This window comes from Mustelus asterias, chromosome 13 (genome assembly GCF_964213995.1).
Source record: "Mustelus asterias chromosome 13, sMusAst1.hap1.1, whole genome shotgun sequence".
Taxonomy (NCBI): domain Eukaryota; kingdom Metazoa; phylum Chordata; class Chondrichthyes; order Carcharhiniformes; family Triakidae; genus Mustelus; species Mustelus asterias.
In genome coordinates, this window is record NC_135813.1 from 10033245 (window position 1) to 10094602 (window position 61358).

Below are 61358 nucleotides of genomic sequence, written 5' to 3' on the forward strand. Positions count from 1 at the left end.
ACCATGTAGCCTTTCAAAGAACAAAGAAAATTCCAGTGCAGAAACAGGCCCTTCGGCCCTCCAAGCCTGTACTGACCAAGCGGCCCAACTTATCGATATATATTTACTTGCTCTGTTCAGAATCTCAACTGATATTGTTTTGGAAAGGGGAGAGAAGCAAACCAAACTCATTTACTTCTTTTAACCATCTGTCTAGAAGCAGAGATGCTTTAATTTTTTGAATAGGCTGTGGCATGTTTTCCCAAACACTGTTTGTGAAGTCCATTTTAAATTGACTCGCAGCAAGCTTTGTTTAGGGTTAAATCAGAAATATTGTTTATTTAAACATTCAAATAGGGGAGATTTTCCAGCGTTTTCTCTTTTGGCACAATAATTGCAATATCTAACACAAGGCTTTATCTCAATAAAATTCAAGCACATCATAGGTAAGGGTGGATCAGGGGGTTAGTCTGAGTATGGATGACAGTAATAACTAATAATGTTATATTGGGCCACGGGATTTCTCTTACCCTGCCTGCTTTCTCACCATGTGCGCAGAATCTTTGCCGGCACCATTCTGTTCTCAAGGTAATTTAGCTGGAGGTCAGTTCAGGGGGGGGAACTTGTTCAGATAATTTAATTGCCAAGGTCAATTATCGGAGGTGTTTGTTCGGGAGTAAAGCTGCCTGGAGGTGGCCTCCTGGCAGCAAACTAGGGGGTCAGTGCTTCCGGAGGCCAATGAGGCCTTCCCCTTGCTTATCTGGCCATAGCTGGGGCCAGTAAAGGAGTTCTCACCCCTCCACAATTGTTGTCCAGCAGCCGTGATGATATTTTAGTTCAAGGTTAAAGTTGCAGAGAGGGCAGCTCAAGATGGGGTAACCCAATCCATCCCTTACGTAGAACAAAGAATCCCTACAGTGCAGAAGGAGGCCATTTGGTCCATCCGAGTCTGCACGGACCACAATTCGACCCAGGCCCATCCCCGCAATCCCATGCATTTACCCTAACTAGTCCCCCTGACACTAAGGGGCAATTTACCATGGCCAATCAACCTAACACACACATCTTTGGACTGTGGGAGGGAACCGGAGCACCCGGAGGAAACCCACGCAGAAACGGGAAGAATGTGCAGACTCCACACAGACAGTGAGCCTAGGCCAGATTCGAACCCGGGTCCCTGGCGCTGTGAGGCAGCAGTGCTAATCACTGTGCCACTGTGCCGCCCCTATGGGTCTTGCTAAAGCAGGCTGCAGCTCTTTCCATGCGGGAAGGCCTCCGAATAGACTTGAGTTTCGAGGAGCAGTACACCATCCTAAATTGAATGACAAACCCACCTGCCAATTCAGGCAAAATTTTATTTCATTCATTCATGGGACATGGGTGTCGCTGGCTGGGCCAGCATTTATTGCCCATCCCTAGTTGCCCTTGAGAAGGTGGTGGTGAGCTGCCTTCTTGAATTGCTGCAGTCCATGTGCTGTGGGTTGACCCACAATGCCGTTAGGGAGGGAATTCCAGGATTTTGACCCAACGACTGCGAAGGAACAGCGATATATTTCCAAATCAGGATGGTGAGTGGCTTGGAGGGAAACTTGCAGGTGGTGGTGTTCCCATGTATCTGCTGCCCTTGACCTTCTCAATGGAAGTGGTCATGAGTTTGGAAGGTGCTGTCTATTGAGCCTTGGTGAATTTCTGCAGTGCTTCTTGTAGATAGTACACACTGCTGCTACTGAGCGTCAGTGGTGGAGGGAGTCAATGTTTGTGGATGTGGTGCCAGTCAAGCGGGCTGTTTTGTCCTGGATGGTGTCAAGCTTCTTGAGTGTTGTTGGAGTTGCGCCCATCCAGGCAAGTGGAGAGTATTCCATCACACTCCTGACTTGTGCCTTGTAGATGGTGGACAGGCTTTGGGGAGTCAGGAGTTGAGTTACTCCCCGCAGTATTCTTAGCCTCTGACCTGCTCTGATACACTGTACTACCCTGAAACACTGTACTGCCCTGCTTCACTGTATGCCCTGCTTCACTGTACTACCCTGCTTCACTGTACAACCCTGCTTCACTGTACAACCCTGATGCATTGCACTGTCCTGAAACACTGTACTGCCATGAAACACTGTACTGCCTTGGTACACTGTACTGCCCTGATACACAGTATTGCCCTGATTCAGTGTACCGCCTTGATACACTGTACTGCCCTGATACACAGTATTGCCCTGATTCAGTGTACCGCCTTGATACACTGTACTGCCCTGATACATGGTCCTGCCATGATTCACTGTGCAACAAAAATATTTCAGCAAAGTAACTAAAGATAACCAAAAAACAGATTTTAAATCAATTCTTTGCAACAATATGATGCTTCAAATCAATACCAAGAGTCTCTTTATTACCAACTCAGCTTTGAATTCAGCAGAATAAAAAGTGCCAGATTTTGGGTGGAATTTTCTCAAAGAAATTCTAAGTGTCGAATGGGCGAGAAAACGGTAGGATTTTTTTTCAGCAAGGTAAGTAACATGAATTTACGGCACTCTGCATAATAGAAGCTGTTGTGCAATTCTCACCAGTGGGGGGGGGGGGGGGGGGGGGGGGGGTGGTGGTGGTGTGTAGAGCCTCAGCTCATCTGTAAAACCGGCTGCTGAGCTCCTGGGGCGCCATTCTGCAGGAGCCCTGATCTCCCAGTGTATGGTACATGCAGTGTACACAGTGTATACTGGGACATCACCTGTCACTCCATGGGTACTGCCAGCCTTGCCCCCGACCATCCGGGGGCTTCAATGTCTTCCGATCCCACCGGCGAGGCCATCACACCTGGTCCCCTGGGGGCCATCTGTGATCCTCGCTCGTGAGGACGTCGACCAGCGACGGGGTTAAGGTAAGTGAGCCCGGACAATAGAGTCTGGGACACATTAATGACATGCTAATCATGTCATTAATATTGAAATTGAAGGTAATGCATTTTGGAAGGTCCAATGCATGTAGGAATTATACAGTAAATGGTAGAATCCTTCGGTGTATTGACAGGCAGAGAGACCTGGGCATACATGTCCACCAATCATTAAAAGTGGCAACGCAAGTGGATAAAGTAGTCAAGAAGGCATATGGCATGCCTGCCTTCATCGGTTGGGGCATTGAGTATAAAAGTTGGCAGGTCGTGCTGCAGCTGCACAGAACCTTAGTTAGGCCTCATTTGGAATATTGTGTACAATTCTGGTCGCCACACTACCAGAAGGATGTAGATGCTTTGGAGAGGGTACAGAAGACGTTTACCAGGATGTTACCTGGTCTCAAGGGTATTAGCTATGAGGAGAGGTTGGATGAACTCGGTTTGTTCTCACTGGAATGACAGAGGTTGAGGGGCGACCTGATAGAGGTTTACAAGATTATGAGTGGTATGAACAGAGCGGATAGTCAGATGCTCTTTCCTAGGGTAGAAAAGTCAAGTACTGGGGGACATAGGTTTAAGGTGCATGGGGAAAAGTTTAGAGGAGATGTGCGAGGCAAGTTTTTTTACAAGAGGGTGTTTAATGTCTGGAACACACTGCCCGGAAAGTTGGTGGGGGTCAGGTACGATAGCAGCATTTAAGGGGCATCTAGCCGAATACATAAGAACATAAGAAATAGGAGCAGGAGTAGGCCATCTGGCCCCTCGAGCCTGCCCCGCCATTCAATAAGATCATGGCTGATCTGAAGTGGATCAGTTCCACTTATCCGCCTGATCCCTATAACCCCTAATTCCCTTACCGATCAGGAATCCATCTATCCGTGATTTAAACATATTCAACGAGGTAGCCTCCACCACTTCAGTGGGCAGAGAATTCCAGAGATTTACCACCCTCTGAGAGAAGAAGTTCCTCCTCAACTCTGTCCTAAACTGACCCCCCTTTATTTTGAGGCTGTGCCCTCTAGTTCTAGCTTCCTTTCTAAGTGGAAAGAATCTCTCCACCTCTACTCTATCCAGCCCCTTCATTATCTTATAGTAGTTAATGGGTCCCTTATCTAAGTTACACTGAACTGATTTCTTTATTTTGAACATGACACTATAATAGTAAATTTATTTATTATTATTCATGAATAGGATGGGAATGGAAAGGATACGGACTCCGTAAGTGCATATGGTTTTAGTTTAGGCAGGCATCATGATTGGTGCAGGCTTGGAGAGCCAAAGAGCCTGTTCCTGTGCTGAACTGTTCTTTGTGGCACAGTGGTTAGCACTGCTGCCTCATAGCGCCAGGGACCCGGGTTCGATTCCCGGCTTGGGTCACTGTCTGTGTGGAGTCTGCACATTCTCCCCGTGTCTGCGTGGGTTTCCTCTCGGTTTTCCCCCACAGTCTAAAAGACGTGCTGGTGAGATGCATTGACCCAAATAGGCGCCCAAGTGTGGCGACTAGGGGATTTTCACAGTAACTTCACTGCAGTGTTAATGTAAGACTACTTGTGACTAATAAATAAACTTTAAATTAGCCTCACGCCGCTGATTTCACCAGCAAAGCAGTGCCGGTAAGATCGCAAGAGGCGAGAAACCAGGCGCAAACTCAATTTTTCACCTCTCGCCCAATCGACAAGCGTGTCAATAAGAACACAAGGACTCGGAGCAGGAGGAGGCCATCTGGCCCCTCGAGCCTGCTCCACCATTCAATAAGATCATGGCTGATCTTTTCGTGGACTCAGCTCCACTTACCCGCCCGCTCACCATAACCCTTAATTCCTTTACTGTTCAAAAATGTATCTATCCTTGCCTTAAAAACATTCAATGAGATAGCCTCAACTGCTTCACTGGTCAAGCCAGTAAGATCGCGCCCTTTGTTTTTAGGTTGAAAACCCAAGCATACAGTCATGGTGTGTGAATAAAAAAATGAAAGAAACATACATCTCCTCAACAGGTGAAGGCTGTGCCGTACATTATACCTCAGAGCATTATTACAGAAAGCAAGTCACCTGCGTTCCTGATCGAAGAACTGTTTCATACCTTACTGATCGTGGCCAGTTCTTCTTCCAATTTCATTACTGCCGCCTTATGTTTTTGCTGTTTACCTGTAGTCAGTTCCTGAATGATGCTGGAACCTATCTTTGCGGGAACTGCAGTTAAAGGAAAAGACCATGTTTAGCAACACATTTTAAACATTGTGTCTTGTGTGGTATTTACAACTTGTTCTCTTACAGGAAAGAGATGACTTCAAGTTTTGACATTTCCACGGTAATGAGGGGAATTGTTAAAGAGTTCAGGTAAAAGTGAGAAAGTTAAATAACAATGAACACAGAATCTTTCATAAAAAGCATCCCAGAATGTTTCACCCAATGAATTAAAGTGCAGCGATTGTTAAGACCATATGACCATAAGACATGGGAGCAGAATTAAGCCACTTGGCCCATCGAGTCTGCTCTGCCATTCAATCGTGGCTGATATTTTTCTCATCCCCATTCTCCTGCCTTTTCCCCATCACCCTTGATCCCCTTATTAACCAAGAACCTATCTATCTCTGTTTTAAAGGCACTCCATAACTTGGCCTCCACAGCCTTCTGCAGCAAAGAGTTCCACAGATTCACCACCCTCTGGCTGAAGAAATTCCTCTTCATCTCTGTTTTAATGGAGCATCCCTTTAGCCTGAGGTTGTGCCCTCTGGTTCTAGTTTTTCCTACTCGTAGAAACATCCACTCCATGTCCACCCTATCCAGGCCTCGCAGTGTTCTGTAAGTTTCAATAAGATCCCCCCTCATCCTTCTAAACTCCAACGAGTACAGACCCAGAGTAATGTTGTTGCCGCATTAACAAACAAGACAGTCATTTCTGTGGCACGAATGTCCCACAACAAGCCATTAAATGAATGACTAGCTGATTTATTTTTCCTTGGTATGGACAGAGGGAGAGATGTTGTCCAGGACTTTGGGAAAACTGCTCTTTTACGGCTTGTGCAATGAGACATTTAATGTCCACTTGAAACACTGGAACAGATAGACAGGTCAACCAAAGACCTCAACTATGCACAGCACCTCTCACAATGCAGCATTCCCTCAGGGCTACACTGGTGCTTCTAAACTATATGATGCATTCAAATTCCATTGTAAAGTAAAGTTTATTTATTAGTCACAAGTAGACTTACATTCACGCTGCAATGAAGTTACTGTGAAAATCCCCTACTCGCCACACTCCGGTGCCTGTTCGGGTACACTGAGGGAGAATTTAGCATGGCCAATGCACGCTAACCAGCACGTCTTTCGGACTGTGGGAGGAAACCGGAGCACCCGGAGGAAACCCACGCAGACACAGGGAGAACATGCAAACTCCACACAGACAGTGACCCAACCCGGGAATCGAACCTGGGTTCCTGGCGTGGATCTCCAAGCTACATCCTTCTGGCATATGGGCAAAAAGACAAACAACTAAGCCAAGCTAAAATTTAGGAATAAAGGGTGGGGGTAGAAATGGCAAGAATAATAGAGTTTTGAAACAATTTAACATTGTAACAAACAAGATAAACGGTTTCAGGCAAAAATTGGATAAAATTCTTGAGTAGAGGATTGAAGGATATGATGACAAAGTAGGCTAGCTTATTAATAAAAGATGAGATATGTGGGCCTTTCTCTGTCAATGTTATCTTCACAAATTTTCTTTTAATTTCATTGCACAATAACGTTGTAATTGCTATCACGCTAAACATATCCATGTGATTTATCATTTTGATTCAAGTACATCTGCTGAATTAGAGATCTGCAGTTTTGAACACTGTAACCGACCTTAAGATTGGATTATACCTTTTCAATTACTACCTAATAAATTCATAATCAGTTCTTCAGCACAGAGTTTTAAGTCCCAGGTGAGAAGCTCGTGGGCTGCCTGCTTAGGAGCTGCAGTGTGAAGCTTGATCCATTTTAATGGCCGGGCCTTATCAAACGTTCTGCCAGCTGGCTGCCCAACGGAAAAGGGTGGGCAGAAACAACTTTCCTGCTTTGGGTCTCTGAAGATTGGAGAGCCGAGATCACCAGTCCTGGGGGTTGCGGGTTGTGGGGGGGTCGGATGGACCAAATTGATCAGTGGAGCCAGGAGGAACACTCAAAGCTAAGTCTTAGGGGCCTCACTGCCAGCTTTTACTGCACAGGCACCCCACAGGGTAGGCAGCTAAAATAGGAAGGAAATTTAATTAGTCAGGTCAAGAAACTGTTAACAAGTATTAAAATAGTCATGGCGTGGGAAACAAGTGCAACTTTATATATTAAAAGGGTCTAATATATAGCTGAGGTGGGTGATTCCAGTGCTAAGCAGTAGGCTCTTGTTTAACCCGCCATTTTCAGGGCATCATCATCCTTGTTCCATCAGAGAGGAGGCAACAAACTCTCCCCTGCAAGGAGTAAAAATGGATGGCAGTGGGTCCTGGAATTTGCCTCAGCATCTCTGAGATGGTGCAAAGGAATTAAAAAATCAGGCACGAGTTGTGTTCTTCTCGCAATCCAGAGATGACGGCAGAGACGCACTGCTGTGTGAATGGGTAAGCGTTCTCCAAGGCGGCCTTCACGACACACGACAGCGCAGAGTCGCTGAGCAGAAACTGATAGCCAAGTTCCGCACACATGAGGACGGCCTAAACCGGGATGTTGGATTTATGTCACATTATCAGTAACCCCCACAGCTTGCCTCCTGGGCTTGTAGAATCTCACTAGCTGTTCTGTCTGGAGACAATACACATCTCTTTAACCTGTGTCTAATGTTCCCTCCACCCACATTGTCTGTACCTTTAAGACCTGGCTGGTTGTAGGATTCGCATTCTAATCAGTATTCTGCAACTTGATTTTGTCTGTTTGCACTGTTTGAGAGCACATTTCCACTCCATCTGACGAAGGAGCAGTGCTCCGAAAGCTCATGGTATTTGCTACCAAATAAACCTGTTGGACTTTAACCTGGTGTTGTTAGACTCCTTACTGTGTTTACCCCAGTCCAACGCCGGCATCTCCACATCAGTGGAGAATAAGCCAGTGTTCCTGCTCCTGTTGGCCCTTACTAACAAGTCAGCGTGTGGACATCAGCTGAGAGAGACGAGGATTGCCTGTTAAGCTCTCTCGTGACAATAGCCTGCTGACTCCCATTGTCTGGACTCACACATAAAGGCCACATGCTTGAAATACCAAAGTGCTGCCAGTGTATGTGAAATAGCACCCAGTATGAAAGCGACAGCTAAAGGAGAGAGGCAAGTGGGGGAAAATACCCATTAAGATGACTATGTCCAGAATACATAAGATGAAAATATACTTACCTACCACATCAGGAAGACCCTTCACCTCCATCACTGCATTGCTCAGCTCAACGACCTCTTTAGGTTTGATGGCTGACAGGGCTGCATTTCTACAATGGCAACAGCAGGAACAATGCTTGTATTGTGTTTTAGGCATTTACACTTACGTACCTCTTATATAATCAATTACTCATATATCTCTTTTGTGTAAGCATGGACAAATAATGGAAGAACTTGCATTTATGTAATGCTTTCCACAACTTCAGGAGTGCTTTACAACCAGTTAAATATTTTTGAAGAGTCGGGCAGGATTCTCCAGCCATTCACACCAATGAGATTCTCCAGTCCCGCTGCAGTGGACGGAGATTTGGCTGAGCACCAAATTCTCCATCCTTGCTGGCAGCGAGGGCAGGGCATGAACGGCTGCAGAATTCCGGCCATTGTCATTCTTACAATGTGCAGAAAGGAAGCATCTGTTTAAGCAAAGTCACAGAAAAAGCAGTGAGAAAAATGACCAAATAATCAATGTTACTGGTGTCAGTAAAGGAGTAAATATTGGCGAGGACACCAGGAGAAATCCTCTGCTCTTCGAATGGGATCCATCAGGGAGGACAGGCGGGATTTCAATTCAACATCTCATCCAAAAGACTGCGCCTCTGACAGCGCAGTACCCTCCCAGTACTGCAGTCACGTGTCAGATCAGTTTGCCTGCTTTATTCTCTGGGGTGGGGATTGAGCCCAAACTTTCTGGCAGAGGCATGAGTACTACCACTGAGCCAAGGCTGAGGCTTACGTTAGGGAGCAGTTCAGAAACTCCGAGATATATTAGTCTAGACCCCAAATATTTTTGATTTTGGCATTACTGTGAGCATTCAGTGTTTCACTCCAGGTGTGATTCCACTGAACCACGAGGAAGCTTTTATCAGAACAAACTTTATTTAACAATACAGTTTAACAATAACCAAACAAATTAGCATTACGTTTACTAATTGAAATACTTAAACATGACAAGATATAATTCTTAATTGTTAGCCTATCTCTATTGGTTCCAATTTAAGCAATATTCCTCGTAGACGTAAACCCCTCTTCAAAATCAGTTAGCAAACAACAGGCTTACATGCGGGTACATGGGCTGCTAGTCCTCCAGCCTCCAAAGCATCAGTGGAGAGAGATACCTACTTTTTAGCAAGTCGCAACTACAGTCTTTAGAGACAGAGAGAGAATAACACTTCTTACTTCTGGCAGACCTAAGCAGACAGCTGCCTGCTTGTCTCTCTGTAAGATTAGTTCCACCCATTCACATGACCCTCTTATCAATCAACCTAAGTTAACCCTACTCTGAAACCCCAGGGGACAACGCAAAAAATAAACAAAGCTGCATTAGCTCAGATTCAAACAAATACTCCAATAACCAGGATTGATTATTTTTCTGCATTCCCAGCATGTGGGCTGCCTGGAGCAGACAAATCGGCACCATAAACAGAGCTGAAATTTAAAACATTCCCTTCACAAGAACCATGATATAGATACATTTCTTAAAGGCACAGTATCATCACACTTAGGAGGCAACCTTAACCGAAAACTGGTGGGAACAGGCAGTCATGATTTAAAATCATCTCTGAAAAATAACTTCCTCATTTTGGTTCAGTTCCTCCCCACCACCACTTCAATCAGGATGTATTTTTAGAACTTCTTAACACTTGAAAACTGTGGTCCAATTATGCTTTTTGGATTCTGATGGCATTTTAACCACTGCGTTGAGAGGGGTGTTCATAACCTTGCTGGCTAACTGAAACCTGATCAGCAAAAAGCAGTGGTCCTGTAATGTAAGTGTTACAGACTTTCCTTTATGGGGTCAAGAGGGTCAAGAGGGAAAGTCTGAGCCTCGGCTACTGCAGGCTCTGCACCACCTACCCAGGCGATCCTGCCGAAAACACCTGCTGCAACGTATCAATGTCAACAGCTGGCAGCTGACCACTTGCTACTTCCTGCCTGTTTCAGCTGGGCAGTTGACCACTGAATGATGCATTATGCCCAGGAAATAATATAGTAATGGCTTCAAATTGATGATGCCGGGGTGGTGGGTGGGGGAATGAGAAAGAAAGGGTGAAGGAAACAAGAGGCCGAGGGTGAGGGAACTGATATTTGTCCCATCCCCTCCTGAGACATGCTGCCAGTTGAAATGTCCACCCCCAACCCCCAATCTTAGGGTGGAATTCTTCAGTGCCCCCTCCCATGGCAGGTTTGCCGGTTGTTTGTTTGCCACGTTGTTTATATCTTAAAGACTTGATTAGCTGTAAGTATTTGCATTCCAACCATTATTCATGTAAATTGAGTCTGTGTCTTTATATGCCCTGTTTGTGAACAGAATTCCCACTCACCAGAAGAAGGGGCTTGGAGCTCCGAAAGCTTGTGTGGCTTTTGCTACCAAATAAACCTGTTGGACTTTAACCTGGTGTTGTTAAACTTCTTACCAGGTTTGCCGGTAGCAGAGGCAGCTCGACATCAGCAGTTGGCAGGAATTCCCAGTCCTGCTGATATCAATGGTGATTTACATTCCTCACTGTGCTGCCATCTGGGAACCCGGAGCAGGAGTCAAACTCGGCGGGGCTGGAAGATCCCGGCCAGCGGGAAGGGCTGGAGAATTCTGCCCTTAATATTCATGCACTAAATTTCTACACATTGTAAGTACCAAGCCAAATAGCAGCTCGCCACCACCTTCTCAGGGGCACTTAAGAATGGGCGATAACTTCTGGATATACTTCTGTGATGACCACATCTCATGAATGAATTAAAAACATTGTTAAAGTTTAAATCCTATTATTCACTGTAGCACAACCAAATTGGTTCCAGTAGAGCTCATAGCATTTTTATAGGTCTTGCGATGAATGATGACAACAACAAAAATTAGCAAACGTTCATCTGTTTTAAAAACTCATCCCAAGTTATAAAATGATTTGTTTCCCCACTGTGCCTCTTGAAGCCTTAACACTGCTTGTCTTCCTCTGTCTGAATATGCCATGATGTGGAGATGCCGGCGCTGGACTGAGGTGGGCGCAGTAAGAAGTTTCACAACCCCAGGTTAAAGTTTGGACTTTAGCCTGGTGTTGTGAGACTACTTACTCTGAAGCTAAAAGTTAAAGTTAATAGTTAAAGTTTATTTATTAGTCACAAGTGGGCTTACATTAACATTGCAATTAAGTTACTGTGAAAATCCCCTAGTCGCCACACTCTGGCACCTGTTCGGGTAACACTGAGGGAGAATTTACCATGGTCAATGCACCTAACCAGCATGTCTTTCGGACTGTGGGAGGAAACCGGAGCACCCGGAGGAAACCCACGCAGACACGGGGGAAACGTGCAGACTCCGCACAGACAGTAACCCAAACCGGGAATCGAACCTGGGTCCCTGGCGCTGTGAGGCAGCAGTGCTAACCACTGTGCCACCGTGCTGCCCCGTGCCTGAATAGTTTGCAGATCGCTCCCATGCCCTCTACCATGAACTTTACTTGGGGCTCAGCAATCTGTAGGAGCAAGAATGAGGCACGGTGGCACAGTGGTTAGCACTGCTTCCTTACAGCGACAGGGTCCCAGGTTCAATTCCAGCCTTGGGTGACTGTTTGTGTGGAGTCTGCACGTTCTCCCCGTGTCTGCATGGGTTACCTCCGGGTGCTCTGGTTTCCTCCCACAGTCCAAAGATGTGCGGGTTAGATTGATTGGCCATGCTAAATTGTCCCTTAGTGTTAGGGGATTAAGAAGGGTATATGTGGGGCTACAGGGATAGGGCCTGGGTAGGATTGTTGTCGGTGCAGGCTCAATGGGCTGAATGGCCTCCTTCTGCACTGTAGGGATTCTATGATCCAATTAGACTCAACACCCTGATTAGGGAGAGTGAATGCAATTAGGGTCAGTGTTTCTGACCTGAAGCATTACTAACTCTGTTCCTCACTCCACAGGTACTGCCTGACCCGTTGAGTATTTCCAACATTTTCTTTTATAATTCCTTATTTCTGATCCTTTTTGGAAGTGGTTAAGCATGGACACCTGGGGAGGACTGCATCAGGTTCAAGCTGTGGTGCTCCCACAATTCAGTAGCCTGCTGATACTTACTATTAAGGTTCACAGGGAATGACTGGTGGGGGGCTTGGGCCAAGTATTGGAATGCTGCTGTAAAACCGAATTTCAGCCTGAGTTTGTGATTCCAGGAGAAAGGGGGGGACAAGAAGGAAGAAAATTGAAAACTATGAAATTAATCCAAATTTCCTGAGATTCAAAAACAGTTGTTTCTCATGGAATCATCACTGTTATCTACTGCTTGAAATGAAAATGAGAGGCTATTTGAAACCCACTGATTAGATTGCTGCCTTATTATCAGTCCATATTATCAGTTGTTGTTCGTGTCATTAAAAAGTCTCACAACACCAGGTTAAAGTCCAACGGGTTTATTTGGAATCACGAGCTTTCGGAGCACTGCTCCTTCAGTGGAGAGGTACGTTTCACAAACATGGCATACATAGACAAAGACACAATTGCCAAGATAATGGTTGGAATGTGAGTCTTTTCAGGTAATCAAGTCTTTACAGGTACAGACAACGTGAGTGGAGAGAGGGATAATCACAGGTTAAGGCGGTGTGAACTGTCTCAAGCCAGGACAGTTAGTAGGATTTTGCAAACCCAGGCCAAATGGTGGGGGTTACAGATAGTGTGACATGAACCCAAGATCCCGGTTGAGGCCATCCTCATGGGTGCTGAACTTGGCTATCAGTTTCTGCTCGGCGATTCTGCGTTGTCGTGTGTCGTGAAGGCCGCCTTGGAGAACGCTTACCCGAAGATCGGAGTTCCGCACACATGAGGACGGCCTCAACCGGGATCTTGGGTCATGTCACACTACATGTAACCCCCACTACTGGTCTGGGCTTGCAAAATCTTACTAACTGTCTTGACTTGAGACAATTCACACCTCTTTAACCTGTGATTATTCCTCACGCACTGTCTGTACCTGTGAAGACTTGATTACCTGAAAAGACACATATTCCAACCATTATCTCGCAGTTGTGTCTTTGTCGATATATGCCGTGTTTGTGAAACCTACTTCTCCACTCACCTGATGAAGGAGCAGTGCTCTGAAAGCTTGTGATTCCAAATAAACCTGTTGTTGCAAGACTTCTTACTGTGCCCACCCCAGTCCAACGCCACATCATGGGTGTCATTAAATGCAGATGGTGCCCATCAAAATTAATCTATCTGTCCAAGTATCAAACAGATTGATTCTACACAGTTACCTGTGTAGTACTGGATTTTCAGTGACGCCATCGTTTAATAACCCTTCCATCCACAGACGCTGGCGATGTGAGATGACTTGTCCTGTCGGCGCATCCAAATTCTGAATAATGGGAATGCCCCTACTGCCAAAGGGAATTCCATGGTGCTGGGATTTTTTTCTTGTTTCGCCCAGTGTACGGACAAGTTGAACCTGTACAAATGTGCAGTTTTAAAAAAGAATGAAATGTATCTCTTTAAATGCAATAGCTGATATAAAGTCAAAAATGATATTTCTCATCACGCTATTCAGGGGGGTGATATTTTTAAGCTTTGCTAGAATCGGGATGAAAGAAATTGCACTGCAACATGTTCCACTCTAGCAGCTCACATGAATCAGCTTTCTATTTTACAGACTAATGAAGCCCTACAGTATGCAATTAATACCTATAAACGGGTCCGATCCTGCTCTCCTGCAGTGTTCACCCAGTGGTGGGGCTGGGAAGCCCAGAAATCAAACCTTGACAGGATTGCTTGGAAACTTCCAGGGGATGTTCCTCATTCAAAGACACTCAATACCTGATTGAGGGACCCAGCATTGGGGAAGGGAGGTGCAGGGTGGAGTGAAGGGGGGGGATAGGCCCTGCCCTTGCTGCTGACACACCTCTCCCGCAAACCCTTCCCCATGACCTTCCATCCCGTCATCTCATAGCTGAGGCCTGAGTCCCTCTGCAACCCTGGGCCTCAGGTGTGTGTAAGTGGCAGCTACCTCCGTCCCACTGGCAGCACTGCTGAGCGATGCACAGTTGCAGGCCTCTGATCAGCTGGCGGCTCTTGGGAGAGCAGGAGTTCCGCCCTGGGATCCTTGATCCCAGCAAACGCTTGCCGTTGCCCCATTGAGTGCCTGACTGGCACTGAATTCCGCTGGCCTTCCTAAAAGGAGGTGACTCAGCAGGACTCCCAAGAGCAGGGAGGTGAAACCCCTGTTGCTTTTATTAAATGTTGCCTGTAGTCTTTACGGCATGGAAACAGGCCACTCAGCCCAACTGGTGACCCTGGTGTTTATGTTCCACATGAAGCACTTCTCACCCTTCTTCATCTGAAATCCCCGCCATCACCACACCTTTCCATTCCTTTCTCCTGCATGTGTCTATCCTGACTTCCCCTAAATGCTATTCAACTGAACCACTCCTATGGTAGCAAGTCCCACATTCTAACAGCAACAATAATGATTTACATTTATATAGTACCTTTATCGTAATGAAATGTCCCAAGGCATATTGCAGTTACAAAACAAAGTATGACTATGCCCCACAGAGAGAGATAATCACTAATCACTGTTTGGATAAAGAGTTTCTGGTTTCTGGCATCTGGTTCTAGTGGAAACAACTTCATTACATGTTCATCTGAGCAAACCCGTTATAATCATAAAGACTTTTATGAGGTCGCCCCACAGGCTCCTTTACTCTAAAGAATCCCAGGCCATTCATTCTGCCCTGATGGGTATAAACTCTCAGTTTCGGTATCTTCCTGGTAAGTCATTTTTATATCTTCTCCAGGACCTCAATATTATTTTAGTAATATGGAGAGCAGAACTATTCACAGCAACCAAAAGAGAAAATGCTGGAAACTCTCTGCAGGTCTGTCAGCATCTGTAAGGAGAGAAAAGAGCTGACGTTTCGAAGCCCAGATGAGCCTTTGTCAAAGCTGACAAAGCTTGTTTAACCTTCATCACTACTTTCAGTAGTTAGAGACTGTGGCCCCAAAGGCAAAGCTGACCAACTCCATGATGCCACCTTGATGCCCAGAACAGCATCTGTTACATGTGCTAAATTGGCATTGAGGTGCCCCATATGTAGAATACACCCCCTGCCCTTCTGGTGTTAATCTCTGTCGTCTCCAATGAGAAGGCATGTTTCTCCATTCGCCCAGTTCACTTTCCCACTCTCCTGATAAGATCAAGGGCAAGAGAGAGCAAATTCCTCTCAATCTGTGGGAGGAAAATCCAGGATAAGGTGGGGGGGGCGGGATCAGGATATTGAATTCGATGATCAGCCATGATCGAGATGAATGGTGGAGCAGGCTCGAAGGGCCGAATGGCCTCCTCCTGCTTCTAGTTTCTATAAATCCTGGTGAAAATAACAAAAGCTGTCCTGTAACATTGCATCACTTACTCTCATATTGGAACTTGATGACTCTAATGACCCTGAGTGGAATTACCTTAGGCCTTGTCCCCTATGTATTGTGTTTTTTTATTGTTAATAGTTCTAAACTGCTCAATACAATGACCATTCTTCCAATATTTCACACGTCACATAAATCACATAGTGCTATTTGAGAATGTTTTGCCTGGAGCTTTTTTTAATTGCATCGTAACTGCTCCATTTGAATGAATTCAGCTTTACTCATTCAATCACAATTTAAAGCTGCCTATCCCATCCATTCTGTCAAAAATATTAATGATTCCTCCACCCACGGTCTCTCCGTAAATCACAATGCTGATTGTTCCATAGAACTGCTCTGTCAAGAACAGAAGTGTATTTTGACTGATTGTCACTAAGAGTGACTTCCATTCTTGTCCACGAAACCTATCAATAACTGCTGCCCATACCTTAACTCAAAGCAAGCAATATCTGCTCATATAACTCAGATTATTCTTTTAAACCTTTCCAAACATAAAGAGGCTGGTGACGAAAGCTCAACTGATACATCAAGGGAGATTATAACTCTGCCAGTCAGCAGTATATCAGACAAGCTTTTTCTTTGATAGGAGATGTGTGTCGCTGACAAGGCCAACGTTTGTTGCCCATCTCCAACAGCTCTTGAGAAAGTGGTGATGATGAGCCACCTTCTTGAACCACTGCAGTCCATGTGGTGTAGATGCACCCACAGTGCCTTTAGGAGGGGAGTTCCAGGATTCCAGTTCTTCGGTCCCAGAGGGAGCCCCCAGTCGGAAGGGGCCTGCCAGTTAAGCCCCCCTCCCGCCCAAGGGTGAGAATATTTCCTATTTCCCACCATCAAAAATTGAGGCTGGGGGGGGGGGAAAGACCCTTAGGGGGCCATTGACTGGCCATTTACGGGCCATGATTCTGTCTAAAGCCCACCGTCTGCCCCACTGTAAAATGATGTGGAGATGCTGGCGTTGGACTCGGGTGGGCACAGTAAGAAGTCTCACAACACCAGGTTAAAGTCCAACAGGTTTATTTGGTAGCACGAGCTTTCGGAGTGTCGCTTCTTCTCACCTGAAGAAGGAGCGACACTTCAAAAGCTTGTGCTACCAAATAAACCTGTTGGACTTTAACCTGGTGTTGTGAGACTTCCCACTGTAAAATGCCAAGCTGGGGCAGGCAGAATCCCGGAGGAAATCTGGTTCATGCTATTTCCTCCCCCCCCCCCCCACTCCCCCCACCGCCTCAGAACCCACTGGGAGGGAGCATAAGATTCTGTCCCATGAGGATCTAATAAAGAAACAGGACAGGCTGTTCTTCACGTAGTTTGTGTCATCACTGTCATCATAATTAAAGATGAGGGTCAGTTTAGCTCATTTGGCTGGACAGCTGGCGAATGATGCAGAGCGACGTCAACAGAGTGGATTCAATTCCCGTACTGGCTGAGGTTATTCATGAAGGCCCCGCCTTCTCAACCTTGCCCCTCGACTGAAGTGTGGCGACCCTCAGGTTAAACCACCACCGGGAATAAAGTAGAAATGGTCGAGCTTCAAGTTTTTAGATGTCCAGATCACCAACAACCTGTCCTGGTCCCCCCATGCCTACACTATAGTTAAGAAAGCCCACCAACGCCTCCACTTTCTCAGAAAACTAAGGAAATGTCAGCTACAACTCTCACCAACTTTTACAGATGCACCATAGAAAGCATTCTTTCTGAATGTATCACAGCTTGGTATGGGCTCCTGCTCTGACCAAGACCGCAAGGAACTACAAAAGGTCGTGAATGTAGCCCTATCCATCACGCAAACCAGCCTCCCATCCATTGACTCTGTCTACACTTCCCGCTGCCTTGGCAAAACGGCCAGCATAATTAAGGACCCCATGCACCCATTCTCTCTTCCCCTTCTTCCGCTGGGAAAAAGATACAAAAATCTGAGGTCACGTACCAACCGACTCAAGAACAGCTTCTTCCCTGCTGCTGTCAGACTTTTGAATGGACCTACCACATATTAAGCTGATCTTTCTCTACACCCTAGCTATGGCTGTAACATTACATTCTGCACCCTCTCCTTTCCTTCTCTATGAACGGTATGCTTTGTCTGTATAGCGCGCAAGAAACAATACTTTTTACTGTATGCTAATACATGTGACAATAATAAATCAAATCAAATCAAACCAGTCAGCTCTCCCCCTCAAAGGGGGCTGCCTATGGTCATCTCTGACTGTGGCCACTTTATCTTTTTTTAAGTAAAGATGGCCTCTGAGATTAAAATACTGGGCCAAAGGGCATTTCATCATAGCATCCTGACAGTGCAGAAGGAGGCCATCCGGCCCATCAAGTCTGCAGCGACTCTCTGACAGAGTGTTTCACCCAAGCCCTCTCCCCCAGTCCTATCCCCGTAACCCCACACATTCACCCTGGTTAATCCATCTAGCCTACACATCTTGGGACACTAAGGACCAATTCAGCATGGCCAATCCACCTAACTGGCACATTGTTCTGTACCATGGGAGGAAACCGGAGTACCCAAAGGAAACCCACGCAGATACAGGGAGAATGTGCAAACTCCACACGAACAGTCACCCAAGGCTGGAATTGAACCTGCGTCCCTGGTGCTGTGAGGCAGCAGTGCTAACCACTGTGCCACTGTGCTGCTCAGTGTCACTATTTGGTACCAGAATTGGGCCAGATCCTTGAAATATGAATTGTCCGGTACAAAAGCAGATACTTGGACACCCTTGGATTAACGTGATCCAGGCCTCACGTCAGTGCCATACTGAGAACGTAAGAACAGAATAAGGCTATTCAGTTCCTTCTGCCTATTCTGCCATTCACTGCGATCATGGCTGATCTGCAACCTAACTCGTTGGATCTGCCTTCACCTGATGCCCCTTCAAACCCTGGTTAACAGAAATCCACCAATCTCAGATTCAAAATTAAGAATTTACCCAGCATCAGACCTCCATACTTCCTTTACATGTTTTCTACCTTCATCCTGAGTGCACCCTGCCAATCCCAGCTTCCGTGTGGTGCATTCACACCTCGAGTTAAGAGATAGGTTACTCATTACAGAAGTAGCCCTTAAATAAGAAGCACTGTGTGATTGGTTATTTTGTCTTTACCTCAGCGTCAAAGATTTGCCTGTAGACTTTTCCACTGGGTACAACACGAACTTCACCCATGGTGGAATGGAGTGGTCTTCAGTCATTCAAAATTAATTAGCATTGAGCGAGGAAGAATACTGCTTCTAAAAGGGATAGAAAGAACATTATTAGAGAAGAATCCAATTCTAGAGGAAAGTATAGGAGGAAACTATTCTGCTGGTCCAAACAAAGATGAATACAGAACAACAATTTTATATCTACAACCTTTCCCCACAATACTTCATCTCCAGAAAAACAAGTGAAGTATTAACAATTCTTCAGTAACTTTTCACTTCTTCATATAACCCAATTGTAATACTCTCATTCTCCGATAAGTTTTCAAGCAGAGATCTGTGGATCCTCGAGAGTCAATGTGTTTATCAGCATGAAGATTGTGATTTCTGTGGTTCAACTTGGTCTGATTGACAATCCAGTTACCCAATCCTGACCCTTGGTCAGCTATTGCCTTCCAAGTGTGGCCAAATGGGCCATCTAAGATGGCAATTTGCAAGAGCACGCTGGGATAATTGGACAAGTACAGAAACATACAGGCTGCAGCACTTAAAAGCAACTGGACAGAGATAGGCAGGCTGCAGCGGCAGACGTTGGAATACAGTAAGAGTTTTAACAACACCAGGTTAAAGTCCAACAGATTTATTTGGTAGCAAATGCCATTCGCTTTCGGAGCCCTGCTCCTTCGTCAGATGGAGCAGATATCCACTCCATCTGACGAAGTGGCAGGGCTCCGAAAGCTAATGGCATTTGCTACCAAATAAACCTGTTGGACTTTAACCTGGTGTTGTTAAAACTCTTACTGTGTTTACCCCAGTCCAACGCCAGCATCGCCACATCATGACGTTGGAATACACAGGATATGAGTCATCCCAAGACAAAGGGCACTTTCTGGTCAAATCCGGCTGTTTACCAGACACAGGGATGCCTTAACCCCTTATTTGGGAGGGAGGTATGTGACCTATATGCCTCCAGCACCTATAGGCATGACTGTTGGGTACACACCCAGAGATCGGTGTGGCAGCACCTGATTGGACTCTTATCAATCAGAGTGATCAAGCCCTGATCGATTGATTGGCAATAACCAAAAAGGGAGCAAAACCAACGAGATATAAAGGGTGCTGCACAACGGAAGAATCTCTCTCTCTCTCCCCAACGAATGAACCACAACAACGGTGATAAAGCCTTTCAACCAATGCAGACTGAGGGGTCAGTAACTGTAAAAAACCCTCAGACTGCGTAACTGTGTGCAACTCTGTAAAAACAGCACACTGTGAAATGTGACGAATGTATATAGTTTGTTGAAGAACTGATCTGTAATGAATGTAATGTTTTGGAACTGAGCAGTGTAAAATAATGAAGATGAGCAAATTGTAAATAAGACTGTTTTTTGCACTGCTTGTAATGATTGGAAATGTGGTTTCTGTAATGGTTTACTTCAGAGTATTTATGAATAAAGTATATTTTTGAAATAAAAAAAAAGTGACCATCACCAGCAACGACCAGCTTGAGGAGAGCCACCACACCAAAGGAGGAAGGAAGACCAGAGCCAGAGTATCAGACGAGACCGAAGGACCAGACTACGCAGAGGACTACAGAACCCAGCACACAGGTAAAGGCCAATACCTGCCTGGGTACTTGCCAAACACGCAAAAGTTAAGTCAAGGTCTAGTATTGGACTTGAACTTTAGTATTCTGTACCATAACTTAGTATTGATTGTGTGTGTGAATAAATATTACTGTACTAACGAGAAGACGACTCGCAATTCTTTGTCCACCGTATAAGGGTTAAAATAGACTGTGCAGCAGGCGCAGGCAATGCAACCACCACCATATCTAGGGCCCTGGATCCCAACTTCATCTAGGCCGTTGTTTCTGTTGCTAATCTCTGTATATATTTTGTATAGTCCAATCCTCGTCACCAACATTGCCTACCAAGGAGTTTCAGCCAAATGCAACAGAGCGTTTTTAAAAAAGACATGCTCAGAATTACATTAACAACCAATTTAAGATTATCAGTCAGGGCCACAGTGTGACTCACTTACATGTGTTAGAAGCCACATACAGGGCTCTGTCCTTTGCAGACAGAAACACTGCCCACACGCTGAGCTTTTGTCAGGTAACAAAGACTTAGGGAACAGCCCTTCCCTCTTTCATTCCCCATTGCAATGCCCTGGCCAAAAAGGGTCGATCTGCCTGGTTTGCATTTAAACAAAAGCTTGGCAGTTAACTGTTTCCTGGTGCATTCTCCATGGCAACACCTCTACCAATCAGAGTCCACTTGCCAACCAATCAGCACTGTCCTCTCATGCAGTATAAATTGTTGTTCCCTTTGCAGTTGGCATTCTTGTGAATCTGTCCTGATGAGGGCATGATGTGGAGATGCCGGCGTTGGACTGGGGTAAACACCCCAGTCTTGCCCAGATGAGGGCAAGGCAGAAAAGTGAGACAGCATGTCCCGTTTTTCAGTAATATTTAAATTCAATTGTTAAATCTGTGATACAAAGCTAGTCTCAGTAATCGTGACCATGACAACTATCATCAGTTGTTGGAAAAAACCCATCTGGTTCATGAATGCTCTTTAAGAAAGGAAATCTGCCATCCTTACCTGGTCTGGACTACATGTGACTCCAGACCCACAGCAATGTGGTTGACTCTGAAATGCTCTCTGAAATTGCCTAGCAAGCTACTCAGTTCAAGAACAATTAGTGATGGGCAATAAATACTGGCCTTGCCATTGACACCCGTATCTCATGAAAGAATAAAGAAAAAAAGCTTTTTGATGTAGCGCTTAGAAAACAGAATATGGGCCGGGATTTTCCGGTCATTCCAGACCCGTCATAGCCTCAAGCGAAGACGACGAATTTACAGTCAGCCAAATCTCCATTTACTGTAGCGGGACCAGAAAATCCCACCGGTATGAACAGCCAGAAAATTCCACCCATGATCTTTGATACAGGGCTGATATTCACACGAGATTGGATGGAGTTACCAGTGATCCACAGGTACGTATTATTCTTGCCTTTGAGTTAGAAGGGGTAGCTTCAGACCCCACATTAAACTGCCCCAACAAGGCCAGAGTTCTGACTCTGAATACTGGATTAAGGTCTGGCAGTAATACTCATAACCGATGACTTTAAAGGATAGGTGGTTCATTTTAGCCCATTTGAGAGCACTGTACAGTAAAAATAAACATTGTGAGGAAGAATCAGTATACGCTCGATGGGCCAAATGGCCTCCTTCTACTCTGTAGGGACTCTATGACTCTTTCAAGCATCTATTCAGTTTCCTTCTGAAGGGATTATTTAATCTGCTTCCACCATCTTTTCAGGCAGAATACATTGAGTTTTGGAGGCAACTCAAAATATATGGGGGTCAGGGCTGAGGGAAAGGGGGCAATAGAGGAACCTGTAAATAAACAACACCAATTTGGCTGCACTCTGTGTTTGTTGGCATTTGGCTGCTGTTATGTATGATGGGTTGGAACAAGGACACTCAACAATTTTAAGAACATATTTACTTTAAAAACTGCATTTCTTCTGACTCAGTAAAGATGATGCTGCAGGAGATCACATAGAATACGTAATTAGTTAGAACACACCCAGAAGCAGGCCATTTGACTCAGCTAATCCTTGCTGGAATTTTATGCTGCCTAACAGCTTCCTCCCACCCTCTTCATTAAATCCCATCTTCATAGTCTCCTCTTGCTCGCTGGTGTACTTACCTAGTTTCCCCTTAAATGCATCTATGCTCATCCCCACAACTATCCTGCACAGTGGTTAACACTGCTGCCTCAAGGCGCCAGAGACCTGGATTCGATTCCCGGCTTGGGTCACTGTCTGTGCAGAGTTTGCACGTTCTCTCCATGTCTGCGTGGGTTTCCTCCGGGTGCTCTGGTTTCCTCCCACAGTACTGGTTAGGTGCATTGGCCATGCTAAATTCTCCCTCAGTGTGCCCGAACAGGCGCCGGAGTGTGGCGACTAGGAGATTTTCATAGTAACTTCATTGCAGTGTTAATGTAAGCCTACTTGTGACAATAATAAATAAACCTTTTTTAAAACATTCTAAACAATTCACTGGGTAAGGAAGTTTCTCCTAAATTCACTCTTACATTTATATTGAAGCGAAACAGGGGTTAACATTTCGAGGTCCAATCTGACTCTTCTTCACTTTGGAAGAAGTCCTATTGGACTCGAAACTTTAACTCTGTTTCTGCTCTTCACAGATGCTAGTGGCTTTTGCTACCAAATATACCTGTTGGACTTTAACCTGGTGTTGTGAGACTTCTTACTGCGTTTACCCCAGTCCAACGCCGGCATCGCCATATCTTCACAGATGCTGCCAGACCTGCTGAGATTTTCCAGCACTTACTGTTCATTTCCGATCTCCAGCATCCACAATACTTTCAGAAATTGCTGGAAAATCTCAGCAGGTCTGACAGCATCTGTGAAGAGAGAATAGAGCTAATGTTTCAAGCCCATTCTGATCTCTTACTGGACGCTCTTAGCTTGTTTCTCAGCCTTTATCATCACCATTCGCATTCCCTTTGTCCATGCCATTCCTATCAATTACAGCTCCCCAAGCCTCCAGCCTCTTACCCTCACAGTATACATACAGCAACTTCCCTGTCTTACCCCACCCGAGGGTTTTGCTGTACCCTGTGCTCCCTTACACATGCTGCCTAATGTGATTGTTCAACTCAGAATCACAGAATGGTTATGGTGCAGAGAGACCGATCGGCCCACCAAGCCTACACTGTCTCTTTGATAAAGCATCCCATCCAACTCCATGGTGGTCCAATTTTCTTTGGCTTTAGCTCTGACGAAGGGTCATCCAGACTTGAAACGTTGACTCTGTTCTCTCTCGGTGGTAGCCATGATGTAGAGGTGCCAGCGTTGGACTGGGGTGGACACAGTAAGAAGTCTCACAACACCAGGTTAAAGTCCAACAGGTTCATTTGGCATCACGAGCTTTCGGAGCACTGCTCCTTCATCAGGTGACTCACTTGAAGAAGGAGTGACATTCCAAAAGCTTGTGATACCAAATAAACCTGTTGGACTTTATTTAACCTTGTGTTATGCGACTTCTTACTGTTCTCTCTCCACAGATGCTGTCAGCCCCGATGAGATTTTCCGGCATCTTCCATGTTTGTTTCAGATTCCAGCATCCGCAGTATTTGCTTTTGTCGTTATGACCCTCAGTTTTAGCCTCCACCATGAGTGGTAGATTACATTTCTCTACCTCTTGCCTCCAGCAAACCCTTCATAAAATTAAAGCCCCTTATTAGATCCACAAATATCAAACATACCTTGTCAGTGTCTGATTTACCCACCTTAAGAAGATTAACAACACCAGGTTAAAGTCCAACAGGTTTATTTGGTAGCAAATGCCACTAGCTTTCGGAGCGCTGCCCCTTCGTCAGGTGGAGTGGGAGATCTGCTCACAAATAGGGCATACAGAGACACAAACTCAATTTACAGAATAATGATTGGAATGCAGTCTTTACAGCTAATCAAGTCTTAAAGGTACAAACAATGTAAGTGGAGAGAGCATTAAGCACAGGTTAAAGAGATGTGTATTGTCTCCAGACAGGACAGCCAGTGAGATCTGCAGGTCCAGGCAAGCTGTGGGGGTTACAGATAGTGTAACATGAACCCAAGTTGAGGCCGTCCTCATGTGTGCGGAACTTGGCTATCCAATCATTCCAATCATTATTCTGTAAATTGAGTTTGTGTCTCTGTATGCCCTGTTTGTCATGATGTGGAGCCCTGTTTGTGAGCAGATCTCCCACTCCACCTGAAGAAGGAGCTTGAGGCTCCGAAAGCTTGTGGCTTTTGCTACCAAATAAACCTGTTGGACTTTAACCTGGTGTTGTGAGACTTCTTACTGTGCTTACCCCAGTCCAACGCCGGCGTCTCCACATCATGATTTACCCACCTTAAAGCAGACATTAATCACCCAGGCATCCCCGTTGTGTGGAACTGGTCTATAGGAGATGGAGGGTACAGCCAACCTGAGAGGCCAGGTTGCCCCTGGCAACGGGGAGACAACAAAGTCCCAGGGAGTGAGGAAGGGGGCGGGGCTGTGATTAAACTCTCGCGAGATGTCTCCGAGGTGGGCGGGGCCGTGTATATGGGTGTGGCCAGGGGGCGTGGCCTTCATGCAACCTCTCGCGAGATGTCTCCGTTGTGGGCAGGGCCGTGTGTGTGGGCGTGGCCGGGGGGGCTTTTATTCAACCACTGGCGAGATATCCCTGTTGTGGGCGGGGCCGTGTATATGGGCGTGGTAAAGGGCGGGGCCTTTAGTCAACCTCTCGCGGGATGTCTCCGAGGTGGGCAGGGCCGTGTATATGGGCGCGGCCAGGGGGCGTGGCTTTTATTCAACCCCGGCGAGATGTCCCCGTTGCGGGCGGGGCCGTGAATATGGGCGTGGCCAGGATGACGTGACCTTTATTCAACCCCCCCGCACGAGATGCCCCCCCGCTGTGGGCGGGGGCCGGGACCTGAGTTGAGATCTCGCGAGAGCAGGCGCGGGCCCAAGATGGCGGGCGCTGTGGGTGAGCTGCTGCGCGAGATGGCCGAGCTGGAGCAGCCGCTCGAGGAGCTGAGGAGCCTCAAGACCGTCGTCTACTCGCTGCCGCTCAGCGCGCTGCGGGAGCTGGTAACCGGCCTGCGCCTCGGCCTCCTCTTCGACCTGCTGAATGGCGACGACAGGCGAGTTGATGCTGAGGGGGGGGTGACTCAGGGAATGGCCATCCTCCTCCCTCCCTGCAGCCTGTGTGTCGCCTTGCCCGTGGCGCAGCTGCCCTGTCTTACCCCAGCCGAGGGTTTTGCTCCTTTACACACTCTGCCTAATGTTATTGTTCAACTCAGAATCACAGAATTGTTATGGTGCAGAGAGACCGATCGGCCCATCAAGCCGACACTGTCTCTTTGATAGACCATCCCATCCAACCCTATCCCACATATTTACCCCGCTAATCCACCTAATGGGCTGGCACGGTGGTTAGCACTGCTGCCTCACAGCGCCAGTTCAATTCTGGCCTCCGGTCACTGTGTCTGTACATTCTCCCCGTGTCTGCGTGGGTTTCCTCCGGGTGCTCTGGTTTCTTCCCACAGTCCAAAGATGTGCAGGTTAGGTTGATTGGCCATGCTAAATTGACCCTAGTGTCAGGAGGATTAGCGAGGGTAAATGTGTGGGGTTACAGGAATATGGCCAGGGTGGGATTGTGGTCGGTACAGACTCGATGGGCCGAATGGCCTCCTTCCATACTGTCCCTCAGTGTACCAAATAGGTGCTGAAGTGTGGTGATGAGGGGATTTTCACAGTAACTTCATTGCAGTGTTAATGTAAGCCTACTTGTGACTAATAAATGAACTTAACTTTCACATCTTTGGATATGACCAGCATGACTTAGTGCCATTCCCCTTCCACTGCCAGGGACACAGTTCAATTAATACAATTAATGTTACCAGAGAGGCAGTGCTGGGTAGACTAATGGGACTGAAGGTGGACAAGTCCCCGGGTCCGGATGGAATGCATCCCAGGGTATTGAAAGAAATGTCAGAGGTAATAGTGGATGCGTTAGTGATTATTTATCAAAACTCGTTGCATTCTGGGGTAGTGCCGGTTGATTGGAAAACGGCTAATGTTACGCCGCTGTTTAAAAAAAGGAAGGAGACAAAAGGCGGGTAACTATAGGCCGGTCAGCTTAACGTCTGTAGTAGGGAAAATGCTGGAATCCATTATTAAAGAGGAGATAGCAGGGCATCTGGATAGAAATGGTTCGATCAATCAGACGCAGCATGGATTCATGAGGGGAAAGTCGTGCTTGACGAACATGTTGGATTTTTATGAAGATGTGACTAGGGCGGTTGATGGAGGAGAACCGGTGGATGCGGTGTTTTTGGATTTCCAAAAGGCGTTTGATAAGGTGCCCCATAAAAGGCTGCTGAAGAAGATTAGGGCACACGGAGTTGGGGGTAGTGTGTTAAAGTGGACTGGGGACTGGCTATCCGACAGGAAGCAAAGAGTCGGAATAAATGGGTGTTTTTCCGGTTGGAGGAAGGTAACTAGTGGCGTGCCGCAGGGATCGGTACTCGGGCCGCAACTATTTACCATTTATATAGATGATCTGGAGGAGGGGACGGAGTGTAGGGTAACGAAGTTTGCAGACGACACAAAGATAAGTGGAAAAGTGAATCGTGTGGAGGACGGAGAAGATCTGCAGAGAGATTTGGACAGGCTGAGTGAGTGGGCGAGGATATGGCAAATGGAGTATAACGTTGATAAATGCGAGGTTATACACTTTGGAGGAAATAATAACAAATGGGATTACTATCTCAATGGAAACAAATTAAAACATGCTACCGTGCAAAGGGACCTGGGGGTCCTTGTGCATGAGACGCAAAAGCCCAGTCTGCAGGTACAACAGGTGATCAAGAAGGCAAATGGGATGTTGGCCTATATCGCGAGGGGGATAGAATATAAAAGCAGGGATGTCTTGATGCACCTGTACAGGGCATTGGTGAGGCCGCAGCTGGAATACTGTGTGCAGTATTGGTCCCCTTATATGAGGAAGGATATATTGGCATTGGAGGGAGTGCAGAGAAGGTTCACCAGGCTGATACCGGAGATGAGGGGTTTGGATTATGAGGAGAGGCTGAGGAGATTGGGTTTGTACTCGTTGGAGTTTAGAAGGATGAGGGGGGATCTTATGGAGACTTATAAGATAATGCGGGGGCTGGATAGGGTGGAGGCGGAGAGATTCTTTCCACTTAGTAAGGAAGTTAAAACTAGAGGACACAGCCTCAAAATAAAGGGGGGTCGGTTTAAGACAGAGTTGAGGAGGAACTTCTTCTCCCAGAGGGTGGTGAATCTCTGGAATTCTCTGCCCACTGAGGTGGTGGAGGCTACCTCGCTGAATATGTTTAAAGCGCGGATGGATGGATTCCTGATCGGTAAGGGAATTAAGGGTTATGGGGATCAGGCGGGTAAGTGGTACTGATCCACGTCAGATCAGCCATGATCTTATTGAATGGCGGGGCAGGCTCGAGGGGCTAGATGGCCTACTCCTGCTCCTATTTCTTATGTTCTTATGTTCTTAATTCCAGTCTGTGTGGTGACTGCACATTCTCTGTGTGGGTTTCCTCACACACTCCGTGGGAATGTGCAGGTTAGGTGAATTAGCCATGCTAAATGCATAGGATTATGGACACTGGGCAGGGGGTGAACCTGGGTAAGATGCTCTTTTGGTGAGTTGGTGCAGACTCAATGGCCTGAATGCACTGTAGGGAATCTATGATTTTGCCTGTTCTCTGTCCCCTCTGCTTGTTGACTTACAGGCAGCATCCTGATTTTAAAATTTGCATCCTTGTTTTCAAATCCCTCTATTTTTCCCCCCTCTGTGTGTGGAAATTAAGTGACTGATTGGTATGGTGGTCCGTACTGATGGGTGGGAGAGCAGGAGAGAGTGAGTCCTGGCGAGACTGTCAGGTCAGGAGCAGTGCAGATGTGCACTGCACATGTGTAACGCTTTAAGGTCTGAAATATGGGATAAAGCTTCCGAGCAACATACAGTGTCAGACATGGGGAAATTATTTCCATTATGGGGCGACTCTGTAAAATCCAGGATGGCTGGTTTCCCTGTTACCCCTCCCTGTTTCTGGAATCTCCTCCAACCCCACAACTCTAAGATATCTCCATTTCTCTAATTCTGGCCTCCTGATTTTAATTGCTTCACTATAGTGACTGTGCTTCCGGTTGCCTAGGGCCTAATCTCTAGAGTGCCCTCCGCTTACTCCTCTCTGCCTCTTTCTTTTGCTTTCTTCCTTTGCGAAACTCTTTACCGCTTACCTCCTTGACTAGGCTTTTGGACATCTGACATAATGTCATCTTATGTGGTAGTATCATGTTTTGTTAAATATTCCTGTGGTGAGTCTTATGTTAAAGGTGCTTAACGAAATATGTTAAGAAGGAAACCACGGTACTCTTACAACTAGCCCCAATAGCAAAACACCTCTCCTCCTGTTGAGTTCCTGGAAAATGTAGACTATTTGCTGAACCTCTCGATGAAGAGACACAGATGACGAAATTCGTCATTGCCTCTCATGAGCCAGCTCGGCCTTCAGCTGACTGAGGAAAACAATATTTGAGGACCAGGATCTCAAACCCGAGTCTAAGATCATGGTTTACTGGGCAGCAGTGATCCCTGCACTCCTGTACGTTTCGAAGAGTTGGACAACTTACAGCAGGCGCCTCAAAACATTGGAGAAGTATCACCAGTAATCCTCCAAATATGGTGGCAAGCAAGGTGGTCCAACAGCAGTGTCCTCTCTCAGGCCAACTTTCCCAGCATTGAGGCACTAATCACTCCTGACCAATTCTGCTAGGGGGTCAAACATGTAGTTTGTATATCTGACACCACATGCCCAAAGCAGTTGCTCTACTTAGAACCTGGTAGCAGCAGACTCCCATGACAGTGGAAGTGCTTTAGGGATGTCCTCAAAGCATCCCTGAAGAGGCAAGCAAACCTGCCAGCTCCTGGGTGAGCCAGGCTTGTGATCGACCAAAATGTAGAAGGCGAGTTCAGGAGGGCTCTGAGCTCGTTGAGGCACTTTATCAGAAGCATGAAGAGGCAGAGTTGAAGTTTTGGAGCAAGTGCACAATCCTCTCAGCCCATCTACCCAGTCATGATCTTGTTGAATGGTGGAACAGACTCGATGGGTTGAATGGCCTACTTCTGTTCCTATACTTTATGGTCTATGGTCAACTCTTCCAGCACCACCAAACGTTGACGACCTTTTACCTAGGATATCTTTTCCCTTTCTGAAAATTCTTCAGTTTTGGGGAGCTTCCCAAATGCCAGCTATTAATTAGCTACTATATCCTGTTTCTCTATCACTAAGCTGAACTTTCCCATAGTGCTGACTTCTGATTTATAATACAAAGCATTGGCTGTATTATATTAGCGAGCTCTGTTAAATTAATGCTATCTATTCTGATTTGTTGCGTTCATCCAAAATGATTGGCTGTTTGTGGGACCTTGCTGTATACAATTGGCAGCAAAGTTTGATAGGATTGGCAGCAAAATAGATAGGATGCAAAGCTGGGCTGAAAAATGGCAGATGGAGTTTAACCCTGATAAATGTGAGGTGATTCATTTTGGTAGGACAAATTTAAATGTGGATTACAGGGTCAAAGGCGGGGTTCTGAAGACTGTGGAGGAACAGAGAGATCTTGGGGTCCATATCCACAGATCTCTGAAGGTTGCCACTCAAGTGGATAGAGCTGTGAAGAAGGCCTATAGTGTGTTAGCTTTTATTAACAGGGAATTGCAGTTTAAGAGCCGTGGGGTTATGCTGCAACTGTACAGGACCTTGGTGAGACCACATTTGAAATATTGTGTGCAGTTTTGGTCACCTCACTATAAGAAGGATGTGGAAGCGCTGGAAAGAGTGCAGAGGAGATTTACCAGGATGCTGCCTGGTTTGGAGGGTAGGTCTTATGAGGAAGGGTTGAGGGAGCTAGGGCTGTTCTCTCTGGAGCGGAGGAGGCTGAGGGGAGACTTAGTAGAGGTTTATAAAATGATGGAGATAGATAGAGTGAACGTTCAAAGACTATTTCCTCGGGTGGATGGAGCTATTACAAGGGGGCATAACTATAGGGTTCATGGTGGGAGATATAGGAAGGATATCAGAGGTAGATTCTTTACGCAGAGAGTGGTTGGGGTGTGGAATGGACTGCCTGCAGTGATAGTGGAGTCAGACACTTTAGGAACATTTAAGCGGTTATTGGATAGGCACATGGAGCACACCAGGATGATGGGGAGTGGGATAGCTTGATCTTGGTTTCGGACAAAGCTCGGCATAACGTCGTGGGCCAAAGAGCCTGTTCTGTGCTGTACTGTTCTATGTTTACCCACCAAACTGCAATTATACTCATTAATTGATTGTGAAATCTTTCAGGGCATGATACTATGAATGGCACTGTCTGAATGCAAGTTCTTTGTTCCTCCCTCTTGAGCCATTTGGAGTCTTTTTGATTTTAAAAAAGTTTTGAGTACATAGACTCCCTAAGAAAAGCATCTAAGCTATTCATCTCAACCATTTGCGGTGGAAACGAGTCCACATTCTAACCACTCTGTAAAATGTTTCCTTATTTTCCTATTGGCTTAAGTGCCCGAGGAGGCCATTCGACCCATCGAGTCTGCAATGGCTCTTACCCAGGCTTACCCTGTAACCCCACGTATTTACCCTGCAAATCCCCCTATCCTGCACCTTTTGGGACATGAAGAGCAAATTTAGCATGGCCAATCAACCTAACCTGCGCATCTTTGGACTGTAGGAGGAAACTGGAGCACCCGGAGGAAACCCACGCAGACAGTCACCCAAGGCTAGAATTCAACCCTGGCACTGTGAGGCAGCAGCCACAGTGAGTTGAAGCCAATAAATCCAGTAATTTGTGTGCTGGTAACAAACGGCCATGAAAACTGTTTTTGTTAAAAATTCAACTGATTCACTAATCCCACTCGAGCCCATGTGTGACTCCCCCCCCCCCCAATCATTCCCAATTGATACAGTTCATTCTCAATGACCTCAAGCCAATCGGGGATGGACGATAAATACTGCCTTGCGACTGTTGCCTGCATTCCAAGGGCAAAAAGTTCAAAATGTTTCTACTGACCACGCAGTGTTATAAGTATTTCCTCTTGCTTGCCAACCTGGTAAGCTGTCTGCCAGATCACATTTTATTCTGTTTACCTAAATCCGATTGTCCCTCTTTTGCTCAGGGAACAGATCGATACGTGTGTGGCAATTCTTGATCGACTTCTGCAAGCTTTGGATCCCGTCTACTTGGCTCAAAATTTCAAGGTGGAACTGCAGAAGGGACTTCAGCACTCTGATGACACTGTTAAAATCCTGGCAATGTCCCAAGTAAGGTGGAAGTGCGTTTTTCTTCAAATATATCTTTCTTTCCTACTGATGTTGCCTGCTTTAAAACTCGTGTTAGATTAACATCTGGATTTTCAGCCATGGTGGTAACTTGCATTTTGGGACTGTGCCTTTACTTTGGTTTTGCAGTTTAACTAAATGTTTGGAGAGAGGAAAGTCAATCTGTGTGCACACTACTTGTGTAGTGACAGAAGACTTGAAATAATCTTCTGAAAGTGTAATCTGAAACCATAAGGGATGGCAGTGGTATTGTCACTGGATTAGTAATTCACAGACCCCGGGGTAATGCTCTGGACACCTGGATTCCCACCACAGCAGAAGGAGGATTTCATTAAAAGTCTAATGATGAGGCATTCAGTCAAACATTAGTTTTGTGCTGGTGCTTATTCTCTACGTGAGTTGCTTACATTCCCTCTACCTTGTTGCATCCTCCTGCATAGCTTTCAGTTCCCTTTCTTTTCATGTTTGCCTGCCTACCTTCAGAAAGCATCTAAGCTATTCACCTCCGTTCCGGGAATCCGGGTTCGAATCCCGCCACGGCAGGTGGTGGAATTTGAATTCACTAAAAAGATCTGGAATTAAGAATCCACTGATGGCCATAAAAACATTGTCGATTGTCAGAAAAACCCATCTGATTCACTAATGTCCTTTTAGGGAAGGAAATCTGTCGTCCTTACCTGGTGTGGCCTACATGTGACTCCAGAGCCACAGCAATGTGGTTGACTCTTAACTGCCCTTCAGGGGCGACTTGGAATGGGCAATAAATGCTGGCCAGTCAACGACGCCCATGTCCCATGAATGAATTTTTAAAAATTTAAAATCTCAACCGCTTCCTGTGGTACAGAGTTCACATTCTAATCATTCTTTCCTTATTTCCCTATTGGCTTTCTTAATAACTGTCTTGTATTTATGTCTTTAGTTTTGGATTCTCTCAAAGATGGAATATTAGTCATTATCTACCCTGTCTAACTCATTCATAGCATTACATGGTACTATCAGGTCACTTTCTGAGTCTTCACTTTTCGGAAATAAAAAACCATAACCTATTCTGTCTTTCCCTATAGCTTTAATCTCTCAGTTCTGGGACCATCCTTGTATTTTGTTTGCACTCTCTGCAGTGTGGCTATGTTGTATTGAGACAAGAACTGTTCATGGTCCTGAAGTGCAACCTGATCAGGATCCTGCACATTGGAGAACCAACCGATTTACACATCAGAATTAGCATGGACATTGCCCTCTGTAATTAGTAATGGATATGTAAACGTATCTTTGTTTTGCGTGTCGTTTCTAGCAATTCAACAATAATGCACTGAGAATGTTATGGAAATTTGTGACTGAAATGTATTTTTAAATATGTACATAAAACATTACATAAATATGTAATGCTGAACAGTATAATGATGTAGAGATGTTGCTGGCATTGGACTGGGGTAAGCACAGTAAGAAGTCTCACAACACCAGGTTAAAGTCCAACAGGTTTATTTGGCAGCACAAGCTTTCGGAGCGTTGTTCCTCCTTCAGGTGAATGAAGAAGGAGCAACTCATCTGAAGAAGGAGCAATGCACCGAAAGCTCGTGCTACCAAATAAACCTGTTGGACTTTAACCTGGTGTGAGGCTTCTTACTGTGCTGAACAGTATAGATAGTACAAGCTAAATCTTTTTAATGCTGTGACAACTGTGTATATAAAACCTCTAATTTCTCCCAGTTGGGAGAATATTGTTCATATCGGTCTCTTTACACTCGTATTAATTTCTCCAGATTGGCCGAATTGTGGAAAATGCAGATGCTGTCCCATTAATTATTGCCTCACCCGAGCTGCTCCGGGAGATGATTCACAGCATTGGTGGCAAGAAAATATCTGTTGCAAAAGAGGTGAGGTCAATCACGGTACAGATCAAATGGTTACTGATGTCCTCCTAAAAGCTCTTTGAGGTCCAATGTTTCCACCGCAAGGGCAGTTTTGTCTCTTGACATGGTTTTTAAAAATGTATTCTTGTCATAGGTGGGAGATGCTGTGGGGGTAACCAGCTTGCTTGGTGCAAAGTTGTAGTGAAACCATAGAAATCTACAACACAGCAAGGAGAATTTGTCCATTGTCTCTTTGTGTAAAAGAAACTCTAAATAAATCAGAGTGGTTTGCTAGTCCAATGAAAATATCACTGCCACCGCCGACTGTTACTGGGTAGTACGGTGGCACAGTGGTTAGCACTGCTGCCTCACAGCGCCAGGGATCCGGGTTCAATTCCCGGCTTGGGTCACTGTCTGTGCGGAGTCTCCACGTTTTTCCCGTGTCTGCGTGGGTTTCCTCCGGGTGCTCCGGTTTCCTCCCACAATTCAACAGACGTGCTGTTTAGGTGCATTGGCCGTGCTAAACTCCGTGTACCCGAGCAGGCGCCGGAGTGTGGCAACTGGGGGATTTTCACAGTAACTTCATTGCAGTGTTAATGTAAGCCTACTTGTGACACTAATAAATAAACCTAAACTTAACTTAAATGCCCTCTGACTTGGCCATTAAGCCATTCAGTTCAAGGGCATTTAGGCATGGGCAGTAAACGCTGGCCCAGCCATTAACATCCACGTCTCATGAATGAATAAAGAAAAAGCATGTTGCTAGCGTTCCAAGTTCAGAAGCTATCTACCTACCAAGAACAGGCAACAGAAACACACACTGGCAAAATGCATCAAAAATACAAAGGTGACAACCAACTTGCAGTATAATATTCAGGGTGACTGTAGGGTAAAATAGTCCCATTTTGACCATTGAATGCAAATCATTGGTACTGTGTATATAAAAACATTAAACAGAATGTTCCCAGGCATATTTATTCTGCTCGAGCCAAGTGGCAACTATGCATATAAACTTCAGGTCATCCAAAACTCTGCTACCCCTATCTGCTCGCGCTGAGCCATGTTCGCACATTACCTAATATGCTCACTGATCTACATTAGCTCCAGGTCAAACCCCATGTTCAAGGTTTTAAAATTCTCCTCCTTGCTTTAAAGTCCCTTCATGTCTTAGAGTCATAGAGATTTACAGTATGGAAACAGGCCCTCTGGCCCAATTAGTCCATGCCGCCCCTTTTTTTTAAACTCCTAAGCTCGTCCCAATTACCCACATTTGGCCCATATCTCTCTATACCCATCCTACTCATGTAACTGTCTAAATGCTTTTTAAAGACAAAATTGTACCTGCCTCTACTACTACCTCTGGCAGCTTGTTCCAGACACTCACCATCTTCTGTGTGAAAAAATTGACCCTCTGGGCCCTTTTGTATCTCTCCCCGCTCACCTTAAACTTATGCCCTCTAGTTTTAGACTCCCCTATCTTTAGGAAAAGACGTTGACTATCTAACTGACCTATGCCCCTCATTATTTTATAGACCTCTATAAGATCACACCTCTGCCTCCTACGCTCCAGAGAAAGAAGTCCCAGTCTATCCAGCGCCTCCTTATAACTCAAACCACCAAGTCTCAGTAGCATCCTAGTAAATCTTTTCTTCACTCTTTCGAGTTTAATAATATCCTTTCTATAATAGGGTGACCAGAACTGTACACAGTATTCCAAGTGTGGTCTTACCAATATCTTGCTCAACTTCAACAAGACGCTCCAATTCCTGTATTCAATAGTCTGTATTCCAACTCCTGTATTCAAATGTCCTTGCCCTTCCCTATCTGTAATTTCAGCAGCCCTACTGTCCTTTGAGAAATCTGCACTTATCTAATTCTGATTATGGTTGCTTCATGATAGTTGTGTTTTTAGCTGCCTGGACCCTATGCTTTGGAATTCCCTCCCTAAACCTCCACCACTCTTCCTTTTTGTTTCCTGTAAGACACTCTTAAAATCTACTTCTGGCCAAGCTTTTGACCATCTGGCCTGATATTCCTTTATGTGGCTGTGTCCTATTTTGTTTCCTGATGCTCTGTGAAGCACCTTGAGTTGGACATTTCTACAAGTACATTGTATAATGTGTTTAATGTACAAATGTGTTTTATGCATTGTTTTGTTTGTCTTGGGTAGTTTTTCCCTTGATAATTAAGGGACCAAACGACAACGGTAAGAAATTTATTGCTGCTTCTTTTTGATCAGGCAATCCAATCTCTTTCCAAAGTTGCCCAGACTAAAGCTGGACTGGATGCATTGTTTATGACGAGTATGCTCCAAGATTTGAAAGATGTCATGGGTACCAATGATGTGGTACGCTACAGAGTCTATGAGGTATAGTGCCATTTGATGGATTTGATCTAACATTTTCTCCTTTCAATAATGGTATATCCTTTATTGCTTTCAAAAGTCTCCACTATCTTCAATGTATCCCAATTCACTTTGTACCTTTTAGTTCACCAATTCACTGTCTGTGCCAGTAGTTGTGTTTAACACAATATATTAAAAACCCACATTGTTCATGTGTTTCCCAAAGCGCATTCGTCATTTAAGGTTGTTGACAGCTCACTTTAAAGCAGTGGTTTCCAACCCTTTTAAGCACAAGATCACTTTAATCATCAAAATGCAGCACAAGATCTACTCTTAACAATTCAACTTTACTAAAACCCCCCAAAATATACTTGGGCATGACACTCACCTATTCTTAGTGTGCACAGTAAGAAGTCTCACAACACCAGGTTAAAGTCCAACAGGCTTATGTGGAATCATGAGCTTTCAGAGCACTGTTCCTTCATCAGGTGAGCAGTTCTCCGGAAGCTCGTGATTCCAAATCAGCCTGTTGGACTTTAACCTGGTGTGAGACTTCTCACTGTGCCCACCCCAGTCCAACACTGGCAACTCCATATCCTGCTCTTAGTGTGACACCTGTGCTTGCACACTGTCTGCTGAATACTATGAAGTTGTAGTTGAGATGGCCAGTCTCTCTCAGTCTGTCAGATGGACATCTCAGAGATGCGTGCGATACTTAGACTTGATGATTTTTATCTGGGGAAAAAGCAACCTCACAAAAGTGTGTGGAACTAAACTAGGCCTTCACCTTGAGAGCACCTTGAGAACAAAGAAAATTACAGCACAGGAACAGGCTCATTGGCCCTCCAAGCCTGCACCGACCATGCTGCCCGACTTAACTAAAACCGCCTACCCTTCCGGGGACCATATCCCTCTATTCCCATCTCATTCATGTACTTGTCAAGACGCCCCTTAAAAGTCACTACCGTATCCGCTTCCACTACCTCCCCCCGGCAACGAGTTCCAGACACCCACCACTCTGTGTATAAAAAAAAATCTGCCTCGTACATCTCTTTTAAACCTTGTCCCTCGCACCTTAAACTTATTCCCCCTAGTAATTGACTCTTCCACCCTAGGAAAAAGCTTCTGACTATCCACTCTGTCCATGCCTCTCATAATCTTGTAGACTTCTTTCAGGTCGCCCATCAACCTCCGTCGCTCTAGTGAGAACAAACCAAGTTTCTCCAACCTCTCCTCATAGCTAATGCCCTCCATACCAGGCAACATCCAGGTAAATATTTTCAGTACCCTCTCCAAAGCCTCCACATCCTTCTGGTAGTGTGGCGACCAGAATTGAACACTATATTCCAAGTGCGGCCTAACTAAGGTTCTATAAAGCTGCAACATGACTTGCCAATTTTTAAACTCAATACCCCGGCGATGAAGGCAAGCATGCCGTATACCTTCTTGACTACCTTCTCCACCTGCATTGCCACTTTCAGTGACCTGTGTACCTGTACGCCCAGATCTCTTTGCCTATCAATACTCTTAAGGGTTCTGTCATTTACTGTATATTTCCTATCTGTATTAGACCTGTACAGGTCCCTAAGAGTCTTTGTCCCTTGACCTAGCTTTCACCTCTGTCATTTTGCATGATGATTATTTCCATGTCAAGTCCATTGATTTTTCTTTCAAACACCTGCTGAAATTTTGCTGGCAGTTCTCCAATCTGAACTTGAAGAAAAGGATTTGAGACAAACATAATGAATTGTTCCATCGTGTCTGATAACTCCTGAGGTCATCTGTTGAATTCCTTTTTCAATTTGTTCAGGCTGGCCAAGAATCTGTTTGGATCTAACACTCAGTTTGAACTGTTATTGGATTTTCTCCAGATTTGGGAAGTGCTCAGTAATTTTGTTCTTTAACTGGGAGGGCCACAGGCCCAGTTTCAGCTTGAACACATTTACTGCACTGATCATGCGAGGCATGTCTCTGTCCCTCGCCTGCAGATCACTCTGTTCAGCTCATTCGATTTTGCATTTGCCATAAGAAATGGCAAGTCTAGCAACCACGCATTATCTGACAGCTCGCTATGCACCTTTAATTTTTTGATTTGATTTATTATTGTCACATGTATTAGCATAGTGAAAAGTATTGTTTCTTGCGCACTATACAGACAAAGCACACTGTTCATAGAGAAGGAAAGGAGAGAGTGCAGAATGTAGTGTTACAGTCATAGCTAGGGTGTAGAGAAAGATCAACTTAATGCAAGGTAAGTCCATTCAAAAGTCTGATGGCAACAGGGAAGAAACTGTTCTTGAGTCGGTTGGTACGTGACCTCAGACTTTTGTATCTTTTTCCCAATGGCAGAAGGTGGAAGAGAGAATGCCTGGGGTGTCCGGGGTCCTTGATTATACTGGCCGCTTTTCCAAGGCAGCAGAAAGAGTAGACAGAGTCAATGGATGGGAGGCTGGTTTGCGTGACCTCATTTCTTGATTTAAGAAAGGTGACAATTTCAAGGAACAGATCTAAAAATCTCTGGAGGACCTTTCCTCGACTTATCCAGCACCGCATCTGCATGAAGGATTAATTCACTAGATGAGAAAAGTCAATAACCGTGCTTGTTAATGCTTATTGGTGGATAACACAGTGGTAATTGACAAAGGAGGAGAATTCCGGGTCAACAAAGCCTGCACTGATGGCGCGCCATCAGTTGGGTTTGAAACCAGTTTCTTGATCAGAGTGTTTTCCTCAGTCACATACCTTTTAAAATTCATTGTAGACATCTTTGCTTCTTGTCCACTCTTTGAGTGGCAAAAGAGTGAGGAAGTCCTCCTTTGTTGTTGCATTGTTGAATGCCATGTGAACGAAAACAATCAGCTGGGCCATATCTGTCATGTTTACAGACTCATCACACTGCAGTGAGAAACACTCAGAGCCTGATAAGTCTGTGTATTTTCTGAGACACATCCTCGGACAGCAATTCCACCCTCCTGGCTACTGTTAAAGCATCAAGCGGCATGCTCTTGATGGCTGTCTTAATTTCATCTTTGTTTTTCAAATCTTTGAGCAAGGTGTCGGCAGCAACCATCAAAGCCTCCTTGATAACTTTGCCGTGGGTGAACGGTTTCTTATATTTTGCTGGCAGATGGCTAATGTTAGCCTTGCCTTTAACCGCAGGTTTTGAAACGAGTGACTGAGTTTGCAACATTCCCTTTAACTCCCCAACTTTCTTTTAGTACCTTTTGCCACTTTTATTCCAACCAGAAAACCCAATTCAAATTGAATCCAATTCATGGTCCCCACGTGAGGGACATACAAGATCCAAGATGAGACATTGCACCCTATCTTGGGCTCGATCAAACAAAAAGAAGGGTATCAAAGGAGGAAATAAAGGAGGGTATCAAATTGAAAGAAAATGCATACAAAGTGGCGAAGATTAGTGGGAACCTAGAGGATTGGAAAATCTTTAAAAGGTCAGCAGAAAGCCACGAAAAAAGCTATAAAGAAAGGTAAGACGGATTATGAGAGTAAACTAGCTCAGAATATAAAAACAGATAGCAAAAGTTTCTACAAATATATAAAACGAAAAAGATTGGCGAAAGTAAACATTGGTTCTTTAGAGGACGAGAAGGGGGATGTAATAACTGGAAATGAGAAAATGGCTGAGGCATTGAACAGGTATTTTGTGTCGGTCTTCACAGTGGAAGACACAAATAACATACCAAAAATTGATGACAGGAAGGTTATGGCAGGTGAGAACCTAGAAACTATTATCACGAAAGAGGTAGTGTTGAGCAAATTAATGGGGCTAAAGGTAGACCAGTCTCCTGGTCCTGATGGAATGCATCCCAGGGTACTAAAGGAGATGGCGGGAGAAATAGCAAATGCACTAGTGGTAATTTACCAAAATTCACTGGACTCTGGGGTGGTTCCCGCAGATTGGAAAACAGCAAATGTGACGCCACTGTTTAAAAAAGGAGGTAGACAAAAGGCAGGTAACTATTGGCCGGTTAGCTTAACTTCTGTAGTAGGGAAAATGCTTGAATCTATCATCAAGGAAGAAATAGCGAGACATCTGGATATAAATTGTCCCATTGGTAAGACACAGCATGGGTTCATGAAGGGCAGGTCATGTTTGACTAATTTGGTGGAATTCTTTGAGAACATTACATACGCAGTGGACAATGGGGAACCTGTGGATGTGGTGTATCTGGATTTCCAGAAGGCATTTGACAAAGTGCCGCACCAAAGACTGCTACATAAGATAAAGGTACACAATGTTACGGGTAATGTATTAGCATGGATAGAGGATTGGTTAACTAACAAAGCAAAGAGTGGGGGTAAACGGGTGTTTTTCTGGTTGGCGATCAGTGACTAGTGGTGTGCCTCAGGGATCAGTGTTGGGATCACAATTGTTTACAATTTACATAGATGATTTGGAGTTGGGGACCAAGTGTAGTGTGTCAAAATTCGCAGATGACACTAAGATAGGTGGAAGAACAAAGTATGCAGAGGGCGCTGAAAGTCTGCAAAGGAATATAGATAATCTAAGTGAGTGGGCGAGGGTCTGGCAGATGGAGTACAATGTTGGTAAATGTGAGGTCATCCATTTTGGTAGGAATAACAGCAAAATGGACTATTATTTAAATGATAAAAAATTACAGCATGCTGCTGTGCAGAGGGACCTGGGTGTCCTTGTGCAGGAATCTCAAGAAGTTGGTTTGCAGGTGCAGCAGGTAATTAAGAAGGCAAATGGAATTTTGACCTTCATTGCCAGAGAGATGGAGTTTAAAAACAGCGAAATTATGTTGCAGCTGTATAAGGTGCTGGTGAGGCCACACCTGGAGTACTGTGTACAGTTTTGGTCTCCTTGGGAAAGGATATACTGGCACTGGAGGGGGTGCAGAGGAGATTCACGAGGTTGATTCCGGAGTTGAGAGGGTTGGCTTATGAGGAGAGACTGAGTAGACTGGGGCTATACTCATTGGAATTCAGAAGAATGAGGGGAAATCTTATAGAAACATATAAGATTATGAAGGGAATCGATAAGATAGAAGCAGGGAAGTTGTTTCCACTGGCAGGTGAAACTAGAACTAGGGGGCATGGCCTCAAAATAAGGGCAAGCAGATTTAGGACTGAGTTGAGGAGGAACTTCTTCACACACAGGGTTGTGAGTCTGTGGAATTCCCTGCCCAGTGAAGCAGTTGAGACTTCCTCATTGAATGTTTTTAAGGCAAGGATAGATAAATTTTTGAACAGTAAAGGAATTAAGGGTTATGGTGAGCGGGCGGGTAAGTGGAGCTGAGTCCACAAAAAGATCAGCCATGATCTTATTGAATGGAGGAGCAGGCTCGAGGGGCCAAATGGCCTACTCCTGCTCCTAGTTCTTATGTTCTTAAAATCCAAGATGACAAAATGAGACATTGCACCCCCTCCTGGGCTTGATCTAATGCTTCATCTTAGCCAAAAGACCGAGATGTGTTTAAAAAATTGCATCAGGTAAAGCCTCACTTTAACCTCATTGGCTTACCTTTCAACTCCACAACTTTCTTTGTCCGAATGGTGCAGTTGAAGGAAAATTTTCTTGAAATTTTGCGTGCATTGTCTTGTAATGCCGTTCCAAATTACCTGGGAACAATTTTGAGACATTACTGAGTCTTCTACTGTTGTGAAGTGGTATTGATATTGGTAGATGGTTACTTACCACGGAAGCTAAAGAGGCTTGGTCATTTAAACTGGTTGTTGATCCAGCCTCATTTTCCATTAGGTCTTATTCAGCTTAATGTCAGAGGATTAAGTTATAGAGAGAGGATTTTAAAAAAGACATGGGTTCTTCAAGGTTGTGAAGGGGACTGAGGGGACTTCATCGAGGTACCTCGCAAGATGTTCGGTAAAGGTGTTGGGCAAGGGAAGATGGATTCAAACTTAGCCAGAAAAAAGTAAATATAGTGAAAAGAAAACTCCTTAATGCGGAGGATGGTGAATGTGAAACAAAAACAGAAAATGCTGGAAAATCCCAGCACCTGTGGAGAGGGAATAGAGCCAACACTTCGAGTCTGGATTCCAGCATTTTTTGTTTTTGTTTCAGATTTCAGCATCTACAGTATTTTGCTTTTATATTAAGATGGTGAATGTGGAATGGAAATGGAGGGTTACAGAGTTTAAGGAGGCGATAGATTAAAAAAGCGGCAGTCAAGATCAATTGAAGAGTGAGTAATAAAGTATGATATCCAGCTCGATGGATGGAAATATTCTATTCCAGTCCTATGCAACTGCATGTTTCTGTATATCTCACCCTGTGTTCAAATGCTTTGCTCCTTTCTTGCCTGTAACCTCCAGCCCTAAAGCCTTCAAAGTCTGTTTTTCTAACTGTTGTGACCCATTTCCTTTGTCCCATAGAATCCCTATAATACAGAAAGAGGCCATTTGGCCCATCGAGTCTGTACCGAACGCAATTCCACCCAGGCCACAACCCAGCGCATTTACCCGGCTAATCCCCCTGACACTAGGGTCAATTTAGCAAGGCCGATCCACCTAATCCACACACCTTCGAGTGTGGGAGGAAACCGGAGCACCCGGATAAAACCCACACAGACACGGGGAGAACATGCAAACTCCACACAGACAGTGACCCGAGGCCGGAATTGAACCTGGGATCCTGGTGCTTTGAGGCAGCAGTGCTAACCACTGTGCCACCATGTCTTTAGCTGTCTCAGCTGTGGACTTTGGGAATCCCCTCCCTAAACAGCTCCATTTCATAAGACCGATCTTAAAATGACCTCTTCAACCAACCTTTTGACCATCCTGCAGTATTTCCGCCTTAAGTTGGATGTAGATTTTTTTTCTTAGCATGTTTCCATGAAGAGCTTTGGACATTTTCTCCACTTGATGTAAAAGCAAGTTGTTGTAATGGTCAGGACAAGCATAGACAGTCTTTGCTCTCTTGTTCTGTATACAAGATAGTAAGCAAAGTCAAAAAGGTAAATTTGAAGCATTGCAACAACTGACTTGTGGCAGTCAATCCAAGACTGATTTTAGGGGATTGTTCTTGCAATACTTGCTTTGGAGTTATGCATGGGCTGGTGGAGACCAGCATAATTCTTGTTTACCTAATTTTATCTATTTTGGAAGTATTACATCCAAAATTACACTAGAGGGTGTATGAGCCTTTTGATTAACGAAGGTTTTGTGTTCCATTCTTTATAGGAAACCACCAGTTGTACCTTTGCAACTGGTTGTTCTTTTTTGGTTGTGACAGAAACCTTATTTTTTGCACTTCCTGTTTTGGTCTCCCCAGCCAACACAACCCCTGCAGTTGAGGAGAACCTACTCTTGGTCATCAGTTTGTACCACAGCAAGGAACTACGTGAATTTCCCCTTTTTCTCTGCCCTTCCCTTTATTCCCCAAATCATAGAATCCTCTCAGTGCAGAAAAGGCCATTCGGCCCATTGAGTTTGCACCGACTCTCTGATAGATTATCTTACTCGAGCCCTCTTCCTTCACCCTATCCCTATAACCCCACACTGTTGCTAATCCCGCTAACCTACACATCTTGGGCTACTGAGGGGGAATTTAGCATGGCCAAACCACCTAACCTGCACATCTTTGGATGGGCTGCATTAGAATCTCAGTGCAGCTGTCATCACTAAATGTGGGAGAATAGTCAAGTCAAACTGATGACCAAGAGAATAGTCAAGTCAAGTCCAAAGATGTGCGGGTTAGGTTGATTGGCCAGGTTAAAAATTGCCCCTTAGAGTCCTGAGATGCGTAGGTTAGAGGGATTAGTGGGTAAATATGTGGGGGTAGGGCCTGGGTGGGATTGTGGTCGGTGCAGACTCGATGGGCCGAATGGCCTCCTTCTGCACTGTAGGGTTTCTATGATTCTTCTATGATTCAAATCTACATTGCTGTGAAGCATCCCTAGGGTTCTTCAATTGTGCTGTGCTTTGTGTAATTTAAAGCTTCAGAATAGGCAGTGTGATCTTTACACAGTAAGCCTATTCGCTATTGTGTGGGGACCTGGAGGAAAGTGCTTTATTATTTTATATGTTTGTTGAATTGCTGCCTGCAAGTACAATTTATTAGTCCCGATCTATCAACTTAGAGTGACATGACCATTATGCACCCTATTCTGAGAGCACCTCTGTGTCATTGCCTTGCAGTTGGTGGTGGAGATCTCCTCTGTGTCGCCCGTCTCGCTGGGTTATTGTGCCAACAGTGGTTTCATCACTCAGCTGCTCGCTGAACTTGCAGGAGATGATGTTCTCATCAGGTGAGAAAGGGACTACTTGCTAAAAATTAGTTGCTTTGGGAAGGAACTTTCGGTTCTTAACCTTAAGCAGCAAATGTTGGTGTCTGTTTCAGCCACGTGATTCTGCCAACCTTGCTGGTTATAATAGATCATTTTCTCATTTTGGCACTTGTTCATTGGGAAAAGGGTAAAAGCAGTGCCCTGGGCCACAAGGTAGAGGCGCAACAGCACGTCCGGCTTTGGCTTGCTCTGCCACATTTGTGCCCCCTGCTCACAGAGAGACATTGATAGAAAACTGAACAGAATCATCAGATTAATTGCGGGAAGGGGCAAATGGAAGTGTAAGATGGTTTTTCTGGCACCACACTAACACGCCACACAGAACTGTCAGCGTTTGGCTGCTAAGTGGGATGGCACAGTAGCACGGTGATTAGCACTGCTGCCTCACAGCAACAGGGACCCGGGTTTGATTCCTGGCTTGGGTCACTGTCTGTGTGGAGTCTGCACGTTCTCCCCGTGTCTGTGTGGGTTTTCCTTTGGGTGCTCCGATTTCCTCCCACAGTCTGAAAGACGTGCTGGTTAGGGTGCATTGACCCGAATAGGTGCCGGACTGTGGCGACTAGGGGAATTTCACAGTAACTTCATTGCAGTGTTAATGTAAGCCTTACTTGTGACTAATAAATAAACTTGTAACTTTTAAGTTAGCAATCTCACTGCAATCACCTGGGTTGAGAAATGGCACAGTCACATTGGTGCAGTCGGGATTAAGCTTGGTCCTGGGTGTTGACATGCTTTGTTGGGCTAGTGTTGAGTTGCCTTCATCCTGTGTCTGACATGGGAGTTTTTGCCAACACCTTGTACCCAAAATAGAAAAAAATGTTTCCCCCGTATTGAGAACCTTGTAGCCTCTCTAATATTACCCTCCCTCCTCTTCACCTTCCCTTCTTTGTTTAAGAACAGTTGCAGTTGTGTTGACCCATCCCCGCTATGTTTGCTGGACCAACATTGGCCCCCAGTCCACCACTGCCTCAGTTTTGAAATTGTCATCCTTATTTTCAAATCGCTCCATGTCCCTGCTGTCCCCTATCTCTGTGACCTCCAGCACTGCGATCCAGTAAATTCTCTGCACTCCTGCAAATCTGGCCTCTGGTGCATCCTCCATTTTCATCGTTGCACCATTGGTGACTGTGCCTTTAGTTGACTAGGACCCCTAGCCCTGGAATTGACCCCCTAAATTTCTCTTGCTCTCTAAGTTGCTCCTTAAAACCTACTTCCTTGCAAAAACCTTGGGTCACCTTCCCGCTGTCCCCTTGTGTGACTCGGTACCAAATCTCTGGCACAGCTTCTGTGAAGGATTTTGGGATGGTTTACTATGTAACTATATAAATTGAAGTTCATCAGTCTTTTGGTTCAATTGCAGAGCTACAGCTATTGAGATGGTTACTGGACTTGCTCAGAGTCAACATGGACGGCAGTACCTTGCTCAGCAAGGCACCATTGATAGAATCTCAAACATGATCATTGGTGCAGGTTCAGATCCCTTCTCTGGCTTTTATCTACCAAGTAAGTAAAAGGAATATTTTATTTTTCTTTGTGAACTTTGGAGCGGCACAGTGGTTAACACTACTGCCTCACTGCTCCAGGCACCTGGGTTCGATTCCCAGCTTGCGTCACTGTCTGTGTGGAGTTTGCACCTTCTCCCTGTGCCTGCGTGGGTTTCCTCCGGGTGCTCCAGTTTCCTCCCGGAGTCCAAAGATGTGCGGGTTAGGTTGATTGGCCATGCTAAATTGCCCCTTAGTGTCAGGGAATGTGTAGGTTAGAGGGATTAGCGGGGTAAATTTGAGGGGATAGGGCCTGGGGTGGGATTGTTGTCGGTGCAGACTTGATGGGCTGAATAGCCTCCTTCTGCGCTGTAAGGATTCTATGAACTGATTAATAAGAATCACGGGCAAGAAAGCTCATTCTTCTGGTGACATACTTCACCCAGCTAACATTCACTTCAGTCCTCTACTCCCCTAATGTTTTTTTTATCCCAATTCCTGGTGCATTGTTCCAAATGTTCATCCTAAAGATTCCTTTTCCTTAAATGAATATGTTTTTAACCTCACATTCCATTGCGCGCAATGTACTTTCCTTCCAAAATGAGCTGTCATTGTTGAGAGGCTGTTTCCCCACATGCGGTTTTCTAGACCCAGAGGGCACCTTGGTTTCAAAAAGAAAGAGTCTCCCATTGAAGGTGCAGATGAGGAGAAATTTCTTCTCGACGGCAGTGAGTCTTTGGAATTTTCAACACCATGGGAGGTTGGGTCATTGAGTATATACAAGGCTGAGCTAGAGAGATTCTGATCAACACGGGAGTATAAAAGCTTTGGGTGGCGCAGGTAGGAGGAGGCCACAATCAGATTGGCCGTGATCTTATTGAATGGCAGAGCAGGCTTGAGAGGCCAAATGGCCTCCCGCTCCTTTTCCTTATGTAGAATTGGCCTTTTGCCAATTATGAATTGTTTAGGATTGCACATAAACGATCACTTGCATGAACATTCAGAGCTGGTTATCCACAGAATGTGAATCAGCACCCAGGAGAGAGGTGAAAAAATAGCCTAGGGGGCAGGCACTCCTTATGGATTGTATTGAAGCTCTGCTTGGCATCTCTCAACAAATAAAATGTGGAGATTGGTGATGGAAATAATGGGTGTTATAATCCAGTCATGCTATGTATTTGAGCACTTTCTTTTCCACTGCCTTCTACTGGTGTCTGTGGAGATTCTTCAGTCTGAACTCGCATTCACTGCTTTCTTTGTAGATTTAGTGAAGTTCTTTGGAAATTTGGCAATGGTTGATAGTCCTCAACAGATCTGTGAGCGTTATCCTGCTTTTATTGAAAAGGTGTTTGAGATGATTGAAGGGCAGGAGCCAACAATGATTGGAGTTGGTCTGGATACCATTGGAATTCTTGGATCATGTATTGAAGGAAAGCAAGTGCTACATAAAGCAGGTGAGCCATGTTAATGCTTCTGAACTATTAATAACTGAAGTTAAGTGTTGGGTGCATAAAAACTACATAAAAACGTTTTCTTGCGAAAATTCCATTCACAATTTACAGCTTTGTGCAGGGTGATGCAAACTAATTTATTCCAACATTCTGAAAAGGAATTGAAAATTTAGTATCCTATTGATAAACTTATTTACCGAACAAGTTTTCCACATCCCATCGGTTGTCCAAAGGTTAATTTAGATTATTTTTCCTCAAACTTGCATTTAGCATTGCTTACCACCAATTCCGTTGTATGCCTCCTCTCCTACACCACCGGTGGCACAGTGGTTAGCACTGCTGCTTCACAGTGCCAGGGACCTGGGTTCGATTCCCGGCTTGGAGTACTGTCTGTGTGGAGTTTGCGCATTCGCCCATGTCTGTGTGGGTTTCCTCCGGGTGCTCCGGCTTCCTCCCACATGCTGAAAGACGTGCTGGTTAGGTGCATTGACCTGAACAGACGCCGGACTGTGGCAACTAGGGGAATTTCACAATGACTTCATTGCAGTGTTAATGTAAGCCTCACTTGTGACACTAATAAATAAACTTTATTAATCAGTTATCAGATGAGAAAATAATTTCTTTTTCGCTGCTGCTCTTACAATTCCCCTAATTAATTTGCCTGTGTTTATTTTCTTCCAGTTCTGTCCCCTCGCTCTCCCCTCCGCTCCTCGCATCGTTTCTTTTCCAGAAGCTGCTGACTTGGGACAGGAATGTGGCTTAACGGATATTGGCAGCCTTCTGTTCCCTAATCCCAACAGCCTTTCATGTGTGCCTTCGCAGTGAGCGCTCGCAATCTGTGCAGTTGTAGAGGACATCAGTGTTGAATCTTTGCACCTACACTTTCCAGTGAGGGCTGACAGGATAGCGAGCAGACGTGTAATCTGACACAAAAGCAAAGGGTCCTGATGAGAGGCCTTTGACCTGAAACATTAACTCTGTTTCTCTTCACTGATGCTGCCTGACCTGCTGAGTATTTCCAACATTTTATGCCATTATTTCAAAAAAAGTCATCTGTGCTTGCTCCACCTCTTAAAGAGCTGTGGCAAATAGCAAGACTCTTACCTGGCTAGCTCAGCAAAAGCCAAGGATTCAAACTTGTTGATGCTTTTTTAAACCTTGGGACAACAGAAGGATCCTCTTTGGGTATTTTAATTTCAATGTTAATAACCAGCGCATGTACTTTGTAAAGTAACTACATTCTGTTGTTTGATGCTAACAAGACAGCATATTGGAAACCAAAAGAGAAAACGCTGGAAAATCTCAGCAGGTCTGGCAGCATCTGTAAAGAGAGAAAAGAGCTGACGTTTCAAGATGGTCCTTTGTCAAAACTTTGACAAAGGGTCATCTGGACTCGAAACGTCAGCTCTTTTCTCTCCGTACAGATGCTGCCAGACCTGCTGAGATTTTCCAGCGTTTTCTCTTTTTTGGATTCAGATTCCAGCATCTGCAGTAATTTGCTTTTCGACAGCATATTGGGATTGTTAATGCATTTTTTAACTTGGTAGCATCAACATATTGTGTGTGTGTTTGGCAGAGGATGGGTTGGCGGGGATCGATTTAAGAACGCCGTGTTGTTTTTGGTGTCATAGCTTGGCTATGTATCCTGTGGTTCAGTTGCACTGGGGAGATGTTAACACTGTGTTCCAATTGACAATTCTCATCGCTGTTCATCCACATTTACTGAAAGAAAGATCTCGCTTTGCCATCTTGTAGCTAGTAGCAACAGTTAAGCTAGCCTGCACGTTGCAGGAATGGTTCATTCCTCTTTGGGCAAGGCGAGCAGGGGAGGCAATGGCCTAGTGGTGTTATCGCTAGACTATTAATCCAGAAACTCCGCTAATGTTCTGGGGACCCGGGTTCGAATCCTGCCACGGCAGATGATGGAATTTGAATTCAAATTTTTTTTTAAAATGTGGAATTAATAATCTACTGATGACCTTGAAACCATTGTCGATTGTCGGAAAAACCCAACTGGTTCACTAATGTCTTTTAGGGAAGGAAATCTGCCGTCCTTACCTGGTCTGGCCTACATGTGACTCCAGAGCCACAGCAATGTGGTTGACTCTCAACTGTCCTCCAAGGGCAACGAGGGATGGCCAATAAATGCTGGCCCAGCCAGTGACGCCCATTTTCCACGAATGAATTTTTTTTAAAAATCTAGGTCGCTGTGAATTGGCTCCCTGATTACTGCGAGAAAGGGACCTAAAAGTACTTGTCTGGTAGTATACCCTATGGACTGGATCCTCTGCTCAATCACCCCTCCCCTCCAATAGGTGGCTGGGGTTTGTGAAACATGTACCGAAAGAGAAAATGCTGGAAAATCTCAGCAGGTCTGGCAGCATCTGTAAGGAGAGAAAAGAGCATCATTTCGAATCCAGACCATCATTTGTCAAAGCTAAAAGACAGGAAGTGGGAGATATTTAATGAGGGAATGAAAGATGAGTCATAGCCACAGAAACCAGGGCCAACATTTGTGAAACGTGTAGGATATGGTACACTTGGTGCATTATCTCACGTTGGCCTTGCAGTTAAGAGTTGTGGCTGTTGAGCTCAATGCTTTTCTCTATTGACACTCCAGGGAATGAGACTCGGGCTGTCTTTAGGTATTCCGCCTTGTCTTTGGATCTCAAAACAAATAGAATACAAAGGCAAGTGGAAGTTATAGTTCTGGGAGCTCCAGTCAGCTTTAGTGGAGGTGGTGGCGTAGTGGTACTGTCACCAGACTAGTGTTCCAGGTTAATACTCTGGGGACCCCCAGGTTCAAATCCCACCACGGCAGCTGGTGGAATTTAAAATCAATAAAAATCTGGAATTAAAAGTCTAATGATCAAGAAACTATCGCCAGTTGTTGTAAAAAAAAATCTGGTTCGCTAATGCCCTTTAGGGAAGGAAATCTGCTTGCTTTGGCTAAAACAGCAATATCCTGGTTTGGCTTCCGTGTGATTCCAAACTCGAGGATAATTAGGGATGGGCAATAAATGTTGGCTTTGCCAGTGACGCCCACATCCCATGAAAGAACGTGTATTAAAAAAAGTTTAAACAAATAAAATTACAGCGCAGGAACAGGCCCTTCGGCCCTCCAAGCCTGCACCGACCATGCTGTCCAACTTAACTAACACCCCCTACGCTTCCGGGGACCATATCCCTCTATTCCCATCTCATTCATGTACTTGTCAAGACGCCCCTTAAAAGTCACTACTGTATCTGCTTCCACTACCTCACCCGGCAACGAGTTCCAGGCACCCACCACTCTGTGTAAAAAATCTGCCTCGTACATCTCTTTTAAAACTTGCCCCTCGCACCTTAAACCTATGCCCCCTAGTAATTGACTCTTCCACCCTGGAAAAAACTTCTGACTATCCACTCTGTCCATGCCTCTCATAATCTTGTAGACTTTGTTCCAGTGAGAACAAACCAAGTTTTTTCAACCTCTCCTCATAGCTAATGCCCTCCATACCAGGCAACATCCTGGTAAATCTTTTCTGTACCCTCTCCAAAGCCTCCACATCCTTCTGGTAATTTATTTGAATTGGTGACGGCTTTCTTGTTCCAGGTTTGGAACGGAGCTATGCTGAAGATCCTCTTTATTCCAGATTGGAGCGAGTACTAATGAAGCAGAAAGGATTTTGTGTCAGTCATAGCATCATTTATGGTGCATAATGAGGCCATTCAGCCCATCGAATCCATGCTGCTTCCCCACAGACAGATTTCTATGCAGCTTGTTAGTGTTATTGATTACTGTTGGGTGTTTCTGTGCCCTTTCTGAAGGGTAAGGCATGTCAGTGAAGCCTGGAGGAGCCTGATCTTCACATTGTGGTTGTGATGTGTGACAGTTGTGCCTCTGATTTGGAATTTGTATCCCGAAAGCCAGGCAAACGTTTTTCATAAGGACTGGCCTTTGGTAGAGATTCGTTGCACTTGCGTACTCAAATTGTAACATCAGTATTGCATTACTTGTCACCTTTTTCTCTGGTCTTATACTAAAACATAAAAGCCAAATTTAAAGTTATCTCTGTCTTCCCAAATATGCTCTTAGGCAATAAATTCCAGGAGGTTTTGAGAAGGCTGGGTTCCCTCTCGTGCAATGCTGCCACAGACCTACGGGTTCGCTGCCTCGACACCATTGCTTCTCTCCTCTCCCTACCGGTAAGATCCCAGTAAACGTGTAAGTGCAAGATAGCTGAGAATTTTCTGAATTTGGTTGGCTTGAGTTTTATGTGCTTGCTGCAGGAACAGAATTTGAATTAACCCGGGTGGTGCGGGAAAAGCAAACAAAAATACCCCACTAAAAAAAACTTCACAACCATTTGTTACTTAATTCATCATCCATTTTCCAAAATGAATTTCTGTGAATATATCTTAGTATATTGCTGTTTTTGCCAAAGCAAGCAGTAGCATGAATAAACCACATTTGCTCCATAATATTATCTGGTTTCCTTTCTTTGAAAGAAATGCGCTGATAATGGTCTCCAGAGTCACCCCTTCTTTAGTGGTGGCACAGTGGCACAGTGGTCAGCACTGCTGCCTCTCAGCGCCAGGGACCTGGGTTCGATTCCAGCCTTGGGTAACTGTGGGGAGTTTGCACATTCTCCCCATGTCTGCATGGGTTTCCTCCCACAGTCCAAAGATGTGCTCATTAGGTGACATTTAGCCATGCTAAATTGCCCCTTAGTGTTCAAAGGTGTGTAGGTTAGGTGGATTAGCCATGGGAAAAATGTGAGGAGTTACAGCGGGGGAGAGGGCTTAGGTAAGACACTCTGTCAGAAAGTCGGTGCAGACGCGATGGGCCGAATGGCCTCCCTGTGATAAATAGAAAGTGTACTGAATTCACCTTCTACAGAAAGATGTTTCTGGCCACATATTTGATGGCTCTTAGTCAAAGCCTTGTTACTGCATTCTTTGCTTCAAAGCAGCCCAGAAGTAATGTTCTTAGTGTGGCAACTCCGCTTCTGAGTGATATGAAAGGGCAGCGTTACTTATGTGGTCAACCTGACCATCAGTCTTCAGCCCATTGTCTCCTAATTGATTTGATTTTCACATGCATCAGTATACAGTGAAAAGTATTGTTTCTTGTGGGCTATGCAGACAAAACCTACCGTTCATAGAAAAGGAGAGGGTGCAGAATGTAGTGTTACAGTCATAGCTAGGGTGTAGAGAAAGGTCAACTTAATGCGATTGTCTCGTTTTCAGCCAGTCAAGCAGTGGATCTTGTAAAAGTCACTGGCACCTCGTGAAAGGGTGCTGAGGAAAAGTGATGTGGATTTTAAACTTTGGTGGGGGGAAAAATAATTAGATTAGGGTTTTGACAGCAAAAGTAGTATCATTAATGTTGCAGTGGGAGGGGAGGTTTATTGTGTAAACTGCAAACAAAGCCAGGGAGCGAGATGTTTTCTTGCTAAATTTCGCGACTCTTTGAATGTTTAAAAAAAATGACATAACTTCAAATGTACAGTGCTAAATTTTAATCTCCCATCTGTCTATTAAAACGTAACAGGTGACAGACATCTCCAGCAGCCGATAGCAATGTATAGAATTACCTTTGCGGTAGCAACCCCAGGTCGCATTTCATGTTAAATACTTGTAGCAAATTATATTGGTTTAAGATCCTAATGAATATATATATATTTCAAGCTCCTCGGCTTAAATCATTTCAGTTGAGCTGATAGTGGCCGGGAAGAATATCAGATAAAGATAATCTTAATGAGTTCAGTCACTATTAACAAAGAGTGGGCATTCTACAAAGAGTGTAGTCTTGGTTAGTGTGCTGTGGAGAATCTATCTCCGGTTCCTGTACTCAGGTGATCAGATGAGAATCATAGAATCCCCACAGTGCAGAAAGAGGCCATTTGGCCCATCGAGCCTGCACCAACAACAATCCCACCCAGGCCCTATCCCAGCAACCCTACATATTTACCCCGCTAATGCCCCTGATGCTAGGGGGCAATCAACCTAACTCGCACATCTTTGGACTGTGGGAGGAAACCAGAGCATCTGGTGGAAACCCACACAGACAGGGGGGGGACGTGCAAACTCCATATGGACAGTGACTCAAGGCCAGAATTGAACCCATGTCCCTGGCACTGTGAGGCAGCAGTGCTAATCACTGAGTCACTGTTGGGGCTGGTTCAAGCTGGCCTGCTCCAAGCTAGACTGAGCATCCTGTACGATGTTGCGGAGCTGTGACCAGGACATCTGTGGTCTGTTGGATCATGTGTCTGCAGCAGACATAGATAAATGTGGGAGGGTTTGTAACCAAAGAATTCTGTAAGCATGAGTAATGCAAAATGTCTCTCCTATAATACAGTGAAGTAAACATGCTTCTCTTGAGTGAGCTGTGTCAAACATTGTTCTGTTGGGTTTATGTTTGACTTGCGCTGGCAATCCCCCTCTTTTTTTTATCTGAAGTACTTGTGTGAATAAAATTCACTATGTCCAACAAGCAGTTTTGAAATTGCCCAGTGTCAGGTAGCGTATGTTTGGTGTATATCATATTGCACCTCTATTCCCAGACTAATTGTTTATCCACATCACCAAATTGCTTGCCAATTGTGATTGATCCAAGGTGAGCTTTTCATTTATAACAGTTCCTAACTAGTAGCAGCCCCCTCGATTCCCCTTTTTTATAGGTTATGGCAAGCAAGTAACGTGGTGCTTTTTAAGAAGCAGTCAGGGTTTACAAGGCATTGCAGTATTGTATTTGCACACTGGAATATGTAAAACCTGGGAAATTTGCAAAATGTCTTTCCCCTTTGAGCATTGTCTGTTAAAATGCATGGGGTTGTGGGGATCGGGCCTGGGTGGGATTGTGGTCGGTGCAGACTCGATGGGCCGAATGCCCCCCTCCTGCACTGTCGGATTCTATGATTCTATCTGTAATAAAATTGTTACAGTATATTGGTATTGTACTGTCTGTGGCCTGTTACACCTCTTCAAAATACACTCCCTGCTGAGGATCTCTACTGGTTATGTCAGAAGTTTCACCTACAGCCGTCTGACATTTCTTTCATGCCTTTAACTCTTTTACTTCCTCGTCCATTTCACAGAATGACCAACAAACCGAGGACCTTCTGGGATTGACCGAGTCCTGGTTCCAAACTCTGCACAGCCAGCCAATGGAAACGTTCTGCAATATGAGCTCCCAGCCATTCCCAGAGATTCACATTGGCGCCATCAAGATCTTCACTGTGAGTCTTTCATTGTTAACACAAAATCCAATTTCTCATGAAAATGTTCAGATGCCCTGACCCTAACAAAACTCCAGATGTCACTGGTGTGAATTTGATTTGATTTATTATTGTCACATGTATTAGCATACAGTGAAAAGTACTGTTTCTTGCGCGCTATACAGACAAAGCATACCGTACATAGAGAAGGAAATGAGAGGGTGCAGAATGTAGTGTTACAGTCATAGCTAGGGTGCATGGTGTGTTGAGGGGTTGGGCAGCAACACTGAGTGATCAAATAAATTAAATATAGAAAGGTTTGTTTGCAAGCATTTCCTGCTAATTGTGTTGCTTTTCCACAATTGGATCAGCCATACTGAGGCTACAAGCGCAGGTCAGAGACTGGGAATTCTGCAGAAAGTAACTCCCCTCCTGACTTCTTAAAGTCGACCCATTACCTAAGTCAGGATTGTGATGGAATGCTGTCCAGTTTCCTGCATAAATACGGCTCCGACAACACTCAAAGCCTGATACCATCCGGGGCAAAGTAATCCACTAGATTGGCATTCCATCCACCAATTAAATATTCACTCTCTCCATTACTGGAGTTCCCCTCCAGGCCACACACCACCCTAACTTGAAACCATGTCACCTTTCCTTCATTGTCATAGCGTCTAAATTTTTGAATTCCCTTCCTAACAGCGCTGTGAGAGTGCCTGCACTGGATAGACCGCAGCAGTTCAAGAAGATGGCTCTCCACTTCAAGGGCAATTAGGGATGGAATAGATGTACAGTGGCAGTGGTTAGCACTGCTGCCTCACAGGGCCAGGGACCTGGGTTCGATTCCCAGCTTGGGTCACTGTCTGTGTGGAGTTTGCACGTTCTCTCCGCGTCTGCGTGGGTTTCCTCCAGGTACTCCTGTTTCCTCCCACATTCTGAAAGACATGCTGGTTAGGTGCGTTGACCCGAAAAGGCGTCGGACTGTGGCAACTAGGGGAATTTCACAGTAATTTCATTGCAGTGTTGATGTAAGCCTTACTTGTGACTAATAAATAAACTTTAAAAGTTGTCCACATCCCATGAAAGAAAAAGAATAGTGGACGCATTGGAAACAAATCACAAACGGGTGAATACTCAGTGCCTGAAGAAATGTCCTAAAACATGTAAATTTAATTATTTTGAAGTGTTATGAAATGCATTTTACCGCTGCCATTCCTGATTTGAAGATGTGTATTTTTTAATACAATGTTTAAAGAGAAGTGTTGGACTTATCCATACTGCTGTCGTAACAGGACGCACTCTTCCAAGTTTCCTTCTGAAATAAACTTATGAATATGTGTTCCCCCTTTATTCAGTTAGATTTCAGATAGGATTCAAGCATTGGATCGAATAGGTTGAAGGTTTTCAATGTTTTTTTGTATTTCACTGAAATCACCTGTTTGTAATAAAAACACAAATTGCTGGAAGCACTCGGGTTGGACAGTATGCACAGAGAGAAACTGGGTCTGCACTACTGTGCCACTGCTGTCTCACAGCGCCAAGAACCCGGGTTCAATTCTGGCCTTGGGTCACTGTCTGTGTGGAGTCCGCATGTTCTCACCGTGTCTGCATTGGTTTCTTCTGGGTGCTCCGGTTTCCTCCCACAGTCCCAACGTTTGGTGGATTGGCCATGCTAAATTGCCCCTTAGTGTCCAAAGATGTGTAGGTTAGGGGGATTAGCAGGGTAAATACATGGGGTTACAGGGAGAGTTGGTGCAGGCTCAATGGGTCGAATGGCCTCCTTTTGCACTGGAGGGAAACGGTCATCAACCTGAAACGTGGAATCTCTGTCTCCATTGATGCTGCCTGACCCGTGTATTTTTTGTCTTGTCCTATTTCTGGGTGTCTGCGCTATCTATCTTTTGTTTCAAGATATAATTTTGTAACTTACTTACTGGGGCAGTGGTTAGCACTGCTGCCTCACAGCACCGGGGACCCGGGTTCAATTCCAACCTTGGGTGACTGTGTGGAGTTCTCCCCGTGTCTGCGTGGGTTTCCTCTGGGTGCTCTGGTTTCCTCCTACACTTCAAAAATATGCAGGTTAGGTTGATTGGCCATGATAAATTGACCCTCAGTGTCCAAAGATGAGTAGGTTAGGGGGATTAGCGGTGTAAATGTGTGGGGTTATGGTGATAGGTAGGATGCTCTTTCAGAGAGTCAGTGCAGATTTGATGGCCTCCTGCACTGTAGGCATTCTGTGGAAACCTGCTAATCAAAGCCCTCAAGCCTCTTGCATTGATTTAGTTCTGAATTCAATTCTGTCATTTTATTGATGATAACACTCCCCCTGCTTTAGACCTTGTTACTGCACTTGCTTCATAAGTGCACTTCAATTAATTGCAATGAGGGTTGGATCTTTATCAGTTCTTAATCCTGCATCCTTATTGAGTTGAAAAGATTGTCTTTGTTACTGCAACTTTTTTTAATGACTTTTCCTCCAATTACCTTGAATTATAGGCAATTGCTAGCCAGCCTTGGGGTCAGAGACTGATGATCAGCACGCCAGGATTCGTGGAGTACATTGTCGACAGGTCAGCCGAACCCGACAAACCCTCGAAGGACGCTAAATTTGAACTGGTAAAAACTCTTGTGGATTCCAAGACGATAGCCGAAATCTTTGGGAACCAATATTACCTACAGCTGCGAGCCTACCTGCGGGAAGGCCCTTACTTTGTGAAAGCAGTCGCAACAGTTGCCGTGGACGGAGAGTAATCGACCAAACCTGATCATTAAAAATGACGACCGAAAAATATCAAGTCCTTAAATTAATTGTTAACTTTTGTAAAGACCTGCCACCAGCAGCTTGGCTTCAAACAGAAGTTTCGACCCAGTGGAATTTTCAGGCTGTTTGATCACCTCACCCTTTCCCCTTCCCTTCCAGCCTATCCAGCAAGGTGTATTCAATGGTAAGATATGCAACTCTGAACAGCATAAACGCCTGTCATTTTGAGATATCACACCAGAACGATATATTTTCTCATATTTTCTCCAGCTGTAAATTAGTTATTTGGTAAAAGCAGCTTTTAAAGTTTGTAAAGTGAAGTTTACAGTTTTCTGAGGTTGCTGCCATTGCAAAGTCTCAATTAATAAGTGAGTTACAAGAAACCTTTCACAGCCGCTCCTACTTCTGTAGTAAGTTTCAATTAAAATGTGATTTTTTTGCAACCTGGAACCTTTTGTCTTTTGTTCAGAGGGGAATGGAAAGCACGGCTTTGTGGTGTCTTAACTTGATTGTGTGATTTCTCGCAGCTACAAAAACTATAATTTCAAAGGTAAGGAAGTGCCAACAGAGTAGGGATTTAAAGTTTATTTATTAGGGTCACAAGTAGGCTTACATTAACACTGCAGTGAAGTTACTGTGAAAATCCCCCAGTCGCCACACTCCGGCGCCTGTTCGGGTAACACTGAGGGAGAATTTAGCACAGCCAATGCACCTAAGCAACACATCTTTTGGGCTGTTTGAGGAAGCTGGAGCACCCAAAGGAAACCTACGCAGACACGGGGAGAATGTGCAGACTCCGCGCAGATAGTGACCCAGGTCCCTAGTGCTGTGATGCAGTAATGCTAACCACTGTGCCACCCTGTCTTGTACTGTCTTGTGTTGAGTTCAGGAGTAAGTAAATTCGGAGCACAACACCACCGGTGGCATTGGGAACACAGGTGACCAGGGCGTGAAAGTAATCCACCTGGCTGGCAAGCTGGTTCCCTTCCACCAGGTTACTTACCTAGGGTGGGTGAGGCTGGATAATCCAGTTGTCCTACAGGTCCTATAGCAGCAGGGGGGGCAATCTAGTTCATTCCCGAGCATTGCTTGTCTAGTTGAAATTTTATTTTATATTTGCAAAGGTTGAAGAGAGTCTGCCTCCATTTTTAAAGTGCCCTTTCCCCTCACTTGCCTTTTTGTTTCATTCACTCTTTCACACGATGCGAGTGTCAGCATTTATTGCACACCCATAATTGCCCTTGAGAAGGTGGCGGTGAGCTGCCGCCTTGAGACACTGCAGTCCATGTGGTGTAGGTACACCCACAGTGCTGTTAGGGAGGGAACTCCAGGATTTTAACCCAGTGACGGCGAAGAAATGGCGATGCGAGGGCATTCTGCTGCTGTTATTGAGCGGGAAGGCCTCCCATGCCCCCCAGCAGGGAGAACCTGCCGTCATCCTCAATTGGACAGCAATCCACCACCCTCTTTCCCTCTAAATGGCCAATTTGTTTTTTGGTTGGTGGGGGTGAAGGATCTGAGGTGAGTGACTGTTTCTCCCACACTTGGTTTCTGATCCCCATTTGAGCCTGACGCTGGAATCCTGAAGAACATGGGGAAAATTCTGCTGCGGATTTCTCCAGGTCACAGTTGGCGTGCCTGCTGGATTCCGTGCTTGGTTTTGATGAAGTTCCAGGATATTTGTAATTTATGGACATTTGCAAACTGGATTGCCCCTTTGGGATCCTCTATATGGTTTGCATTAGTTAAAAGGCTTCATTTTAAGGTGTTTCTTAGGTGCTGGTGAGGCCACACCTGGAGTACTGTGTACAGTTTTGGTCTCCTGGGTGTCCTTGTGCAGGAATCTCAAGGAGTTGGTTTGCAGGTACAGCAGGCAATTAAGAAGGCAAATACAATTTTGTCCTTCATTGCTAGAGGGATGGAGTTTTGAAAAAACAGCGAGGTTATGTTGCAGCTGTATAAGGTGCTGGTGAGGCCACCCCTGGAGTACTGTGTACAGTTTTGGTCTCCTTACTTGAGAAAGGATATACCGGCACTGGAGGGGATGCAGAGGAGATTCATTAGGTTGATTCTGGAGTTGAGAGGGTTGGCTTATGAGGAGAGACCGAGTAGACTGGGACTATACTCACTGGAATTCAGAAGAATGAGGGGAGATCTGATAGAATCATATAAGATTATAAAGTGAATAGATAAGATAGAAGCAGGGGAGTTGTTTCCACTGGCAGGTGAAACTCGAACTAGGGAGCATGGCTTCAAAATAAGGGGAAGCAGATTTAGGACTGAGTTGGGGAGGAACTTCTTCACACAAAGGGTTGAGAATCTGTGGAATTCCCTGCCCAGTGAAGCAGTTGAGGCTACCTCACTGAATGTTTTTTAGACTAGGATAAATTTTTGAACAGTAAAAGAATTAAGGGCTATGGTGGGTGGGTGGGTAGGGGGAGCTGAGTCTATAAAAAGATCAGCCATGATCTTATTGAATGGCGGAGCAGGCTCGAGGAGCCAGATGGCCTACTCCTGCTCCTAGTTCTTATGTTCTGCCTAATGTAACTAATTATGCTTTGCTTTGAAGCTAATTTGGCTGCATTTTAAAACTCAGCTTGGAATTCTGGGTTTAGCTTAGAAATTGGCTCCGTTTGAAGGTGCGATGTTAAGCAGAAATGGTTCTTTTCATAAACAGGCTTTCTCATGAGGTAAACAACAGTGTTTCATGGTCACAGCTGCCAATTGTTTATATTGCTAGACACAGTTTGTACCCAGCTCTTTAATAACACAAATAACTGAACTCAGATATTGTTAATTAGTTCAGTGGCGTGTTCATCAAATGCCGCAAGGTTTTGAATTCAGCTCTCTGTAATCAGGCCCAATTGCCTGGGATCTCTCTCCCTCTCTTACTTTCTGTAATGTTTTAAATTTCGAGCTATATTCTATGAATCATTTAAAAAATTGTACCAATTGCCCACGGTCGATTTGGAGGAATGAATGGATCCCATAGCCCCGAAATAGGAATTTGCAAGAAAAATTCTGAAGCCAGGCAAGAAGTCCAGGACACTTTTTCTGAGCCCCCACCCCTCCAACCAGGCCTGTGGCAATGAGATTATTTGATTTTTGATTTGATTTATTATTGCTCACATGTATTAACATAGTAAAAAGTGTTGTTTCTATACAGACAAAGCATACTGTTCATAGAGAAGGAAAGGAGAGAGTGCAGAATGTAGTGTTACAGTCATAGCTAGGGTGTAGAGAAAGATCAACTTAATACGAGGTAGGTCCATTCAAAAGTCTGATGGCAGCCGGGAAGAAGCTGTTCTTTAGTCAGTTGGTACGTGACCTCAGATTTTTGTATCTTTTTCCCAGTGGAAGAGAGAATGTCCAGGGTGTGTGGGGTCCTTAATTGATTAATTAGATAAATAACTTAATTAGATTAATTAATTGATGATGACTAACATTGAACAGTTGATGCCGCATTTGGGTGTTAAGTGAGAATACATTGTTGCTGCTTGCAGATGATAATTTAAACAGGACATTGTGCCTGGTAAGGACCTATGTGACATGAGTCAATTCTAATTGTGATCCTTTCTTTAATTTATGGAATGTGCCCACCACAGTCTAAGCCAGAATTCATTGCCCATCCCTAATTGCCCTCCAGAAGGTAGTGGTGAGATGCCTGTTTGAACCGCTGTCCCTGAGGTGTAGGTACACCCACAGTGCTGTTAGTGGTGGGGGTGGTGTTCCCAAGTATCTGCTGTTCTTGTCTTTCTAGATGGTAGTGGTCATGGGTTTGGAAGATGCTGCCTAAGGAACCTTGGTGGCACTGATCGTCGGTGGTGGAGGGAGTGAATGTTTGTAGAAAGGGTACCAAGCAACGGGCTGCTTTGAGTTTTGTTGCACTCATCCAGGCAAGTGGTAAGTATTCCGTCATACTCCTGACTTGTGCCTTAGTCAATGGACAGGCTATGAGGAGTCAGGAGATGAGTTACTCATCGCATTGCCTGGCACGAATGTTACTTGGCAGCGCAAGGCTGAATATTGTCCAGATCTTGCTGCATTTGGACATGGACTGCTTCAATATCTGAGGAGTTGTGAAAGGTGCTGAACATTGCGCAGCTATCGGTGAACATCCCCACTTCTGACATGATGGGAGGAAGGTTATTGACAAAAACAGCCAAAGACGGTTGGGCCTAGGACACTACCCTGAGGAACTCTTGCAGTGATGTCCTGGATTTTTACTCAATTTGAATTTC

At 45.0% G+C, this 61358-nt stretch overlaps 2 protein-coding genes across 2 annotated transcripts; one reads left to right on the forward strand and one right to left on the reverse strand.

Moving 5' to 3' along the window:
- Positions 1–4933: 4933 nt before the first annotated feature.
- On the reverse strand, positions 4934–24779 carry LOC144503047 (coiled-coil domain-containing protein 180-like). Its single transcript, XM_078227549.1, has 5 exons — positions 24716–24779; positions 18746–18870; positions 13478–13668; positions 8217–8305; positions 4934–5049 (listed from the first exon to the last, which is right to left on the reverse strand). The coding sequence occupies exons 2-5, from the start codon at positions 18803–18805 to the stop codon at positions 4934–4936; spliced, it is 456 nt and encodes a 151-aa protein (XP_078083675.1). The 5' UTR covers positions 18806–18870; positions 24716–24779.
- Positions 24780–25141: 362 nt separating this feature from the next.
- psmd5 (proteasome 26S subunit, non-ATPase 5) lies at positions 25142–57560 on the forward strand. Its single transcript, XM_078226296.1, has 10 exons — positions 25142–25491; positions 31569–31713; positions 33492–33605; positions 35821–35949; positions 44071–44180; positions 45580–45722; positions 46963–47154; positions 51230–51339; positions 54237–54377; positions 56853–57560. The coding sequence occupies exons 1-10, from the start codon at positions 25250–25252 to the stop codon at positions 57105–57107; spliced, it is 1581 nt and encodes a 526-aa protein (XP_078082422.1). The 5' UTR covers positions 25142–25249; the 3' UTR covers positions 57108–57560.
- Positions 57561–61358: the final 3798 nt, after the last annotated feature.

Coding starts and splice junctions, on each gene's coding strand:
- LOC144503047 (XM_078227549.1), bottom strand. CDS start 18,805: ATGGGTGAAGTTCGTGTTGTACCCAGTGGAAAAGTCTACAGGCAAATC. Junction 8,306..13,477: donor GAAAATCCAGTACTACACAG/GTAACTGTGTAG, acceptor TTGCCATTGTAG/AAATGCAGCCCTGTCAGCCA. Junction 5,050..8,216: donor GGGTCTTCCTGATGTGGTAG/GTAAGTATATTT, acceptor CTTTAACTGCAG/TTCCCGCAAAGATAGGTTCC.
- psmd5 (XM_078226296.1), top strand. CDS start 25,250: ATGCCCCCCCGCTGTGGGCGGGGGCCGGGACCTGAGTTGAGATCTCGC. Junction 47,155..51,229: donor GCAAGTGCTACATAAAGCAG/GTGAGCCATGTT, acceptor ATATGCTCTTAG/GCAATAAATTCCAGGAGGTT. Junction 54,378..56,852: donor GCGCCATCAAGATCTTCACT/GTGAGTCTTTCA, acceptor CTTGAATTATAG/GCAATTGCTAGCCAGCCTTG.